Source organism: Zea mays, chromosome 9, assembly GCF_902167145.1.
Source record: "Zea mays cultivar B73 chromosome 9, Zm-B73-REFERENCE-NAM-5.0, whole genome shotgun sequence".
NCBI lineage: Eukaryota > Viridiplantae > Streptophyta > Magnoliopsida > Poales > Poaceae > Zea > Zea mays.
In genome coordinates, this window is record NC_050104.1 from 115,247,389 (window position 1) to 115,319,477 (window position 72,089).

Consider the following 72,089-nt stretch of genomic DNA (forward strand, 5'->3'; position numbering starts at 1 on the left):
CTCCAAGATCTTCCCAAGTGGTTGACAAAAGGAATTAATCACTACTACAATCACATCCACATGATCTAATAATTGGGAATCCTTCAAAAGGGGTTATTACTCGTTCACAAAAAATTGCTTCATTTATTGAACATTACTCTTTTGTTTCTTGTGTTGAGCCTACTTGTTTAGATGAGGCACTATAGGATCCGGACTGGGTGAACGCCATGCATGAACAATTAAACAACTTCACCCGTAATCAAGTTTGGATCCTTGAAAAGCCTCCACAAGATGCAAGAGTTATTAGAACAAAGTGGATATTCAGAAACAAACATGATGATCAAGGGGTAATTGTGCGGAACAAGGCAAGGCTAGTCGCAAAGGGGTTCTCACTAGTTGAAGGTTTGGACTTTCGAGAGATCTTTGCACCGATTGCTCGACTTGAAGCCATCCATATCCTTCTTGCATATGCATCCTGCTATGGCATTAAACTATATCAAATGGATGTAAAAAGTGCATTTTAAATGGCTTCATTAATGAAATTGTATATGTTGAGCAACCCCCTAGGTTTAAAGACCCTAGGTATCCTAATCATGCTTACAAGTTGTCCAAGGCACTATATGGACTAAAGCAAGCTCCAAGGGCTTGGTATGAGCGTCTCCGTGACTTACTCATTGAGAAGGGATTCAAGATCAGGACCGTTGACACCACACTATTCACCAAGAAGCATAACAGTGATATTTTCATTTGTCAAGTTTATGTTGATGATATAGTCTTTGGCTCGACAAATTATGGTCATTGCAAGGAATTTGGTGAGTTGATGTCGAAGGAGTTCGAGATGTCAATGATTGGTGAGCTCACTTTCTTCCTTGACTTTCAAGTCAAGAAAATGAAAGAAGTCATCTTCCTCTCACAAGAGAAGTATACCAAAGACTTGTGAAAAGATTCAAAATGGAGAAGTGCAAACCAATCAAGACACCAATGCCTACTAATGGACATCTCGACCTAGATGAAGGAGGTAACCCGGTTGATCAAACTCTCTATCGTTCTATGATTGGTAGTTTATTGTATCTTACCGCATCTAGGCCCGACATCATATTTAGTGTTTGTATGTGTGCTCGCTTTCAAGCAAATCCTAAGGAAGCTCATCTTAGTGCTGTTAAGAGAATTCTTAGGTACCATAAGCACACCCAAGCATTGACCTTTGGTATCCCAAAGGTGCTATTTGATAGGAAAAGTACATTCGGAGGGTGCCATTTGCTTGGGAGATCACTAGTTTTATATACTCCGAAAAAGAAAAACAGTGTTGCCTTGTCAGCCGTCGAAGCGGAATACATTGCCGTAGGTGCTTGTTGCACATAAATTCTTTATATGGAACGAACCCTTCTAGACTATGGTGTAGTTCTAGAAAAGGTACCTTTGTTGTGTGATAATGAGAGTGTTGTTAAAATTGCTAATAATCTTGTACAACACTCTCGCACCAAGCACATTGTCATCCGTCATCAATTCCTTAGAGATCATACTGGTAAAGGAGATATTGTGCTAGAAGGAGTGAGGACGGATGATCAACTAGCAGATATTTTCACGAAACATTTAGACAAAACCTGCTTTTGCATGTTGAGGAATGAGCTCAACATTCTTGATCTCAGAAATTTCACATAATCCTAAAATGGTGGTGTCAAGCTTGCATTGCATATTTAAATTCATGTATTACATCTAGGACTGCCCACAAAGCAAGTGAAAAAGCTTAACTCGGGCTTAAACTTGACAAGTTCTAGCTTTTAAGCTTTGTAGTACTTAAATTTCCTTTATTGTGCAAATATTGGTTCTTGATATATGCATGTGCTACTGCAGTTAGGGGGAGTATTCACAACTCAATTCATTTTTGAAACCCCTAGCGCAACTCTCAAATGCAAAATCTCGCCATTTGCTTATTTTTCTAAAAACTACATAGCCTATAGAAAAATATTTTGAAAATTATGAGAGCATATGTGAGGGTGCCAATACTTGTCCCAACAAGTGTTCTTTTGTGTGCTTATAAGTTGGGATTTGACTTGGCGCAAAAAATTCCTAGAAATATTTCAAAACACCCTTAGTCTGGGCTCACCAGATAGTATGGTGTGCATCAGACACTGCACTGTGCAACGTCTGGTGCACCGGCTTGGCCTCGGGTGGATCTGCCACTGCGCGGCCTGCCCGGTGTACACCGGACTGTGACTGTTCGCTGTCCGGTGAGCATCGGACAGTGACTGTTTACTGCCCGGCATGCAAATAATCGGTTTTTAAAAAACCTTTCTCACCCGAGCCTAGTCATTCTCCCTATCACACGCTCCGTCTGTGTTCTCTGACCCTCTCGCCTCCGCCGTCGCCCGCTGCTCCTCACCAGCATCGCTGTCTGCCTGTGCTCTGGCGTCCTGCTTCTCTCTGCTCCGAGCTCCTCCCTATCCTCTCTGTGAGCAGTCCAGCGCTTCTTCCCACTCTTCTCTCTCTATTTTCCTCTACAGACAAGCACATCACCCACCTCTGAGCTAAATATTGGAATTCTTATAAAAAATGTTTAATTCCTGTGAGCCTTTGTCTCTGGTACACCAGTATGCTTCCATTGCAGGGTTTGTTCTCCCCTTGGGAGGTTTTTCTCCTTGAACACTCATTTCACTGACTCCGCAAAACCCTGCACCCCAAGTGCTCGGTGAAATACCATAACTAGTAAATTGAGCTCAAATCGACCCCAATTTTTTCTAGCATAGTCTAGACACTAACAGTACCTCACATGCAAGATTTCATACCCATTCGATATTCCAGACTTCATTTGTGCAACCTATTCACTTTTTGATGAGCCTTTTAGAGACATGTGTTAAATCTGTTTTTCCTCAGCTAAATTTTGAACCGAACACTTCCTTCACATAATCACATGTCTCAGTATCTGCCAGTGAAGGCTCATGTACATGTCAAATTGTGTGCCATTTTCAATTCCAAATACTCTATGCGACAATTCAAAACTCAAACACCCCTTCGCGCCATATGACCACATTCTTCTCAATTCTCGTGCCAATCACTCAAAATTCGTCTATTCTCTCTCTGTGTATGTATTTACTCATATTTGATATACTTATGACAATGTGAGTAATACGTGCTCACCTCTTCTGTCACTTCAGTGTGACTGTGTGCCGCTCGTGAGACTTCCCTCCTACTTGGCTTTTGTCTTGAGAGACGTGCCCAGGTAGCAAATCTTTCATATTTCTCTACTTATCTACTATTTTGCTGCTCTTGCTTATCTTCTCTAATTTTCGTGCAGCGTGTCAGTGGTTAGTGAGCAGTTTCAGCAGTCAGGATGATGCGGACGAAGAATGTCACCCCATCAGGGGAGGAGATGACCAAGACCCTCCTCGTCCCTTCAGACATGATAAGGGCAAGGACGTCTATCTTGAGCAGTAGGGAGGCAATAAGAAGAGGAAGTTAGATCGGGCTACTCGAGCAGCAGTAGAAGTTGAGAGAGCAGAGCAGGGAGGACAGTTGAGGATAGACTCTGATCAGATCGCCTTTTGGGTCCGTCGCCTCTCGTCTTGGACTCGCTCTACACTTGCTCGATTTGACCCCTCAGCTCCAGTCCCCACTACCACTCCACCTTCCTCCATTACCCTAGGTTCTACCACTCCTGAGCCTACCACCACACCTCCTATGCCTACAGCCTCCACCACACCTGCTTCCACCGCTCTTGCTCCCTCTGCCACTCCACTAGTTCCTCCACCCCGTTTTCGAGAGCGAGATGAGACAGAGGTGCGGCCACTTGCTGAGTACCCTCGACTGTTTGACCTTCAGAGGGCCACTGCTGCCATAGTTCGCCGCTTTTGTCACGTGCCAGTGGAGTCCTGGCTTCTAGCTTAGAGAGATCTAGCATCAGCTCCTCTTTTCAATACCAAGACTTAGGAGTCCTTCTACCATGCTCATTTGACAGCTCAGATAGCTTTGTGGGCTCACCGCCACCTTGACCTAACAACATTACGTTTAGCAGCTTGTTCAGAGATTGAGGGCCACATCACCTACTTACCAGGTCTGTACTCTATGCTGACCTTTGGTGGCTGATACATAGAGGAGTGGGTCAGAGTGTTCTATGCCATGATTTGGATTGACCCTGATCGCCAGTGGATGAGGTTCTGCTTTGAGCGTGAGGACGTTACTCTGCGCACTGCCCAGATCCAGGAGCGTTTTGGATTTCCTGAGTCGTCGACCAGGCTCCACAGTCTTTGCTATGGCACTTTAGACCCTCCTTGTCATCCTCATGGAGGAGTCGCTTCCGGTACAGCTCACACTGTCGCTCTCTTTAGGCCTCCTTTTACAGATGGTTCTCGGTGCTCTCCTACAGACTTCAACCCAGCAGCAAAGTTACTTTATGAGTTGATGAGGTGCACCCGCTACCGGGGATGGGTGTAACACCCCATCCAATCCCTGGATCGGCGGTACTTACTCCTGGCAGCTCTCTAGGATCATATATTGTCCCCACAGACCAACACGAGTCTTTTGTGCGCACTTTGTCCTCACTCATGCGCACCCGAGAAAACTTCCCGGTCGGTCACCCATCCCAAATTGCTCCAAGCCAAGCACGCTTAACTTGGAGGTTCTTTCGAGATAGGCTTCCGAAAAAGAAGATGCACCTTGTTGGTATGATTACACTATTAATTCTATTAAGCCTTGGGCCAGGACATCCCATCCCAGAGGCCAGGATATCACAATCCACCCCCCTTAGAAGACCGACGTCCTCGTCGGTCAACCCCAATCCAGGAACCTCCCCTCTTGGCCACGTCTGTATGTCTAGTGTCGTCATATGCCATGCCATGTGACCACTCCAGGCCCACATGCGCCATGCGCCATATACCTGAACCCCCTAGCCCACACACGCCCGTGAAACCGTGAGGGTCGGCTCTGATACCACTTGTAACACCCCGTCCAATCCCTGGATCGGCGGTACTTACTCCTGGCAGCTCTCTAGGATCATATATTGTCCCCACAGACCAACACGAGTCTTTTGTGCGCACTTTGTCCTCACTCATGCGCACCCGAGAAAACTTCCCGGTCGGTCACTGTAGCATCCCAAAAATCCTGATCTAGATTTGAAACCCTAATCCACCTTTTTCCCTCCCTTCATCCTCTAATTCTAAGTTCTCCACTAAGTTTTTCTTTCATCATATGCATACATTTTGTTTGATCACAAAGCACCTCACTTAGATTCTATTTTCTAAACACTTAGAGTATTCACAAAATATTTTGTTCAAAAGAAAAAGGGGCAAAAGGGGAAATGGGTTTTGAAAAGTAAAAAGAAAAAGGGAAAAACCCTCTCCTCTCCCTGTTGGACCGAATCTCGGCCCAACACCCGCAACCCCCCCCTTCCCACGCGCCCGCACTCCTCCGCTTTCGGCCCATCTTCGGCCTGCCTCCGCGCGCGCGCCAGCCCGCTCCTCGCCCCACACCGCTCTCGCTGGCAAGGTGTCCCCACCCGTCAGGCGCTCTCTCTCTCGCGCGCTCGCTCCCTCTGGCCGGATGGCCCCGCGTGTCAGGCGCTTCGTCGTCCGTCCGTCGTCCCCTCGCCGAAGTCACCTCCGGCCGTCGCCTCCGTCCTCCCCTCTGCCATCCTGCCGCACAGGGAAGTTTGGCACCGCTCCGTCCTCCTCCCCTTGACCAGCGTCCTCGCCGGTACCACCTCGCCGTAGCATCCCCTCGGCGGCACTGTGCGCCATTTATGGCGGCACTGGGAAGCTCGCCGGAGTCAGGGAGCTCCACCGCCCCCCCTTCCCCCGCGCGCCTATAAAAAGCTTTCCCCGAGCTCCTTCTTCCTCGCACCAGCCCCGGCCATCCCACTCCCCCCTCCCCCGAGCCCAATTCGCGAAGCTCCGGCGTCGTTCTCCTCTCCGGTGAGTCCTTACCTCCTCCTCCCTCTCCTTCTCTGTTGGTCCGGCAAGGAATTGAGTGAGCCAAGCAGCTCCCTCGCGTAGCCACGAACCCGAAGCACCCCCGTCCAGCTCCCGTCCCCCACCCAGAGCCCACCGGCGGCAACCCCGCCGCGAAGCTCCGCCACCTCCCCGCGGACAGCCCCCTTCCGGCCCCCTCTAGCCAAATTAAGCCCACATCTAGGCTCGCCAGCCCCTCCCCGTGCTAAGGCACCTACGCTTTGTCCAAAAACCGGGCCACCGGCGGCGAACCGCCGCCGAGCCCACCGGCGACCGGGTCCTCCCCGCGGACGGCCGGTTCATCCCCCCCCGTCAACCTGACGCCGTTCTCTTCCCCCTCCCGTTCTCTCTGGCATGTGGGGCCCGCGGCGACACCGTCACCTTCGCGCGCCCGCGCCGTCCCTTGCCCTAGGCCGCAACTGGGCCGACGCATTCGCGCCCGCGCGCGCTCGCGCCTGGTTGGGCCAGATTCCTTTCCCCCGGCCCGCCAGAGCTGAAACCCTTTTTCTTTTTCCTTTTTAGCATTTTCCTCCTTTAATTAGTCTCCTCAATATTTTATGCACCAAAAATTATCAAAAATAATTTCTAAGGTCACCTACAATAATGATGTTAGAAAATGACACACTATAATTTGTAAATCCCTGTTGATGTATTGTTTTATTGCCTGTTTTCCTAGAGGAAGCGGGGACCGTTGATCCGGAACCCGTAGCCCCGGAAGAGGGACCAGAGCCCAAACTTCCGGAAGTAGATCTTCTGTGCCAGGAGAGCTTCAACGAAGGCAAGTCCATCCTTCCCTTGATGCATAAATTACCTATTCTCTCTACCACTGCCTAGGCCGGGAATCATGGGGGAATATTGCATTGTGAGTAAGAGATGGCCTGCATTAACATATTATTTCCGTCTTCGAAATGTGGAACTGGAAGTAGGGCAAAGTGTTTCTTCAAATAAAACCTCTTTTTGAAAAGTTATGCGATGAAGGGTACTCACCCTCATCACCTTGAGAGTGGGGTAATCAGGGACTCCCTGGTTTAGGGGAGGGCCTAAGGTGTTGGCTCAGCTGGTTTAGGCGTGAGCAGAAGGATTGTCCCCTCATATAAGGACCGGCTTGTCATTTTCACTATCTGTACTCCTTTATCGTACAACCACTCGAGACTGTGTGGGCAGTCACTCGATCCGAACTCGTACGGTCCAACCCCAGGGTTAAGAAGGCTGGGGAGCACCGGGAGGATAAGGAGGGGGAAAGTTTTGTGCGGTTTGGGCATGGTGGTGGCCTGACTCCTTCCGTATAACCGTTAAGGTTAGGACATGCGGGTAAGGAAAGAGATCCGGCATTCGGGTCTCGCGACGGTGAGATCGCAGAAACCGGGCTAGTGGGTAAAGTGTACCCCTCTGCGCAGAGTTGAAACCTATTCGAATAGTCCGTGTCCACTGGTATGGATGAGTCCGGTATGGTATGACAATTAGAACTTTCTCTATGAATTTCAAGAAAAGGGGGAATGTGTGAATGAGTAAGTGTAAGAAAGAACTAAGGCCACGGGAGCGGGAAGCTCAGTGGTGGTTGAGTTTTTGGTTACTTTTAAAGACTATGGGGTAAACCTTCAAGCAACTGCCTTTCTCTACGAAAATGATGAGTGACGTCAACTCCACCAAATTGAGCATGTACATCATAGGTCTCTTTCTCTCTACGGGAGCGGGGTGGACTTGCGGAATACCTAGTGTATTCACCCAGATATATTTATGTTTTTTTCAGCAGCCGAGGACTTCTTTTCTGCTATGCTTGATTAAGAGGGCTGTGTCTGCACCCAGTTCTGCCTGTGGCTTGGGCTAGTGTATTTTTCCTACTGCGCTTCTCTATTTGGCTCTCTCGAGCTTGTACCCTGGTATTGTAATAAATTTATCTAGACTCTGTACTATTTGAAGTAAGGAATGTGTTTACTAGCCTCCTGGGACTAGTAATTGTTTCACATTTGAGTCCCAAAGGATCGGGACGCTTCAGGTGGTATCAGAGCCCATAGGACTGGCCGTAGGTCGCAGCCCTGACCCGAAAAAACTTACTTCAAAAAGAAAATACCTCTTACCTCAAGAAAAGTTTTCTCTTTCCTTCCCCGATTTTAACAAGACCCTCCTTTTCCTATTCCAGATGGAAGCCTCCCTGGCCATTAAGTCATCCTACTGCTCGGAAGTGGAAGGGTTCCCACGCCTCTTGCGAAGCTGTGCGCTCCGCATGGGAATCCGCAAGAAGTCGGAATACGTCTGGACGGAGCATATCAAGGGCGGAATGATAAGATGCTCTATGGCAGTCTACCTGGGGGAAAGCCAAAGCTATCCAAACCAACGTTCCTTCCAAGTCACTTTTACCGGAGTCCATTTCCTAGATGCTTGCCAAAATGTCACCCGAAAAGCCCTCCGACAACTGTGTCAGAACTACAACAAAGTAATCATTGAAACCCCCCTTCGCTACTTTCCACCCAGCAACAAGAATACCCCCACCTGGAGGAAAAGACTTCAGGCCCTATCAGGAGGAGATCTTATTGAGAATGATCCCACCATTATCTACATGGCTGGATACCTTCATACCCTTGATAACCAATATGATGACCTCGCCCTCCACTGCACCTCCCTAACCTCTCGGGTGGAAAGCCTGGAGCAGAAAGTCAGGGAACTTTCAGAAGAAAAAGCGTCCCTTCAAGAGAGCCTCTCGATAGCTGAAGGCGAAGAGGCCAATACCCGTGAAGCTTACCGCACCCTCAAATTGGACTACGACAAGAAACTGAAGAAGCTCGCCCCCGCAAGAAAAATCCGCAAGAAGACCAAAAGCCAAGGATGTCAGACTGAGCAGCAGGAAGAGAACCCTCCTAGGAACCAGTCCGACACCGAGGACATGTCCCTGGCCAGCCTTGATGACCTTCTCAAGGAATTTGGGGACACTTTAGAGAAAGAGTTCGGGGGTACCCTAGGTAGCACTCGTGTGTGATGAGCTTGTGGTAGTAGTATGCTATGTAATGTAATGGCTCGATGTAATGAATAAAATAACTAGTTAAAAAAATGGCATGTGCATAATAGTGACTCTCTTCCCATGGCAGATGGCTTCGGATAGAACCACGCCTACCGCCTCCGGGATTGGAGCAAGACTTCCTCTAGGAGCTGAAGGAGAGGCTGGCGGAGAAGGGGGTGAGACCCACCTCCCCGCACCTCCAGAACTACCACTAGACCTAGCCCAAGTTCTGGCCAATCAAACCCGACTCATTGAAGTCCTCACTCGAAGTCTGGAAAACTAGCGCCCAGGCGGTGGAAGGCCCCAGGACAGGATGGGAGAATTTCTGAGACTCAAGCCTCCCACGTTCGCGGGGTCCAGCAATCCCCTCGATGCAGATGACTGGCTTCGCACGATCAAGAGGAAGTTGGAAGCCATCGCTTGTCCTGAGAATCAGCGTGTTCAGCTGGCAGCCCATCAGCTTTCAGGAATGGCTTTAGCATGGTGGGACACTTTCAGTGAAGCCGTCAGAGATGCTACATGGGCAGAATTCGAAGCAGCCTTCCGTGAGCACCACGTACCCCAGGGGATAGTTCAACTCAAGGAGGATGAGTTCCGGGAGCTAACCCAAGGCGGGAGAACAGTCAGTGAATATGTGCAGAAGTTCACAGAGCTGGCCCGCTACGCGCCCGAGGATGTCAGCATCGAGGCCAGAAAGATGGCCCGTTTCCTGAGAGGATTAAGACCCGAGCTTAAGACCATCCTCGCCAGCCAAGACTTCCACAGCTTCTCTCACCTCTCCAATAAAGCTATTCAAGTGGAAAGAGCAAAAGAGGAAGAAAAAGGGCACATCAAGAGGAAATTCCAGGTCCTCCGAGCGCAACAGCAAGAGCGTCACCAGAGAGCTCGACCCTTTGGGCTCCCACCCAGGGGTCCAAGCTTCAATAAACAATCTGGACCCTCTCCATCACGCTACAGTCAGTAGAGTCAGAGCTCCCATCAGGCACCCTCCGTGGCAAGCAACCAGCCGCCAGCAAACGCCTGTTGGCACTGCGGGGACCCCAGTCATTTCAAAAACAACTGCCCCCAGTTGAAGGCACCAGGACCAACCTACTCCAACTCGGTGAATGGCCCCAAGATTCCATCAGCACCAACCTCCAAGGCGCTTCCTTCCAACAGCCAGCAGAGCAGGACTCAGTACCAGGGCAGGGCCCGGGTCAACCACGTCGACGCTCAGGAAGCCCAGCAAGCCCCGGGAGTAGTGCTCGGTGAGTTCCTCGTTGAATTTACTCCCGCTTCTGTGCTTTTTGATTCAGGAGCATCCCATTCGTTTATAGCCGCTAAGTTTGTGGAGAAGCATGGCATACCCTCTACATCTCTAGATATCCCTTTGGTCACCCGAACCCCGGGATCAGACCTCCTGTGCAAACTCAGGTGTTCCCAAGTCAGAATTCTTTTAAGTGGGGTAGTGTTCCTGGCAGACTTAACCATCTTGCCATCCCAAGGAATTGATGTAATCCTAGGAATGGATTGGCTAGCTAAGCACAAGGGTGTTATCAGCTGCGCAAGCAAGACTGTTCTTCTCATAGATCACCAAGGAAAGGCAGTTTCCTGTCAAGCCCAACCGCCCGCAAATGATCCAATGATATTTAATCTGGCAGTAGAAAGCATGTCTGTAATCAAGGAGTTTGAAGATGTATTTCCAGAAGAGTTGCCCGGGATGCCACCAGAAAGAGTAGAGTTCTATATAGATCTCATTCCCGGCACTGCACCCATTGCAAAGAGACCATACCGCATGGCCCCCACTGAGTTGGCAGAATTGAAACTTCAGATTTCGGAACTACAACAAAAGGGGTACATCCGTCCCAGTTCGTCTCCCTGGGGAGCACCCGTTCTTTTCGTTACCAAAAAGGATGGGAGTATGAGGATGTGTATTGATTATCGATCCTTGAACGAAGTTACAATCAAGAATAAGTACCCTCTTCCTCGAATCGATGACCTCTTCGACCAACTACAAGGAGCCAAATACTTCTCCAAGATAAACCTCAAGTCAGGGTATCACCAACTGAGAATCAAGGAGGCAGACATTCAGAAAACTGCATTCGTCACCAGATATGGGCAATATGAGTTCACAGTGATGCCATTTGGACTAACCAACGCACCCGCCTTTTTCATGAACCTTATGAATAAGGTATTTATGGAAGAATTGGATAAGTTTGTCGTGGTCTTCGTCGACGACATCCTTATTTATTCAAAGAATCGCAAGGACCATGAGCATCACCTTCGAATCGTCCTCGGAAGACTCAGAGCACATCAACTTTATGCGAAGCTCAGCAAGTGTGAGTTCTGGTTGGAGAAGATAGCTTTCCTGGGGCATATCTTGACTGCAGAAGGGATAGAAGTGGACCCATCCAAGGTAGAAGCTGTTTCAAATTGGAAGCAACCATCCAATGTCAGTGAAGTACGAAGCTTTCTGGGAATGGCAGGGTATTATCGCCGCTTTATCAAGGGATTCTCCAGCATAGCAAAGCCCTTGACCGAACTTCTCAAAAAGGACAATAAGTTTGTGTGGACTCCCAAGCATGAAGAAAGTTTCCAAATCATCAAAGAGAAACTTACAACTGCACCAGTCCTGACTCTACCAGACATACACCAAGATTTTGTCATCTTCTGTGATGCTTCTAAGCAAGGCTTAGGGTGCGTCTTAATGCAAAATGAGAAAGTCATTGCTTATGCATCTCGCTTACTCAAGCCGCACGAACAGAACTATCCTACCCACGATCTGGAATTGGCAGCCATAGTGCACGCCCTAAAAATTTGGAGGCATTATCTGATTGGGAACAAATGCCACATCTTCACTGATCACAAGAGTCTGAAGTACATCTTCACGCAACCGGACCTCAACCTCCGTCAAAGAAGGTGGCTCGAATTGATCAAAGATTATGACCTCGAAATCCACTACCACCCCGGAAAGGCCAACGTAGTAGCAGACGCCCTCAGCCGAAAACCTTTCGGGGTTAAAGGAACAAACTTTCTGGAAGATTGGAAGAAAGAATCAGCTCAGCTAAATGCATGTCTGGGAGACAACGGTGGCCTGGAAGTCAAGCCAAATCTAGAAGATCTCATATGCAAGGCTCAACGCCTGGACGCAGAAACCACCAAGCTTATGGAAAGAGCACGAAAGGAGCAACTTCCGGACCTCAGGACAGATAAGCAAGGAGCCCTCTGGTTCAAGGACCGCCTGTGCGTGCCAGTGGGAGAAGCACGAGAAACCCTGCTCAATGAAGCCCACAACTCAGCTTACTCTATCCACCCAGGGACCACCAAAATGTACTTAGACCTTAAGACCAGATATTGGTGGAAAGGGATGAAAAGGGAGATAGCACAGTATGTGGCCCGATGTGACACCTGTCAGCGAACAAAGGCCGAACATCAGAAGCCTGCAGGCCTACTTCAACCCCTCCCAATACCCGAATGGAAGTGGGAAGAAATAGGCATGGATTTCGTAACCGGACTGCCCAGATCACAAAGAGGAAATGATTCCATATGTAATAATCGATCATCTCACCAAGGTGGCCCATTTCATTCCAGTAAAGACCACTTTTGGAGGAGCAGCCCTTGCCCGAATATACCTTAAAGAGATAGTCAGGCTACATGGCATTCCACGAAAGATAGTATCAGATAGAGGAACGCAGTTCACTTCAAAATTTTGGAAGGGCCTTCAGCAAGCAATGGGCACCAAGCTAGATTTCAGCACTGCTTATCACCCCCAGTCAGATGGTCAAACAGAAAGAGTCAACAAGGTCCTTGAAGATTTACTCAGAGCCTGCGTGTTAGCCTTCGACAGAGATTGGGAGTCTAGTTTGCCGTACGCCGAATTCTCGTACAACAACAGCCATCAGGCCAGCATCAGAATGTCACCATTCGAAGCACTGTATGGAAGAAAATGCCAGACTCCCCTAATGTGGTCCAATGTGGGGGAAAGGACACTAGAAGGACCCGACTTTGTTAAAGAAGCCGAAGAAAAAGTTGCTTTGATCCGCAGAAGGTTACTTGAAGCTCAGAGTCGACAGAAGAGTTACGCAGACAATAGGCGAAGGGAACTCCGATTTGAGGAAGGAGATTTTGTTTATCTCAAGGTTTCCCCAATGCGTGGTGTCAAAAGGTTTCAGATGAAAGGAAAGCTAGCACCCCGTTTCGTCGGTCCTTACCCTATCATTTCCCGAATAGGACCTGTGGCATACCGTCTTGAGCTACCAGAATCCATGTCAGATATCCACAATGTGTTCCATGTGTCTCAACTCCGCAAATGCCTAAAAGTACCAGAAACCCGCATCGAGGCAGAGGAAATTCAGATTCAAAAGGATCTCCAGTACCGGGAAAAGCCAGTGAAGATTCTTGACTCAGCAGTCAGAAGGACCCGCAATTCAGAAGTGAAGCTCTGTAAGGTCCAGTGGAGCAGAGATGGAGAAGAGGAAGCCACCTGGGAAAGTGAGGACTCTCTGAGGAAGGAATACCCTTACCTTTTCTCGAGCCCCGTCTGAATCTCGAGGGCGAGATTCCTTTAAGTGGGGTAGGTTTGTAGCATCCCAAAAATCCTGATCTAGATTTGATCATATGCATACATTTTGTTTGATCACAAAGCACCTCACTTAGATTCTATTTTCTAAACACTTAGAGTATTCACAAAATATTTTGTTCAAAAGAAAAAGGGGCAAAAGGGGAAATGGGTTTTGAAAAGTAAAAAGAAAAAGGGAAAAACCCTCTCCTCTCCCTGTTGGACCGAATCTCGGCCCAACACCCGCAACCCCCCTTCCCACGCGCCCGCACTCCTTCGCTTTCGGCCCATCTTCGGCCTGCCTCCGCGCGCGCGCCAGCCCGCTCCTCGCCCCGCACCGCTCTCGCTGGCAAGGTGTCCCCACCCGTCAGCCGCTCTCTCTCTCGCGCGCTCGCTCCCTCTGGCCGGATGGCCCCGCGTGTCAGGCGCTTCGTCGTCCGTCCGCCGTCCCCTCGCCGAAGTCACCTCCGGTCGTCGCCTCTGTCCTCCCCTCTGCCATCCTGCCGCACAGGGAAGTTTGGCACCGCTCCGTCCTCCTCCCCTTGACCAGCGTCCTCGCCGGTACCACCTCGCCGTAGCATCCCCTCGGCGGCACTGTGCGCCATTTATGGCGGCACTGGGAAGCTCGTCGGAGTCAGGGAGCTCCACCGCCCCCCCTTCCCCCGCGCACCTATAAAAAGCTTTCCCCGAGCTCCTTCTTCCTGGCACCAGCCCCGGCCATCCCACTCCCCCTCCCCCGAGCCCAATTCGCGAAGCTCCGGCGTCGTTCTCCTTTCCGGTGAGTCCTTACCTCCTCCTCCCTCTCCTTCTCCGTTGGTCCGGCAAGGAATTGAGTGAGCCAAGCAGCTCCCTCGCGTAGCCACGAACCCGAAGCACCCCCGTCCAGCTCCCGTCCCCCACCCAGAGCCCACCGGCGGCAACCCCGCCGCGAAGCTCCGCCACCTCCCCGCGGACAGCCCCCTTCCGGCCCCCTCTAGCCAAATTAAGCCCACATCTAGGCTCGCCAGCCCCTCCCCATGCTAAGGCACCTACGCTTTGTCCAAAAACCGGGCCACCGGCGGCGAACCGCCGCCGAGCCCACCGGCGGCCGGGTCCTCCCCGCGGACGGCCGGTTCATCCCCCCCCGTCAACCTGACGCCGTTCTCTTCCCCCTCCCGTTCTCTCTGGCATGTGGGGCCCGCGGCGACGCCGTCACCTTCGCGCGCCCGCGTCGTCCCTTGCCCTGGGCCGCAACTGGGCCGGCGCATTCGCGCCCGCGCGCGCTCGCGCCTGGCTGGGCCAGATTCCTTTCCCCCGGCCCGCCAGAGCTGAAACCCTTTTTCTTTTTCCTTTTTAGCATTTTCCTCCTTTAATTAGTCTCCTCAATATTTTATGCACCAAAAATTATCAAAAATAATTTCTAAGGTCACCTACAATAATGATGTTAGAAAATGACACACTATAATTTGTAAATCCCTGTTGATGTATTGTTTTATTGCCTGTTTTCCTAGAGGAAGCGGGGACCGTTGATCCGGAACCCGTAGCCCCGGAAGAGGGACCAGAGCCCGAACTTCCGGAAGTAGATCTTCTGTGCCAGGAGAGCTTCAACGAAGGCAAGTCCATCCTTTCCTTGATGCATAAATTACCTATTCTCTCTACCACTGCCTAGGCCGGGAATCATGGGGGAATATTGCATTGTGAGTAAGAGATGGCCCGCATTAACATATTATTTCCGTCTTCGAAATGTGGAACTGGAAGTAGGGCAAAGTGTTTCTTCAAATAAAACCTCTTTTTGAAAAGTTATGCGATGAAGGGTACTCACCCTCATCACCTTGAGAGTGGGGTAATCAGGGACTCCCTGGTTTAGGGGAGGGCCTAAGGTGTTGGCTCAGCTGGTTTAGGCGTGAGCAGAAGGATTGTCCCCTCATATAAGGACCGGCTTGTCATTTTCACTACCTGTACTCCTTTATCGTACAACCACTCGAGACTGTGTGGGCAGTCACTCGATCCGAACTCGTACGGTCCAACCCCAGGGTTAAGAAGGCTGGGGAGCACCGGGAGGATAAGGAGGGGGAAAGTTTTGTCCGGTTTGGGCATGGTGGTGGCCTGACTCCTTCCGGATAACCGTTAAGGTTAGGACGTGCGGGTAAGGAAAGAGATCCGGCATTCGGGTCTCGCGACGGTGAGATCGCAGAAACCGGGCTAGTGGGTAAAGTGTACCCCTCTGCGCAGAGTTGAAACCTATTCGAATAGTCCGTGTCCACTGGTATGGATGAGTCCGGTATGGTATGACAATTAGAACTTTCTCTATGAATTTCAAGAAAAGGGGGAATGTGTGAATGAGTAAGTGTAAGAAAGAACTAAGGCCACGGGAGCGGGAAGCTCAGTGGTGGTTGAGTTTTTGGTTACTTTTAAAGACTATGGGGTAAACCTTCAAGCAACTGCCTTTCTCTACGAAAATGATGAGTGACGTCAACTCCACCAAATTGAGCATGTACATCATAGGTCTCTTTCTCTCTACGGGAGCGGGGTGGACTTGCGGAATACCTAGTGTATTCACCCAGATATATTTATGTTTTTTTCAGCAGCCGAGGACTTCTTTTCTGCTATGCTTGATTAAGAGGGCTGTGTCTGCACCCAGTTCTGCCTGTGGCTTGGGCTAGTGTATTTTTCCTACTGCGCTTCTCTATTTGGCTCTCTCGAGCTTGTACCCTGGTATTGTAATAAATTTATCTAGACTCTGTACTATTTGAAGTAAGGAATGTGTTTACTAGCCTCCTGGGACTAGTAATTGTTTCACATTTGAGTCCCAAAGGATCGGGACGCTTCAGTCACCCATCCCAAATTGCTCCAAGCCAAGCACGCTTAACTTGGAGGTTCTTTCGAGATAGGCTTCCGAAAAAGAAGATGCACCTTGTTGGTATGATTACACTATTAATTCTATTAAGCCTTGGGCCAGGACATCCCATCCCAGAGGCCAGGATATCACAATCCACCCCCCTTAGAAGACCGACGTCCTCGTCGGTCAACCCCAATCCAGGAACCTCCCCTCTTGGCCACGTCTGTATGTCTAGTGTCGTCATATGCCATGCCATGTGACCACTCCAGGCCCACATGCGCCATGCGCCATATACCTGAACCCCCTAGCCCACACACGCCCGTGAAACCGTGAGGGTCGGCTCTGATACCACTTGTAACACCCCGTCCAATCCCTGGATCGGCGGTACTTACTCCTGGCAGCTCTCTAGGATCATATATTGTCCCCACAGACCAACACGAGTCTTTTGTGCGCACTTTGTCCTCACTCATGCGCACCCGAGAAAACTTCCCGGTCGGTCACCCATCCCAAATTGCTCCAAGCCAAGCACGCTTAACTTGGAGGTTCTTTCGAGATAGGCTTCCGAAAAAGAAGATGCACCTTGTTGGTATGATTACACTATTAATTCTATTAAGCCTTGGGCCAGGACATCCCATCCCAGAGGCCAGGATATCACAATGGGATATAGAGAAGCCACCACTCACATTCAGATATGGCTCCTCGATGCTCTGGTATCTCACTCTGTGTTCGACGTTGTCGACTTCTTGATCTGTGAGATTGAGGACACATTGTTGGATGGGATTTGTGCTCGGTGTCAGCTGCCCTACGTGCACTACCTCTACCACATCTTCACACAGCTGACCCGACCCCTCAGTTCCAAACAGCTCTTGACTCCACCAGACTCACGTTTGGTTTTTACTGCCCAGCACCTGAGGATACCGCTCCAGCCAGTCCTCCTATGGATCTTTTGGCCCTTGAGCGTAGAGATGAGGATGAGGCGATCCGCCAGTTTGAGGACCAGGGAATAGTTGCTGATACCTCTTCAGATTCTGATGGTGAGGACCTTGGGATTCCACCACCGCCCCCACCGCCTCTTGTGCCACCTCGTTCACATGATCACGATGCCGATGGTTCTAGTGTTGCTGCTTCTTCTGCTCCTCTAGCTATGGATCTAGGCCTAGCAGCTATTCTTTAGTCTCTAACCCAACAGGCTCACTTGGTTGTTGGGTAGGCTTGTCAAGCAGCGATCTAGTAGCAGATGTTCGAGCGGATGCTCTCGATGTTCCAGACGATTCTGGGCCGTTAGGACACTCTTTAGCAGTAGCTTCTGGCAGATAGAGCAGAGCACCGGGCCTTCATGACTCACATCCTTCAGCACACTAGTGTTCCAGTGCCTCTAGTGCAGTCCGCTCCCCCGCCAGCTCTCCAGACTTCAATGGTGCCTGCGATTTAGGCTGGACCCTAGCTCCACTCTTTTGGTATGACCTTCTCTCCACTATGATATGTCACTCTGGACTTCTCGACTCAGGTCATCGAAGCTGTTAGTGCTGAGCCACCAGTGCCACACATTGCAGCGGTTGCTACTCCTGCCGTGACTGTCACTGTTCTAGCTCCAGTGCTAGCAACTCAACCACTGCAGCCAGCATCAGAGTCAGCATGAGCTCCAACCTCTACCACAGATCCTAGATCCGAGGCTGACTTTGATCCCCTTCTTGCTTTTGCTCTAACTGTTCACCCTCAACCTGATGCGCCCGCCCCTCCTCCTTCTACTTCTGGTTTCTAGGTTAGGGTGACCGTTTTGGTACTTGCCACCAAAGGGGGAGAGATGAGAGTTGTGAGAGCTATGGGGAGCTAGTTGAGAGATTCATGATCTTTTGTTGTAATATATGCATGATACTCTCTGTTATGATTCTTTGCTTTTGTATGCTTATGCCTCACAAACTCAATTATATGCTCTCAGGACCTTTTGATGACTATGTGTGTTTATGTTTTCACTTATTTTGTTCACCAGTCATGCAGTTCTTGTTCATGGGTTTCACTCACACTTGTTGTGAACAAGATTCTTATGTTATGTATGCACTTATACTTACTATATTCTTACATGACTTTTCTTTGTCAACTTGTTGAGCATCACTAACAATATTCTAATGTTTACATAAAGCAAACAAAATACTCTCACACCCTTGTAGGGTTGTCATCAATCACCAAAAAGGGGAGATTGAAATCATCTAGTCCCCTGGTTGGTTTCAGTGATTAATGATAACATAAGATTACATGTGACTAACGTGGTTTTGTAGAGAAAATGGTAAGTTAGGTCACATTGCAGGGAGTTGCGCTACAATGGCGAAAACAATCCCTCAGATAAGAACTTGAAGCAATGTCTAAAAACGCGAATCAAAAGATGAAGGACTTCATATCCTAAGTGTCGAAGGAGTTGTGGGACACTTGGTATAGAGCTAGGACTTCTATTTTTTAGTCGTACTATAAAGAGGGGTTGTGGATGAGTAGTTTGACCAAGAGAAATCTAGTGTAGTGTCGGTGCATGTTCACACTCACAACTAGTGCTAGGTGTCACTCTAGAACTCACTCACAAGTTAGAATCCAAAACGGTTTACAAAAAACTAAGAAAAGAAAAGGGGTTGCTGACCTAGGGCCACTAGACTGTCCGGTGGTCCCCTGGACAACGGACCCAGGAGCAAGCCCTCAACACCTAGAAACCCTAGAGCAAACAGTTCCCAAACTTGATTTTTAGCCCGACACCAGACTGTCCGTGACACGAGACATGTACTGTTCATTGTCCGGTGCGACATCAGAGCAACGACTAGTTGTCAGAAATAGCCATTGGAAGCGCACCGTTGGCACACCGGACTGTCCGGTGCGCTCATGCGCAGCATCTATTGTAATAGCTAGTTTTGGTGGATGGGTGTATTTATGCCCCCTCCACCAGCCATATTAAGTGTCTTGCTGCCCCAACTACCTTGTATTCATTGCTAGAGCATTGCATGTTCATAAAGCATAGTGAGGTGATTAGCAAAATCAAAATCCCATGTTAGGACATCATTAGTGCGCATGAGAGCCACCTAGAGCACACACCACATGCATTAGGCTTCTCTTGGTCAAGTGAAGCTATATGGCTTATTACTCTTGGTGATCGGCATCACCTAAATGGCTCGGTGGCGATTGAAGTTTGGTGATCACCCGGAAGGATTTGTTGGTGACCCGACTCGATGGTTGTACGGGGTCGTGAGGGATCCATCTCGTCGGGGAGGTAAAGGATCATCTCATCGTGAGCACTTGGTTCTTGCAACGACCAAGGGGGAGTGATACCCTTGCATGGGTGCTCCAATGAGGACTAGTGGAGAATGCTGACTCTTCGATACATCGGGAAAAAATGGATGAGTCTTATTGTCCCTACTCTACTTTCCACATTTACTTTGAGCATTTTACTTTGTGTATTTGCTTAGCTAGTATTTGCAATAATGACTTAGGGTTGTTCTCTATTTCATAGCTTTTACTTCTTGCTAGTAGTTTGGGTGAAGTTGGGCTCATGCTTAGGGTTTAATCTTTTGTTTGAATTTTATAAAAGCCTAATTCACCCACCCTCTCGGGCATCGTGATCCTTTCAGGTGGACTTGACCCAAGCATGGCCGGAAAACCTAAGGCCTGGATGCATCCAGAGCTGGTCCGATCTTGAGGAAATTTTTGTCCAAAAATTCTAGTGCACATACGTACGCCAGGCCAACCCCTAGGACCTCAAGAGTTATCGATAGAAGTCGGAAGAGACCTTGCGAGATTACATCTAGCGCTTCTCACAACTATGCAACAAGCTTACTAACATCGCTGATGCAAACATTAGCAGAATATTCATTTCGGGAACCATGAGTGAGACTCTGGTACATAAGTTAGGGTGTAAAAGCTCGCGAACCACAAAGGAACTCCTAGATATCACAACTAGTCACGCGTCATGGGAAGATGCGGTAGGCCAAGCAAGACAAAGAGGCCGATGGTAGAACCAACAGACACCTCGAGAAAGAAAGAAAAGAGACAAGCAACAACATGATGATATGTTAGTAGCCGCTGTGGGTCAGAAAGGGAGGAAATTTTCAACTAAAGAAGCCACCGACCATTTTGAAAAGATGCCTAAGGTTCCATGTCCAAACCACCACTACCCCATTCGACATGCCTACAATAATTGCAGATTGCTTTGGAAATTCCTAAGCAAAGAGGCACCATCTAGGAGGGGTCCTGAGCCCCAGTGGGATGATGGGCTAGAAGGGAAAGGCCATGTTTTCCATGACGAGACTAGATGTTTGCTGATCTTCGGTGGGCCCGACTGCTACACATCTAGGAGACGTCAAAAACTCAAGCGACATGAAGTCTCCATGTCCGGCAAGCAGTCCTAGATTTCCTCGACTAGTCTAACCACGACATTACCTTCGACCATTCTGATCATCCTAAGCATGTCCCCGACCCATGGTATACCCGGTCATTGTGAATCACATCGTTAGAACGATGTGATTATCAAAGGTTTTGATGGATGGGGAAGCAGATTATCATTCTCTACCCTGCCATGTTCGATGCCATGGGCATCATCCAGGACCGCCTTCGACCGGCTAGGGGGCCTTCCATGGCCCTGATTTCCTGGTCAATCTGCTCCTCCTGAAGAGTTGGGCTGGTGACCTTTCTCTTTTGGATCCTGGTCTCTTGCAGGGAGAGTGCATCCTGATTTGTGTCCAGTGGCTGCAGGGCAGCCCTTGACACCGTTGCCTTCTTCGGCGGCATGTCGAAGGTGGATGCTTTGCCGAAGGTTTGTGGAAGTGAATTCACCGGAGGTGGGCGCTAATGTTGGTCACTTGTTCTCAAATGCTACAAATCAAGAACAATGCAACACAATTGTTAATGGTTAAAGACCTTCGTCCTTCGAAGCATTATTTCCTTTCGGATATAATGTTCTTCAGAAGAAGGTCATGAAGGACATACCTTCATCATTTCGGCATGTAAACGTAGATGTAAATAAGATAGTGGAGGAACACAAAGGAATAAACGTAATAATAATTACACAACAATAATCCATTTATTCTTGTATTCCATAAGCATGAATAAACATCAACAATATTCATATTACATTAGTACCTTCGGCTTGCCAAAAGGTGCGGGAGCGAGAATAACGCGAGGGTGATTACAATTCAGCCTAAATAGTACAGTGTTACTGTTCATCTATTTATAGGCACAGGACGCAGCCCATATAAAAGTATATTATGTCCCTGGTAACTATCCATAATATTAACATGAATTATTAAGGGTTGTATGGTCTTTATCCTCTCAGTCGTTATCATACTTGAGCTTTGTCAATATGTCCAGCCAAAGTCCTCTGGCTTCTAGCTTCGTCGTCCACTCTTTATTTCCCTTCGTTCTGTCATAAGAGAAGTTCTCCATTCCAAAGCTGAAGCTTTCTGTAACTATTCATAATCATGCTGAAAACAAATGATTAGTCACGTTTTTGAGGACCTTCGAAAGAGGAAGGCCCCCAACAGCATCGTGCCGAGAAGGCAAGCAACACTTGGGCGAGTCAACCTGCATGTTATCTTTGGTACACCATCCAACTTCAGGATGGAGACGCTGACCTTTGACGTAGTTGGGTTCTGGGGAACCTACCACACCATCCTATGAAAGTCGCGCTACACAAAGTTTATGGCTGTCCCCAACTACACCTACCTAAAGCTCCTGCCAGGCCCGACAGGCACGATCACCGTTGAAACCACAATGTAACACGCTTACGACTGCAAAGTTGAGTGTTGTAACCTACCATAGGCCAGGATCTTTTGGTGGTACTCCAGAACGTTGACGAACAAGCACTCAACGCGAAGAAGGTAGTCACGACCTTCAAGACGACGAACGACACGAAGGAAGTGTCCTTGGATCTCGAGAGTGCCAATTGGCGAATGGTACACATCGGGGCTAAGTTACCTCCCAAATAGGATAGACCTCCTCTGTGTGGGGAAAATACATTTTCCATGGAACCCTCCGACACAAGCACTGTTTATGGATCAAGCCTGGGTCCAAACCCATAAAACAGCGGTTGCGCCGCTTTGATGAAGAGAAGCACAATGACATTAGGGAGGAGGTCAGCAAGCTCTTGGCGGCCGGGTTCATTAAAATACACCACCTTGAGTGGTTAGCCAACCCAATGCTGGTACGAAAGAAGAATGGAAAATGGAGGATGTGTGTTGACTACACTAGCCTAAACAAGGCATGCCCAAAGGACACGTTTCCCTTATCACGTATCGACCAAGTGGTTGACTCTACCTCGGGATTCAAAGTGTTAAGCTTCCTTGATGCCTACTATGTTCTATCACCAAATCGCGATGAAGGAGCCCAACCAGCCTGCCACATCCTTCATCACCTCTTTTGGTTCATACTGTTATTTGACCATGCAATTCGGCTTAAAGAACACTGGGGCCACTTAGCATGGATGCATGATCTAATGCTTTGGTAACATGATTGGGGTTCATGGAAGCGTACGTCGACAACATCATGGTTAAGTATTGGCTATCAGAAGGCCTTGTACCCAACATTGGGTTCGCATTTGACATGCTAAAAGGCAACAAGATCAAACTGGACCCTGAGAAATGCGTCTTTGGCATTCCTTGGGGTATGCTTTTGGGTTTCTTGGTTTCTGAATGATTCGAGGTGAACCCAAGAAAATCATCACTATTACAAACATGGGGGCGATAAAAACCTCAAGGGGGTACGACAAATCACGAGGTACCTAGTCTTCCTTAGCCGCTTCATTTTGTGTCTCGGGGAGCGCACACTACCACTCTATAAGTTGCTGCGAAAGGACAACCATTTTGAGTGGATGCCAGAGGCGTAGTAGGCTTTTTAATAGCCTTAAAAGCCTCCTAACTAGAACCCCCATTCTGGTCCCTCCAAAAGACAAAGAGCCACTCTTGCTCTACATAGCTATGACCACCTAGGTGGTTAGTTCGCTGCTCATGGTCGAAAAATAGGAGGGGTGCATTTTTCCGCTCCATCATCCAGTCTATTTTGTGAGTGAGGTCCTAGCAGACCCGAATACTCGCTATTCCTAGGTACAAAAACTCATGTACGTCATCCTCATTACTAAGCGAAAGTTTAAGCATTATTTTGAATCACACCTCGTTACCGTAGTAACGACGTTCCCCTATGAGAGGTGATCCATAACCTAGAGACCACTAGGAGGATCACTAGGTGGGCCCTCAAGCTAATGGGATACAAGATTTCCTATGTCCCCTAGACAACAATCAAATCGCAAGTCCTCATCGACTTTGTCACAAAATGGACCAAAACCCAAGCAGAACTGACACCGATGGGAGGAAAGTACTCGGTCACGTACTTCGATGGCACTGATGAAGGAGGGGTCCGGTGGTGGCCTCTTCTTTATCTTGCCTTTGGGGGAGCAACAACGGTACACCATTCGGCTCCATTTCCAAGCCTTGAACAATGTGGTGGAATATGAGGCCCTCAAGAATAGCTTATGCATCCCAGTTGAGCTAGGCATTTGATGCCTCAATGTCTGAGGTGACTCCCGGCTTGTCGTGGGACAAGTAATGAAGGATTCAGAATGTAGCAATCCTAGGATGGCAGCATACTGCAAGGAGGTGTGACGACTTGAGGATAGGTTCGACAGCCTCGAGCTAAACCACATTCTTCGATGAGATAATGAAGCAACGAATGCCTTGTGAAGATGGCGTCTTGATGGGGAACTGTCACTCTAGATCTTTTTTGTTTATGACTTCTTTGAGCCGACCGTTCATTATGATGAGACCCATCGAGAGAACGACCAACCTTTAGGTGCTAGCCCGCTGACCTGCGTGACCATCACTGTCATAGAAGGCGAAGACATCCCAGCGTATCCTACAAGCGATTGGAGGACACCATATTGTGACTACCTGCTTAATGGCTCACTCCCCAAAAACGAGATAGAGACATAAAGGCTTGATCGATGAGTCAAATCCTTTGTCTTCATTGGTGAAGACTTGTACAAAAAAGGGCACATAGGGATAAAGCAATGATGCATCCTAGTCAAGTAGGGAAAGCAGCTTCTAGAGGATAATCACAACGGAGTCTATGGACACCACGCCGCCCCATGAAGCCTCATGGGGAGTGTCTTCTGACAAGAGTTCTATTGGCCCAACACGGTATCCGATGCACCACCAGGTGGTGCATATCTATGAAGGATGCTAGTTTTACACATGCCAAACCCACTTGCCCGCGCAGGCACTCCAAACGATCTCAGTCACCTGGCTATTTGCATTATGGGGGCTCGATTTGGTGGGACCCCTTAGGAAGGCGCCCTAGGGCTACACACATGTCTGGGTTGCCATCGACAAAGTCACCAAGTGGATTGAACTTGGACTATCACGAAAATCACATTCGACCAAGTTGTCAAGTTCGTCACCAACATCATAAATCACTTTGGGGTACCCAACTCAATCATCAGGGACAATGGCACACAATTTACTGAGAGTAGATTCCTAAAATTCTGTGACAAATACCACATTCATGTAGATTGGGCTGCCATAGCTCATCCCGTACGAATGGATAGGTGGAACGAGCCAACGACATGATCTTACATGGCCTCAAACCCTGGTCTTCACCCGTCTCAAACGACTTGGATGACAATGGCCCCAGGAGCTGACCGCTGTCCTTTGGAGCCTGAGAACCACCCAAACCGTTCCACGAGGTACACACCTTACTTCCTGGCTTATAAGGCCGAGGCAGTCCTCCACATCGATCTTGAGTATGGCGCCCCGAGGGTGAGGGCATACATAGATAGAAATAACGAGTCAAGCTTCCAAAACGCATCAAATCAGCTCAACAAATCTCGTGATGTGGTGTGCCTATGGTCGACGAGATACCAGCAAACGCTGTGATGGTACCATGACCGTCACATACGAGAAAGAACTCTAGAGGCGATAGACCTCATACTAATATGGGTATAGAGCAAAAAAGATCGGCATAAGCTGTCTTCACCTTTGGAGGGGCCATTTATAATCGGAAAGGTACTTCGCCGGGCACCTCCAAGTTGAAGGACAAGGAGGGCAGGATGCTCGACAATGCGTGAAATATCGAGCAGCTATGAAGATTCTACCCTTAGAAAGGCCTCAACCTCCGCAACCGTTCCTCGATACTATTCCGACCCTAGGACAATAGCCCTAGGGATAAGGAACAACATAGGCTAAAGGGGAAATCAATAACATGGCAGGCAACTATCGACAAACATCGAATAACTTGATTCCTATTAAAATGTGTTCGTCCTTCCAGTAGGCATAAAAGCGCAAACACCTCTCCTCTTTTGTTTACCCGATTGACGCAAGGCCACCCTCCCACGCTCGAGAACAACGAAGGGAGCGAAAGCCGTCTAAAACCGATGCAACGGACCAAGGCGTTCTACGAATCGTCCTTGTCCAGAAAATGGAACGAGCACCCTGGCCCCCCTCCAGTAAGACCTTGAACTCGCTCATTTCCTTTGGTAGGGACCAAAAAACCCCATGACAAATTAGTCATGAATTATGGAGTCCTAATATTGGTCCACAAAGGGCTCATGGTCGCTCCAGCGAAAACAAAGCAAGGGGCAGCTAGTGACGGGCACACTAGGAGCCATGATCCTGATGCACGAAGCATTAAGGGTGTCACCAGCTCGTGTTCGAGTCTAGGGAAGGTCTGACTCATGGTTTATCATGGAGAGAGGCAGTGAGCCGTCAGTTCTGGTCAAACGGAATTGGCAACTATATGAGTCGGTGCCTGGGAGTATGAGGATGGTCCCTAGTAGACCCCGCGCTTGGATCCTATGGAAGAAACTAGGGCGTCACTCAAATTACTCGTTTGTAGCTCACCGAGCGCCTTTGCTAGCCCATCAAAGAAAGTGTGGTACAACTCATCTCCCCCATCCATATGAAGGGAATGTGCAGGGGAGAGTGAACTCAAAAAGACGAGATGAACCTCCCAGATGGATCTCTGCATCAAGTAGAGACTCAAGGGGCTCACCCCGCACGAGTGTGGCAGATGGGTAAAATCCACACAGAAAGCACCCCCTCTTCGAAAGAACCCTGGAATGAACCAGGATCTGGGGGACCCGAAACCCACACACGTCAACGAACCAAACGAGCCACGATAATAGGGTGTCCAAACCAAAGAGATCGCGAACAATGTTATGGTAGATCATGGATTATCTCCTCCATGGACACCTCCCCAAGTACAATGTTCACAACAGCATAAATATTATCCATCAAACGGTCCAGATCCTCCACCGACAAACCTTCCGACAGGTCGATGGCGTTATGAAGGTCACCACCAGTATTCAACTGCGTAATAGCCACAACAGGAGAAACATGTTTTAACCACGGGATATGTGGTCGTTAAAAGTCCATATGTGGTCGTTAAAAGTTTGTAACGACCACAAAAATGTGGTCGTCGATGGTCGTTAAAAGTCCCGTCGTTAATTGTAATAACGACCACATGAGGATTCCGGTCGTTACATGATTAACGACGACATATGTGATTGTCGTCAATTATACAGTATTAACGACCACAATTATCGTAATAACGATGACATTTTTCATCGTTAATAATTGTGTACAGGCTGCCATGATTCATTAACGATCATATTTGTAACCTTTAGCGACCACATATGACGCATTAACAACCAAGTTTTTAGTTCTAACATCCATGTATGGAGCATTAACGACCAAATTTATTTCTTCTACCAGCCATTTTTGAAACATTAACAACTACATTCTTCTACCTGACACCCATGAAACATTAATAAACGACATCTTTCTGCTTCCCTGTATTAAACAACAATGACCATTCAATTTCACATTGAGATGCACCAATGAACCATTTGCAGCTTGTATATATATCGGTGGTAATCTGATTATTACATATAATAAATCCAGTATCACGTATTTATCCAATGGTATAAAAGTTGTAAATATTCATATCACTCAAACTCTACTCAAATCAAGATTTCTATGCTAACTACTACTTATTTGTTTCTTCAACTCTGCCCACTCCTTTTCCATTTGGCTTACACGACTGTTTGTAGCCCGATTTTCTTCTCGAAGCTCTCTGTTCTCCTCAAGCATTGCTCGTTTCTCATCCTCCGACTGTTTCAGCTTCTCTAACAATTCAGCCTTACTAACAGATGGACTTCAAAGATGTCTTGCTTTCACTCCACCACCATATCCAATGATATGGTCCTGCCGTTTTGAAGGGAAGCACTTGTCCATAAGTTGTGCATTGGAAAGAGAAGGATCTGAAAACATTTGTTCCTGAATTTGTGCCTAGAATTCAATAAACACTTAACTTAGCAGCTTTCATTATGATACAATAGCAAATAGCAAAAACACATATTATTGTATAAGCTTACATGCTTGCTGGAGGACTCAGAATCAATAAAATTGTCACCCTTTGTGTGAGTCATAAAAAATAAGGCATCCAAAGCTGGTGGATTATTATCCTTGCCGCCCTAGTACAACATAATGTAATCATAATCGATAAGTGCTATGAAAAACTAATTAGGTTGTTCAGATTGGTTAACAAATCCTTACATTGTCATAAATCACTTTCCTGAATGGTTTGCTGCCACTGTGATGAAGGATTGACAAATGGGATCGGTTTCTAGAATTTCTCTTGCTCTTTGCCTAGAATATCATGAGGAATTACATGAAATGGATGCTAACAACATAATCAGAGGTAAAAAATAAATTGTTGCACTATGCAGTAATAGGATAACTTACAATGAATTCCTTACTGCAAAAATGCTCTTTGACTAACCACTCCCAATCAGCTTGTGCAAAATCATTCGGACAATTCTTAATGGCTTGTTGCATATTCTTTGTCGGCTTGACATAGTGTCGACTTAAGTCACCGCGCCAATTGTTCCACAAATACCTAGCATGCTCCATGATGTCATTTTTGTAGACATCAATTTCAATGTTTTCATCCATGTTTTCAAACTTGTCCTGGATAATCAGCAAGCCGAAGCGAACATAAATGTACTACCTTTTTAGGATGAAACAAGGGAATAGTACTATGAAAGCATACCTTGACTGCAACAAAAATATGTTTTAGAGATGTCTCAGTAATGTCAGTCCACTTCTTTACTCTCACAGGGGTAATACTAGGATCACGAACGATTCTACCTATGTGTCGTGCGAATGTTGTACAAAGAGCATGGTTGTTGTAGAACGTTACTTTAATTTTTTCTCCAGGCTTTAGTTTAGCAAGTTTTTTACATTTGTTTTTGCCATGGCCCCTCTTCTCTTCAGTTCTATCAGCTGAAACATTTATACTTCAACTATTAGTTGTGTTCCTATACCTAAAAGAGAAAAATGAAAACTGTGTAAATTAATCATACCTTTTTTTGTAGCATTCACAATGTTTTCGGCATTGGATGCCCTGGTACAGTCCCTCCCCTCCTCATAGTTTTCAGAATTGAGTGCCCTAGCACTGTCTCTCCCTTCTTCATAATCATCCCTTCTGTTGTGTGAATTAAGCACACCATTTTTTGTAGCATTCATTAAGTCTTCAACATTAGATGCTCTGGCACAGTCCCTCCTATCTTCAAAATAATCCCTTCTGCTTGTTGGAGCATCCTGGTTCATGGCTGCAGGGCATGTGGAACAATTGTCAATGACTTAGAAAAAATGAAATATCAATTTATTGGTCATGTACTAAGTTATCAGGTCCTCACATTTTGACTTCTTTGGATGTCTCTCCTTATTCAGGAATCTTTTTTTTTTGAAAATATAAGTTCTTCTCCCCTGCTGTCATGTTATTCACTATGTTTTCATCTTCAGAGTACTCATTTTCAGAGTACTCACTTTCATATTCAGAATCATGTTCACTTTAATCATCTGTATCATACATAGGCTCGCCAGTGACCCTATTAATCTTCAGTCCCCATTTTTTGCTTTCAAGATTCACACATTCATCTTCTAAATTATCTGCAATGTCTATATTGTTAGTAACTCAAAATTGGAATACAGAAATTACAAGTATGTTCGATATGACTGTAACATGCAGTACCATATGCTACTTTTGGTTGGTTAACATTGCCCATAGCTTTCATAGCTCGCTTTCTAGACGAACTCTCATTGTTTGTTCCTATGTCTGTATTGGGGTTTGGATAGGACCTTTTCACATGTTGTTGACGAAGCAATCCTGGGCTGATGAAGTGTGACCTTGGAGGGGATCTCACATTTCCATACTTGCTTTGCATTACTACAGCCTACATAGATAACAAATGCACAAAATGGTAAGCTGTGAATAGAAGCAAGAAAACAGATTAATGGCAAGATAGAAATATAAAACGGCTATTGATGCAAGGATGTGGTTGATACAAAAATATTGATGCAATGGTCATACATAAGCTGCATTATAAGGAGGCACGTGGCTGCACCTCAAGGAGACAATAAAAACGGCTATAAAAACTAGTTCATACATAAGCTGTCAATATAAAAACAAATATTGATGCAATGGTCACAGATTTCATATCCTAAGATATGGAAACAAAATTCATAACAATATTTCCTATTTCCACTCAAGGATGTGGTTGAAGGATATTCATCATGTGTCTTCCTCTGCATTGGCATCCTCATCTTCAATGTCTTCATCATCTGAAACGTCGGCTACATCATATGTGTCACGTGGCTGCATTTTGACAACCAAGTGACATCCTTTGATCACATTGTCTTTAACAAAAAAGACTTGAGAAGCTTGGCTAGCTAATACAAATGGCTCATCTGTTCGAAGGAGGCACTTAAAATTGACACTAACAAGTCCATATGTGTCCTTCTTTATTCCTCTCTTTTTATTGAATATGTCAACCCACTTGCAACGAAATAATGGCACACGTCTTCCACCAAGAAACTGAAGCTCAATTATCTCTGTTAATACACCATAATATTCAGCATTGTCATCAGTTGTATTCCCTTCTGAAAAAACAGCCACCCCACTATTTTGTGTGCAGCGATTTCTATCACGAATCTCTATACGATATCTGAATCCATTGATGTCATAGCCTGCAAAACATGTTGTGTTTTGCAAAGGGCCCCGAGACAACGATAGAAGGTCATCCATTTTTTTCACTTGTATCATGTTCATACAAATTATGGATCTGCAAAGTGAAAGTATATCAAACATATACACAATATAAGTTAAGCATTGAATAGAGTCAACAGTCTGAATTGAAGCACTGAACCACCCAATAAAATATGTTACCTTCTCCCTGAACCATTCAATAAACTTATTGTTCCAGGAGGATGTAAATTGCAGCAATGAAGAGCCCTCACCGCTGTTGTACTCACTGCACAAAAAAATATCAGCACCAACATTAGAATAGGAAGTCAAACGAAAATATGTAAAAATCTGATGTGTAAAAAAGGATTACCTAATAAATGGTTGCACCTCGTAGCAATTCCTGAGAACATATATGTGAGCCTGTTGTAACTCAAGAAACTCAAGATCTCGAGTCTTGTGAGCACCAAGTGGCCTTCCCATGCAAGAAAATATTGGTAAACAAAACTTTTTATAGTTTGATGCATCATTGATTCGTCCAGGTCGATTGTGTACTGTCTCTACATCATCCAAGTACCTCGAACACAACATAATAAATTCATATGCAATATAACCCTCTGCTATGGATGCCTCTGGGTGAGCCATATTTTGAACTAGAGATTTCAGAAATTTTATATATCTCTCAAACTGGTACATCCAACGATACATTGTAGGTCCACCAATTAGAACCTCAGAAGCTAAATGAATAGGCAAGTGCATCATGCTAACGAAAAATGAGGGTGGGAATTCCTTTTCCAATTTACATAAAGTGGTGGCTATAAGAGGCTGCAGTTGTTGTAACAGTTCAACTGATAATGCCTTTGAGTTCAGTTCTCGAAAAAATAAGAAAGTTCAAGTAAAGGCTCATAAATATTTTTGGTAAAAATCCACGCAGAGCATAAGGGAGTATATGATTTAATATGACATGACAATCATGGGTCTTTGTTCCTGAAAGTTTCCCCTCCTTCAAATTCACACGTCTACTAATATTGGAAGAAAAACCATCTGGAACCTTCAAATCCTTAAAAAATGTAATACTGATTTCTTATCCATTTGAGACAAAGCATAATCTGCCTGTGGCATAACATATTTTCCACCATCTTCAACAGGATGCAAATGTGGCTTTAAATTCATTTCTTTCAAATCAAGACGAGATTTATTGTTATCCTTTGTTTTGCCTTTTATGCCAAAAACAGTTTCAATAATACAATCACATATGTTCTTCTCTATATGCATCACATCTAAATTATGCCTCAGCAGAAGTGTTTTGAAATATGGAAATTTAAAAAATATGCTCTTCTTAGTCCAATTATCCCCCCTCTCATCGTGTGAAATCTTAGTCTTCTTGCTCTTATCCTTGGACAAAATAATCCCCTCCAGATCGTCCACTTGATGCAGCACTTCATCTCCAGTTAAGGGTTCCGCTGGGCTACGTACTTCTCTAGTTCCATCAAATGAGGCTTTGTCATTTCTCCATCGGTGACCTTTAGGCAGAAAGCGTCTATGACCCATGTAACAAAATTTTCGACCGTTTGGTAACCACAACGAACAAGTTTCTTTGTGGCAAATTGGACAGGCTAGCTTTCCCTTGGTGCTATATCCTGACAGATTTGCATAAGCTGGGAAATCATGGACTGTCCAAAGAATGGCTGCTCTGAGAGTAAAATTTATCTTTTTTGATGAATCATATGTGTCAACACCCTCCTCCCAAAGCTCAATCAATTCATCAATTAATGGTTGTAGGTAAATATCAATCGCATCCCCAGGTTCTTCCCGTCCGGGAATCAACATGGAGAGGATTACATTATGTTGCTTCATACACATCCAAGGAGGTAAGTTCAGGGGGACGAGAAATATAGGCCAAATGGTATGAGATAATCGGATGTTAGAAAATGGTTGGAAACCATCAGCAGCAAGGCATAGCCTGATATTACGAGGGTCAGATGCAAAAGAAGGGTGCAGCTCATCAAAATTCTTCCATGCTTTGGAATCTGCTGGATGCCGCATCACTCCATCGTCCACTCTACCATCACTATGCCATGTCAAGAAAGTGGCTATTCTTCGAGACATGTACAATCGTTGTAGCCTTGGTTTCAGAGGGAAATAACGTAATGTTTTTTCAGGGATTTTTTTCCCTTTTCCTGACTGCTTGTTTTCACCTGAATGCTTGTCTTGCTTCCATCTTGACCTTCCACATATCTTGCAAAAATCAGCCATTGCTTCTTCTTTCCAATACAACATACAATCATTCTTACAAGCATCAATTTTTTTGTAACTAAGCCCTAGTTCATTAATAGTCTTTTTTGCATCATAGTAAGAGCTTGGCAAAGTAGAGTTATTAGGTAAAAAGTCCTTCAGAAGTGTATCTAGTAAATCTGTGAAGGACTTATTACTCCACTTTCCCATATTCTTAACATTAAGTAACTTTACAAGCGCAGATAATTTAGTGGTATTGGATCCATGATAAAGAGGTTTGTTCAAGTCACTAAGCAAATTATAAAACTTCATAGCTTCCCCATTTGGTTGCTCTTCAAAAAAATCACTAGAAGATGGGTCTGCCATTGTGTCACTTCCGGGGAGGTTATTCTGAGGGAATAGATCCTCCATCAGCTCCTGCATTCCATCAGCAGATTCATCGTCATCTTCCACTTCTAAATCATTCTCATCTTCTCCCAAAATTTCCCCATGATGATACCAAAAGGTGTAGCTTCTTATGATTCCATAAGCCATCAGATGTGAATACACAACCTCACGAGACAAGTTGTATGTATTGCAACACTTTATACAGGGACACCTAATTTTACCTCCATCACCAGTCCTACTGAATGCATAATCCAAGAACTTGTTTACCCCATTCAGATAAATATCCTTTTTTGATGACATAGCATCCCAACATTCAGCACTAAGCCGATCATCAACTAGATCCATCCATGCCTTACTTGGTGCCATAAATGTAATAAAAATTGCTTATGAACTAACCTGTAGCAATAGATTGCTTTTCAACACAAATTCATCTGTAATTCACTAATTAAACTTCACAACAGATTTCAGTTTGTGGCTTTACAAGATAGTTTGCAACAAAGATTTATCTACAATTCTATAATTCACAAATGCTTACAATTTTCAGTTTTCTATAATGCTTGTCTTCTATGCTTTACCTAATATATCTAATTACTGGAGCACATCAGTTTGTGGAGTGCAGCACACCTTTAATCATGATATAAGAAATTCCTATATGAACTTCACATAATGGCACAATAAGCCTCACAGTAACCTACGTATTACAAGTCACCCTAAATATTACTTCTTATTAGAAAGAAAATAAGAGCAGGAACACACCTTTGCCAAAACAAAGCGCCCTTTGTGGGTGTGCGAACTGCAGCTGGGGAGGAGAGGAGTAGGAGGAGGATGTAGTCGCCTGGGAGAGGTGATTCCAGCAGCTGCCTTCTCTGGGCGGAGGGGAGGAGGACCTGCTCACCAAGGATGGTTGAGAAAATTGCAGTAGGGCAAAAGGAGGAGGATGTGGTCACCTGGGAGGGGAGATGCTTGCTGCTGCCTCCTACGGGCAGAGGGGAGAGGATCTTGGTCGCCGGAGAGATTAGGGATGGGTTCTCCCGTTGCTGCTGCTATGAATTTCGAATCTGTGCAATGGAGGAGATCGAGAGAGGAAGGGGAGGAGATCGGGGCCTAATGAATCTGTGTATAAGCAGTTACCAAATATGCTTCGTGTGAGGGAAACCAAGCCTAGGAATCTATTAATTTTTCGTGCCTTGTTTCGGTTAGTTTTGGTCGTCGGTCACTCTTCGTACATATGGCCATTATACATCATTAGCGACCAGTCTTATTTGAAAACAACGATCACATTTTTTTCTGGTCGTCGGTTCATTTGGATGTGGCGATGTTGTGCCTCCAACAGTCCTTACGACCAAATATTTTACGTGGTCGTCTATTTTTGGTCGTCAATACTTCTTTCTCTTGTAGTGAGCCAATGCCACGGTCACGCCCTGGTGAATCCCAAACTCCACTACCACACGGACACGATATGGGATGTTGAGGAGGCTTAAGTCACGATTCCTTCCCCAGGCGTCGAGAAATCTCCTGGCTCGGTCAGTGCACAGGCAAAGGCTTAGGGCCTCGAGCTCCAACTATAAAAATATAGAAAACTTAGTAACTCAAAGAGTTGGATACAAGAAGCCATACCACCCAAGATTATCGGCCCCAGAATTCTTGAGAGCCGCCAGGCGAGCCCGCAGACGTCGAATTTCAACATTAGCTATCCCTATGGTGGAGCGAGCTACGCCTAGATCCCTCTAGAGATCTTCCATCGATGTCCATAGGGGCCAAAGAACTAGACAACCTAGACGGAAGACCATGATCTCCCCCCGGGGCAACCACCACCCTGAGAAAGGACAAGGAAGATTGAAAGGGACAAGAGTGATACGACCTAACGAAAAGGAAGAAGGCCACTCGAACCACCGCCTCGAAGGGCCACCCCTTGAAAAACCACCTCGATCCATGACAGCGAGCGACTGATCGAGAGCCAGGCCTGCTAAGGAAACCCACGGGGTGCATGAGCATGTGGTGCTTGCCCCACGAAAGTGAGTGATCCAGGAACCCATTCCTCTTTAAAAGGATAACACCCTACGAAGCTAGCAGGAATGGGCCTATGGGCCCCGGTAAGGGGAATGGATCGACAAAAGAAACCCCCGGGCCTCATAAACATGGTTGCAAGAGGTCGAAAGATAGCATAGACAAAGAAACAACTTTTCTTATATTCTCTCACAGAGAAACAACATCGAGACACAATACATCATAGGGTACTGGGTGTTGCGGACGACGTCATCTATGAATAACTTGTCTACAACATGACTAGTTGTCTCGTCGTGGCCCTCTAGGATGTCCTCCATCCCATCATCACATAGAGACGAAGGAGGGTCGATGATGTCCCAGAGGCCATAGCCAGATCGGAGCTCCTCGACGATATCCTGGACATGAGACCTGATATTATCAAACATTCCACTAAGGAGAAACAGTGAGCTCCGACGAACTCCGTGACTTGCCCCGCACGATAATGCATCTTCTCCTTCTCGGCTTCTATAACTAAAGAGTGAAAAGGGCAAGATGAGAGTTAATGACCAATTAGAAATGAGGAGGCGACAGAACAACGACCCTACTAGCTACACGACCGCCAGATTCACAAGCTGGTCCCAAAGCAGTCTAGCCTTAGCCTCGATCGTGTCTAGCGCTACGTGAAAAGCGTCGTGACTCTCTTGGGACTCCTAGGGGAGAGACAAGTTCTCATGGGCCTAACCACTATGACCTAATGGAAGGAGACGCTTCATGACCGAAGGCGATAGGGGCTGCCCTGCGACAGCAAAGAGGGGCTTCAGAACCACCTGCGGAGAACGAAAAAATAGGCTCAACGAAGAGAAACCTTACTTCGACCCTGATCCGCCACAACGTGGCTTCTTCTTGACCCAAGATCCATCGATCGACCCATCAACAGAGCCCATTTGAGGGGTAAGTAAGAAACGAAGGCTACATGACGACTGTAAGTGACACTCGCCCAAGCTTATAAACAGGGACGTGATATTCAGTGCCCCTTGAGCGAGGGAGGGCTGAGTCATAGACGTTTTGCCTCCCCAAGGTTTGAATGTTGCGGCCGAACTGAACCCAAAAATTGAGGCAGGCCCTGCCCGACTCAAGGAAGCCACCAAGGGGGCTTTGGGGCTACTGTCAAGGATAAGATCCTCGGGTCCCTGGGGGTCGTAAGCTAGAGGTAGGACCGAGGGAGAGTCCGCCCCAGAAGACCCACCCCCGAGAAACCCCGAGCACTGAGCTCGGTGGTCGGGCGAGGCGAACCCAGAAGGGAAACCGGGCAAACCGAGGGAGGCCACTTGAGTGGATTCTACACATGGCCCGAGACTGCCCTGTCATAAATAACTGACCATATTAAGCACGTCTGGTGCTGAGCCATGATGGGGGGAGTCGATCCTCCTACTCATGACCTACGAACCCAGACCAGAACCCCACTCATGATCTACGTGGTCGTAGACCTACGACCCACTTATGGCCTACCGAGCCTAGGCCAGAGTCCCCTAGCAATCTACAGGACCCTCAACACGACGAGCCATGCCGAGGCTTAGGCTACGAAGGCATGGGGTCGACGCGGTATAGGAAAAGTAATGATGACAGCTGAGTCCCTCGCCACCCACACATAGCCGGACTGAAAGAGTTCGGCAAGAGTGCTCAGACGACTGAGGCGCATACCTATGGACATGTTTCTACTAGGGGTAAACGCCTCGTTCTACCCCGACACAGTAACTCCTTTCACAAGAAGCCACTTGTAATCGCCCCCTCCTTGATCTATAAAAGGGGAGGGCCGGCAGCGACCTAGGTGAGGTGAAGCCAGGAGGACGACACACACGACGAAGCGGTAATACCTTCACGACCTAGCTAGGTAGCGAACATCTGATATGTAGTCCCTTAGAACCCACAACGGATTGAGACTTGAGAACTCTTCTCTCTCTCTTGCTCGCTTGTAACTTCTACTACCGATCATTGAGCAAACAAGGTGCCAGTAGCGCGAGCTACCGAATACTGGATGTAGGGACGTTCTGTTGAAGCCAATATAAATCTTGCACCGACTAAGTACATCATCTGGATTTAGAACGTACACATATATATTTATTTGTCGGAGCTGGTTCGAAACACCGATGTTGGAGCGAAGGCAAAGACGCCACCCTTCGCTCGAGGCCTTCGCTGCAGCCGCTGGTCCGCCGGAGGCAAAGCGGGCAGGGACACCCTTCGCAGGACTCGGCGCTTTGACGAAGGCCTGCGGCGACGACCTCACACGGCGCGGCCTCGTTCAGCCCCAAGGCCCACGTGTGATCCGGCCCATTGTAACGGGCCCCGCGTGGCCGCCTCTGTATTACGGGCCTGACTTGTAAAGGCAAACTTGTAATTACAGCTTGTAACCCTGCTTTATGGGAATATTCCGGGGATAAACTAGGCGTCTGAGGGCACATGCGTCCTTAACACAAGACGCTGGGCACTCAGACACCTATAAATACCCCCGCACAGTGCCCGTGAGAGGCTAGATCAACAGAGCTATTGCCCCCGTGCACGTAACCCTGTTGTCGCCATTGTTCACCCCCGTTGGCCCACTTGCAGCAGAGAGCAAGTTCCAACATTTGGCGCCCACCGTTCGTGCTACGACAAAACCACCCGCGATGGCACCCAAGAGAGCTAACCCCAAGGCTGACGAGGCTGCGAAGGCAGCACTGCTGGCCGCAAGAAAGGGCAAGGCCCTCGCCCTCACCCAATCCACCCACCAAGAGCCCATTGAGGACAATGTTCCCCACACCGGCGAAGACGACACCTTCCGCACCTGCGGAACCGAAGGACAGTCGCAGCCGCCCCCAGGCTTCGCCCCACTGGAAGGCGCCGACCTCACCGAGGATGGTGAGGCCCTCGGCGTCTCTACAGAAGAACAGCTGCAGCTGCGCGCCCTGCGCCTCAGGAACCGCAATCTCCAGAGGCAGAAAGAGATACTGGAGGCCAAGCGCCAACGTGTTTCCGCATTAGCCAAAGTGCGGCAAATGATACGCGACGAGGAGCAGAAAGCCCAAGACCTCGAGCGCGAGATCGCGCTGATGCAGCGCGAAGGCCACCTCGGTTTGCAGCAAGAACCACCCCTCCAACAACGCGCTCAGCCGGAGGACATGCGCGAAGGCTACCTCGGCCGACAGCACGGCCAACCCCTGCAGCACCGGGCGCAGCCGGAGAACCCGCGTTTCCCCCAGCATGACTACGCCCCCCAGCACGGCGCGCCATTCCAAGGGATCAACTACCTCGACGAGCGAAGTCCCCTGGCGCCACACCTGCAAGTGACGCCTTGGCCAGCCAACTTTCGAGCGGGGGCATACCCCAAGTACAACGGCAGCACCGATCCGGCGCAATACATCATGAGTTACCAAGTCGCCGTTGCATCAGCCGGAGGGGACGACGCCACAATGGCAAAGTCTTTCATCATCGCCCTAGAGGGCCCAGCACTCACCTGGTTCACCAGATTGCCCCCGCTGTCCATTGATTCGTGGCGAAGTCTCAGGGACAAGTTCCTCCTCAACTTCCAAGGGTACCGTCCAGACACCGACGCTTTGGCCGAGCTCTCGCTTTGCAAACAGCTGGAAAAGGAGACTCTGCGGGAGTATTACCGCAAGTTCTTAACACTCAAGTCACAGCTGCCCTCTGTCGACGATCAGATCGCTATCCACTACGCCATCAATGGCCTTCGGGCCGGCGTCCTCTACAGCCATTGTATCAGGGATCCACCCAAGAGCTTGCAGGAGCTATATCAGCTCTTCGAAAAATATGCCAAATCCGAAGAGCTCCACCAGCGCAAGGTCGAGTCGCAACGGAAACCCAACAGTCAGACTCCGCAGTCCAGCCGCACGTGGACAAGGACTTCGCAGCCAGACTCCAGTCGAGACAGCCGCAGTCAGCAGCAAGTCCACAACATCGTCAACCAACAGCCTGCTGCTGACCCCCCTCGCCGCCAGGAATATCCCCCCCAAGGCCGCGGAAATGGAACGCGCGGCAGGGGTCGAGGGCGGGCGCAGCAGCCGCCGCGCCGGTTCTATTGCCTTTTCCACGGCGAAGACTGCGCCCACCAGACCAAAGACTGCCCCGAGACGAAGGCCACCAGAGATAGAATGGCGAGGGCGCAGCCGGCCGACAATCCCAGAATTGTCGCGCATAACTACCAGCCACCCCCTCCACCATACGTCCACGCCCCCGCTCCGCATCCACCGCACCACGCTTACCAACATCATCAGGAAGTACAAATCGTACCTCCTCCACCCCCACCACCACACCAGCAACACCAAAACATTCCCCATCCCCCAAAGCAAGAAGACTTCGCCGATCAACCTTATCGCGGAGTCATTCACATGATAACAGGGGGGTCAAGCACCGACTTCGACACCAAGCGGCAGAAGCGGGACCACTACCGCAGCATCAACCATGTCGCCGTCACTGGCCCAGTCGTGCAGACGAAGTGGTCCCACATACCGCTAACCTTCGACGCGCGAGACGTCGACCTGCGCAGCGCCCCCCACATCGACGCAATGGTCATCAACTGCAGCGTGGCAGGTTGGGACTTACACAAAGTCCTTGTCGACAACGGCAGTCAGGCGGACATCATCTTCCTCCACGCCTTCGACCGCATGGGTATAAGCCACAGCTTGCTGAAGCCTTCGGACAACCCGTTGTATGGTTTCGGCGGCAAGGGCACCTTTCCAGTTGGCAAGATAGAGTTGCCCCTCTCCTTCGGTGTAGCACCCAATGCCCGAAGTGAGCAAATAACCTTCGACATTGTCGACATGGTATATCCATACAACGCCATCATGGGCCGAGGCTCCATCAACAAATTCGAAGCCGCCATCCACGGGTTGTACCTATGTATGAAGATACCAGGCCCGCTGGGCGCCATCACAATCTACGGCAACCAGCAGACGGCGCGCAACATAGAGCGGGACTTCGTGCCCGGTCAGAGAAATGTACACTGTCTCACGACCCAGCGCGAAGTCCCTGCGCCGGCTAGCCCAACCGACAAGCAGCACGACAAGGCACAGTTGCAGTGCCAAGACGGGACCAAGACTGTCCCCCTCGATCAGGCCACGCCCAAGCAGACTGTAACTATCAGCGAAGACCTCACGTCACTTGAAGAAGAGAAACTTCTCTGCTGCCTGGCCAAGAATAAAGATGTCTTCGCCTGGTCTGCCCTCGATCTGGTCGGAGTCAGCCGAGCCATAATCGAACACAGCCTGGGGATTGACCCTTCGGTGCGACCCAAAAAGCAGAAGCTTCGCAAGATGTCAGATGAAAAGACAGAAGCCGCCAAGGCGGAGGTGCATCGCCTCCTGGAGGCTAAATTCATCGAGCCGGTGGCTTACCCCACGTGGCTCTCCAATGTCGTGATGGTGCAGAAGAAAAGCGGAAAATGGCGCATGTGCATAGACTTCACCAGTCTCAATAAGTCCTGCCCAAAGGACAATTTCCCGTTGCCACGGATCGACAAAATAGTCGATAGCGCGGCCGGATGCGAGGTCATGTCCCTCCTCGACTGCTTCTCCGGCTATCACCAGATATACATGAAGGAGGAAGACAAGGCCAGCACCAGCTTTATAACACCCTTCGGCACTTATTGCTTTGTCAGAATGCCGGAGGGTCTCAAGAATGCCGGGTCCACCTTCTCCAGACTCACCAAAACGGTGCTCGAAGGGCAGGTCGGCAGAAATGTATTCACATATGTGGACGACATCGTCGTCGCCAGCAAAAATAAGGAGGACCACCTCGCCGACCTGGCGGAAACATTCGCGAGCATGCGAGATGCACGACTCCGCCTAAACCCGGAAAAGTGCGTTTTCGGTGTCCGCCAGGGCAAGATATTGGGCTACCTGGTGTCCCGCCGAGGCATCGAGGCCAACCCAACCAAGATCCAGGCCATCGTCGATATGTCGCCTCCGCAGTCCGCCAGGGACGTCCAGCGCCTGACAGGCAGGATGGCCGCCCTCAATAGATTCATCTCCAGGTCCGCCGAGCGAAGTCTCCCCTTCCTCAAAACCCTCCGCGGCGCGAAGGACTTCGCTTGGGGACCGGAGCAAGCAGCGGCCTTCGCCTCATTAAAACAGTACCTGGCGGAGCTGGCCATCCTCACAAGCCCAGACTCCTCGCTCCCCTTATTGCTCTATGTCGCGGCTTCGCCGCACGCGGTCAGCGCGGCACTAGTGCAGGAGCAGACAGTCGAAGGCGCAGTCAGACAGTGCCCTGTTTATTATGTCTCCGAAGTCCTGACACCATCCAAATGCAACATGACAGAGCTGGAGAAGATTGCTTACGCAGTTGTTATGTCCTCGCGCAAGCTGCGCCATTATTTTGAAGCATTCAAGGTCCGAGTCACCTCGGACAGGGGACTCGGCGAACTATTCAGGAACCCGGAGGCATCAGTGAGAATCGCCAAGTGGGCAGCCGAGCTCTCCGGCTACCACATCAGCTTCGAGCCCAGGACAGCCATCAAATCGCAAGTCCTGGCAGACTTCGTCGTCGACTGGACTGGGCCAGTAACACAGCCGGACCCATCCACAGAAAAGGTCTGGACTATCCATTGCGACGGTGCATGGTGTCATGCGGGGGCAGGCGTCGCTGCAGTCATCACCTCACCAGCCGGAGTCAAACACAGATATGCAGCACGCCTCAGCTTCGCTCTGGAATCCGACAAATGTACAAACAACATAGCAGAGTATGAAGCAGTCATCCTCGGCCTCCGCAAGCTAAGGGCCCTCGGAGTCACCACCTGTATCATCAAAACAGACTCCAAGATAGTCGCCGGTCAGGTCGAAAAAGACTATGCAGCAAAAGACCCCGCGCTCATGCAATACCTCGCGGCTATCCGAAGTCTCGAGAGGCAGTTCAAGGGATTCACCCTACAGCATGTGGACAGGGCCAAGAATGAGGAGGCCGATGCATTAGCCAAGGCCGCCGCCAGGGGCGAGCCCCTGCCCTCCGACGTATTCTTTCACACCATCGGCACGCCAGCCGTCCGGAGCCCCGAAGGGCTCCAAATAACAAATGATAGCGAGGGCCACCGTATAGTCCACCTAATCATGACCGAAGACTGGCGGGCCCCAATAACCCTGTTTCTACAGGGATACTATCACCCAACCGACGTCAGTGAGGCGAAGCGCCTCGAGCATCGGAGCCGGGACTTCGCGCTAATCGAGGGCCAATTATACAAGAAGGGGGTCAGTCAGCCAATGCTTAAATGCGTCACCGAAACCGAAGGCATCCAAATCTTGCGCGAGGTCCACAGTGGAACTTGCGGCTCGCACGCGGGGCCAAGGGCCCTGGCTGCTAAGGTGGTCCGACAAGGGTTTTACTGGCCTGCAATGATCTGCGCCGCAAATCGAGTCGCAAGGTCCTGCGAAGCCTGCCAGAAGTTCTCTCCTCGGTCAGGCAACCCCTCGCAATACACAAAGCTGGTCGCCCATACATGGCCTCTTCAGCGCTGGGGCCTGGACATCGTCGGGCCCTTGCCCACCGCTCAGGGGAACCTCAAGTTCGCCTTCGTAGCCGTCGAATACTTCACCAAGTGGATTGAAGCGAGGGCTGTGTCCACAATCACATCAAAGACTGCCCAAAAATTCTTTTGGCAGAACATTGTTTGCCGCTTCGGAGTACCGTCCGAGCTAACAGTTGACAACGGCAAGCAGTTTGACAATCAAGATTTCAAGGATTTCTGTTTTTCCATTGGCACCAAGCTTGCCTTCGCTTCAGTCTATCATCCGCAGTCCAACGGAGTCGTGGAGCGTGCCAATGGGAAAATCTTCACAGCCATCAAGAAGATGCTCCTCGACGAGAAAAAGGGCAGATGGACCGACTTGCTACCGGAGGCAGTCTGGGCGCTGAACACAACCGAGTGCAGGGCGACCGGGTTCACTCCTTTCCGCCTTCTATACGGATCAGAGGCAATGACCCCGCAAGAAATAAAACACGGGTCTCCGCGCACAGCTCCGTCAGCCACCCCTGACGTGGATGAGCCAACCTCCAAAGATCTCATTGACGGAGACCGGGTCTCCGCCCTGCAGGCCTTAAACAAATACCAAGCCCAGACCAAAGCATGGCGCGACCGCGCAGTCATCCCAAAGGAGTTCAGCGCGGGGGACCTCGTACTCATCCGAACAGCTCGGACGGAGTCCAAGGGCAAGCTGGAGCCCAAGTGGGAGGGCCCCTTCATAGTCAAGACAAAAGCTTCCCCCAGCGCTTACAGGCTCGCAACGCCAGATGGCGAGGACCTGGAGCACTCCTGGAACATTGACAACCTTCGTAAATTTTTTGTTTAATTCCTAGGGCTGAGTTCGCCCTTGTAATTCACCGCAAACAATCTTGTACCGGCCCGCACTCTTTTCCTCCCGGGGGGTGAGGTTTTTAACGAGGCGGAGCCATGTAATATATGTGAGAAAAATCCCCCGCAAAAGCATGTGTCGAAAAAAGACCGCGACAACGGTCTTCGGCATTCGACCAATTCGAAGTCACCGCGAGGCTAAGCGCTAGCCACCCTCGCGTGCGACCAATCCGCGCAGAAGTCGCCTAAGGGTGCAGCCGGACTTAGCACAACAAGTGCGCAAAAATCAAAGTCTATCGCGAAGACTATCCACGCAGAAGTCGCCTAAGGGTGCAGCCGGACTTAGCACAACAAGTGCGCAAAAATCAAAGTCTATCGCGAAGACTATCCGCGCAGAAGTCGCCTAAGGGTGCAGCCGGACTTAGCACAACAAGTGCGCAAAAATCAAAGTCTATCGCGAAGACTATCCGCGCAGAAGTCGCCTAAGGGTGCAGCCGGACTTAGCACAACAAGTGCGCAAGAATCGAAGTCTATCGCGAAGACTAACCGCGCAGAAGTCGCCCAAGGGTGCAGCCGGACTTAGCTCCACAAGTGCGCAAAAATCAAAGTCTATCGCGAAGGCTTTTCGCGTAGAAGTCGCCTAAAAGGCGCAGCCGGAGCCTACCGCAAAAACCGCCCAAGGGCGCAGCCGACCCAGTATGGCAAAAGCAGAAGCGACAGCAAGACCAATTATAATCACACTGGCACAGCACAATCAATCACACCAGTCAAAGTACACAGCGCCCTCGCAGGCACAAGCACGCGAGGGCACACTACTCCATTTTACAAACCCTTGCACATACACAAGCGAGGGCACCACGCCCTACATCGGCTCAACCTTAGGAATAATCCCCATCTCTCTATAATTAAATAACATTATCCTAAGCTCCTCACCAGCAAAAAGGCTTCGCAGCTCCCCTTCCCCCACACCCGAGACGGCCGGCAAAGACAGCAGCTCCTGCCGACCAACCCTACTAACGCGAAGCTGAGCCCCTTCCTCCGCACTAATCCTACGCTTCGCAACCGCCCTTCGTCGTCGGTGCCCGGTGCTAGGACCGGGCACGCCTGGCGCGTCCGCAGCATGTAGCGCAGCCTCCGCCGCAGCCTCGTCCAGGGCCGCAAAATAGTCCAAGTCCTCCTCCGACGACTCCTCGGTCCATTCAGCCGAGCTCCCAGAGTCAGTAAAATCAAAAAACTCAGAAACAGACCCACCACATTCATTTCCACCTTCCGCGGTCGAAGCCGCCAAAAAACCAGTAGTAGCGGTTGCGTGCGCAGGCCCAAAATCTTGAACCTGCGCAGCAACCAAAATTCAGTACATCATCCAAAAATCCCTCAACCCTAAACACCACCTACGCCACCTGCGAAGGCCCTGCCGCTGCGGGAGCCTCCGCCGCCGCCTCCGCCGTTGTCTCCGCTGGATCTTCAGCGCCCGGCACAGCAGCTGCGGGGGCATCAGACGCGCCTTCGGCCACCCTTGGGAGTAGGCCTTCGCCGGCCGCAGCAGGTACAAGGGCGCCTGGTGCATCTTCCGCGGTCACCGGGGCGACTCCAGTGGCGGCCTCCGCAGGGGTGGTCTCCGGCTCAGGCGGCGCGCTGTTCAGCGCCCCAAAATCGTCCACCCGCTCGCCGCGCTCCGCCTAAGACAAAACGTACAAAAATTCAGCAAACACACGCACAAACCGCATCCAGCAAGCACCGAGTAAACGACAACGTTACCTGAGCCCTTGCAGCCTCGGCCCGCGCCCGGACCACCTCTCGACCGTATGAACCCCACATCCGGTCATAGAGGGCCCCGGCGGACTCCCTCACCACGGGGTCTTCGACCTCAAAGATATCTCGCCCAAAATCTTCATCCACCTGGTCGAGGGCCTCAAAGTGCCGGCAGCCTTCGCGAGAGAGCGCGTTCATCGCTGCCTCGCAGGTGACCAGGGAGGTGAACGACATCAACCCCGCCAAGACAGTGGGGAGCTCCTGCAGTTCCTCCTGCACCCACTCCAGACAGCGAAGTCCGGCCTCTCGCTCCGGCACCTCGAAGTCGCTCGTCCGCACACCCAGCTCGCGATATGAAGTCATGAGCTGCGTGCGCGTCCGTTCGGCCTCCGCTCGCGCCGCGGCCTCGGCCCCCTCCGCGCGGCTCTCGAAGGCAGCAAGCCGCCGCTGCAGCTCCCCGGCGAGCTCCCTGGCGACATTGCCCTCCGCCCGCGCCAGCCTGGCCTCCGCCTGCGCAGACTGCTCCTTGGCGATGGCTTCGTTGGCCTCCCTTCTCTCCTCCATCAGCTGGCGCCGGAGGTCTGCCTTCTCCTTCTCAAGGGCGGCCACCTTCTCCGCCAGCTTGCGGCACTTGCTGTCGGAGGCCGACTTCTCACGGACAGCGTCCGCGTGTTGCGTCCGAAGTCTCTCGACCTCGGCAGACAACGTCGCCGTAAGGGCCCCCGACGCAGTACGGCTGGTGAAGTCAGCCACCTGCAGAACACACATAAGGCCCGTGTTAAAAAAAAAAAAAAGCTCGGCAGACCTGACTCAGCGCCTCCATTGCTCCTTTCAGCCGGCGGGTCGCCGCGTCCGCCTCGTCTCTGACCAACGCGAGGGCAGTCACCTCGCCTCCAGCGCCAAGGGTCTCTACCCCCGCCTTCGGCGCTGGCGCAGCCGTCGCGACCGCCGCGCCAGGCACAACTAGAGCGAGCGGGCCCTCGTCCAACCCTGCAACGCATCAACAGATTAAAAAAAAAATGTGTATACATATAGACTCACCCCCAAGATAATCCTCCACATCAATCTCAGTGCCGAAGTCGGCAACGCGTTTGCCGGGCGGCGGTAGCGATCGGGCCGCCTTCGCAGCCTCCGCCACTCCGCTGGCGGACGGCACCACCTTCGACAGCTTGGGGCCTCCGGCGCCCACCGTCGCCTCCGGCGCCTTGCCAGGCGCGGAGGCACCCGCCTTCGCCGGCAATGGCGGCTTGCCTCCGCCGGAGGCCTCAGCCTTCGATGCTCCCCGCTGCCTTTTCGGCCGGGCTTCATGAACCCTCACGGTCGCCTGGCGTTTCCGCGCCGCCGCTTGGCGATCCTTGTCCATCACTGCCCACACAACATGACCGATATTTCGCCCATAAGGAAAAACTTTCCACCGACGAGCCATACGAGATGTAAAACAGTCCTCTTCATCCCAGGGGATAGGAATGTTTTTAGGCCAGCAACCCCCGGTAACCCTCAGCATCCGAGCCGAAGACTCCCGGAGCTCGGGCGAAGACATCCTCTCCCCCGGGGCCGCACACGTCCTCATTAACTCTCTAGCGAAACTATCAGACACCCCAAGCCCTCCCATCGCAGTACCTAATTTTCTCTTTTTCGAAGAGGTGGCGGCCGCCAGCGCAGGGTCGCCTCCGGCCTCCACCGCCGGTTTCTTCCCGCGGCGGTCTGCTTCGTCCTGACCAGGGTAGCCGTCGTACGGCAGTTGATTTAATTCAAAGACCCTGTTCAAGCGATCGTTTGACCCACGGATATCAAAACTGCGCTGGCCTTCCGTCTTCGGCACGTAGCGCCCCACGAGTCGCACCGCCAAGTCTTCTGCATCACGCACGAAGGCGGCCGGGTCACGGTTCCGCAAACTCAGTGCGAAGGCAGGACTTCGCACCTCCCTTCCTCCGTGAAAGGGCATCTGGCGAGGGCATACTTCGCCCAGCGCCCAGCCGTGCGCCAAGGGCCAGACCCCGTACGCCGCAAACTCTTCAACCAAATCACGCCCGCTGCTCTGACCGGCGGCGTACCGAAGGGCCCCTTCGTCTGTATCCTCTTCTGCCACTTCGAAAGGCGGATACGCAGAGTAATAGTGAGAACACATTTCGGACACGAGGAGCCCTTGATGGCCTTCGACAGTAGCCTCAGCAACATAAAACCAAAACTCATTCCAACTGCCCCACTTATTGCGGGCGCACGGGACCAACTCCACTACTGGCATCGTGGTCTTGCCGGTCTTCGGCGTGAAAGTGCACGACCCGAACTGCGCAACTCCGCCCTCAACCACCCTTTTCTGCCAATGCAAGCAATAATTCTTCGCGAAAACTTCAACCGACGGCTGCCCGCCGTACGAAGTCGTCGCCCAGACATACTTCGCCAGCGCCACTATGGCGTTCGGCGTAAGCTGATGTATTTGAACACTGAATCTGCGCAGGACTTCGCTGACAAACCGGTGCGCAGGCAGGCGGAGTCCGGCGGCGAAGAACGCCTCGAAAACAACCAACTCGCCCTCCGGCTCGGGGACTTCCTCCGTCCCCGGAGCACGAGCGACTCCGCCGCCAAAGTAGCCCAACCGCTGCATATCTTCAATACGGCCTGACGTCATCCGTGACACACCGAATTCAACAGAGTCGCCGGCGCGCAACTCTTCCACCATCGCGTTACTCAACGTCTCCTCAGACGAGGCGGCGGCCGGCGGCGTGGCGGTGGCGGAAGAAGAAGAGGATGGCATGGCTACGTACCGTCGGCGGCGGCGGGCGGTTTGCTTCACTCGAGCCAGAACGACGGCGAGCAAAGGGAGCAGCGGAGGAAAAGGAGCAGCAAGACGGCGGGCGGCTAGGGTTTTACGGAGCGCGGAAAGCAGAATTCAAACAGCGCCGCCCCCGCCCCCCTTTTTATAGGCAGGGCGCGGCTCCTCGGGAAACCCACAACCCGACAGGCCGCGACGCTTCGGAAAACCCGCAATCCAACAGTACGCCGTCCATCAACGGTCACATCAAAAACCCCCGCGGAACCACTTCGAGCGAGGGCAGCGTCTCCGCCATCTAGCGACGTCTTCGGCACCAGGTGACTTTGTCGAACTGGTCCCTCGGAGGGCAAATGTTGGAGCGAAGGCAAAGACGCCACCCTTCGCTCGAGGCCTTCGCTGCAGCCGCTGGTCCGCCGGAGGCAAAGCGGGCAGGGACACCCTTCGCAGGACTCGGCGCTTTGACGAAGGCCTGCGGCGACGACCTCACACGGCGCGGCCTCGTTCAGCCCCAAGGCCCACGTGTGATCCGGCCCATTGTAACGGGCCCCGCGTGGCCGCCTCTGTATTACGGGCCTGACTTGTAAAGGCAAACTTGTAATTACAGCTTGTAACCCTGCTTTATGGGAATATTCCGGGGATAAACTAGGCGTCTGAGGGCACATGCGTCCTTAACACAAGACGCTGGGCACTCAGACACCTATAAATACCCCCGCACAGTGCCCGTGAGAGGCTAGATCAACAGAGCTATTGCCCCCGTGCACGTAACCCTGTTGTCGCCATTGTTCACCCCCGTTGGCCCACTTGCAGCAGAGAGCAAGTTCCAACAACCGACAACCGCTGAGAATGGCCTTAATGAACATCGACAAAACCGGATACCTATCTCAGCACTTTAGGCAACAAATCTGATAGGCCATAATTCTGTTCGGTGCTTATAATAAGCAAAACAAAAGTGTTATCAGGTCGTTGAGCTATCATAATCACTCCTTTTGGAATTATTGCATGCTAAAAACGTAATTTTCAAGTCAAGCACATCTCATTCCTGGTGTCAAGGTACATCTTCTCTGCCCATCCCCCATCAGCATCTTGGCACGCTGGATGATAACCGTCACCCATCCCCATCTCGTCCGGAAGAGAAAAGACAATTGCTGAAAGATTGAATTACATGCTCGTCTGGAAGAGAAAAGACAATTTTGAAAGATTGAATCCGTCCTTGGAAGATTCAATCCTTCAGAGGAGGAAAGAGACGTTGCTTGCAATCAGAACAGGCTGTTTTAGTTGCATCGAGAGGTCGCAAGAATCAGCTGGTGCCGAGCTGCCCATGCCAGGGCACAGCTAGGCTACCAACGCGAGGACAGGCTACACAACAGAGACGCATACGAATACGTGCAGACGCAGCGAGCACGACAGCGCTTGGCTCGGGCAAAACGGCAGCGTCACGAGGAGGGGGAGTGCCCGCTGCCCGGGTGGGCGCGCGAGGGACCATGCATGCATGTATTTATGTATTCAGTGCTCTGCTTAACAGCCTCCAATGCAACCTCCGTCCGTGCATGGCTCGCGCAGTCGTGCTCTGATTTCGTCTCGTCCTCCCGCCGTCCCCTTGCCTTCGCACACGCCAAAACTTTAGCTGCACATATGCTCTCCTCACTCCTCTTCTGCTCGTCTGGGAGTCCCAAATCCGGGTGGGGAAGAAAGAACACTTCGCTGGTGTGAGAGCTTGAAGCTGCCAGCATGATCTGGCTGCTCAAACGCCGCCGGCCTCCCAAGTGCTCGATCGGTGGCGCTTCACCAGATCATGTTGCAGCTTCACTCTCTCGCAACCAGCGAAGGGCGGCAAAGCACCGTGGAGGCTCCGGACAATGAATTCCTTCGCCGGTATGTGCTTGTTTAATCTTTATTAACTGAACCAAGCATCATGCATGCCACAGCAGTAGGATTCGTGTATGCTTCATGGTTTGTCAGGGGAAAAACAGTCTCTGAACTAGCAATTTGTGTTAATGTGTTGGCATTAGGTAGCTGCTGGTTTTCACCGGGCAAGTCATCAGGCAGATAAGCTGGTAATGCAGGCTTTAGAATGTATACTATTACTCATTCGTTTTTTCCCATCTCTTTCTACTAAAGAAAGTTTAATGCTTAACCACAAGCAGAAATTGAACGGCGGATACATGTCAAATATTCAGTTTTTCAAACCAACAATTGTTTTTTCTTTGCGTTTGCCTGTATATTTGCAAAGATTCAGTTAGTAGCTAGGCTTCTATCCACCTTTGCTTCGGTGCGTTTTAAATTAGGATATCATACACAGGAAAATAGAGATTTTTTGTAGACCATAATAATTGTTATGGTCTTTTACCCATAGAAATGGATCGATTTTCATTCGCTAATACTTATTTCTGTGTGCTGAAAAAACACCAGACGGCCAAACAAGCAGAAATCAATTCTAAAAAAATATTTTTAAATGTAAGTAAATTAGATTTAAACTTAGTAAAAAAATATTCCGTCCTTTTTTGTTGACCAAAAAGGCATATCAAAATTATTTATTTTCTTCACTTTTCATGCCAATAAAAATTAATAATTTCAATTAGCCAGACCAATTTCGTGCCACCATTCTATGTTCTGTTATTCTCATTCTCTTCTCCCCGCACAACTAATTTCCATGTTCTGCCACCATTCTATGTTCTGCCATTCTCGTTCATTGTTCTGTCTTTCCTATTCCCCCCTCACCGCAAAGCTCATTCCCATTTCCATTCTCCATTCTCCTGTACAACACACGTCTAGTTAAAATAAAAAACAGACATGTTCGTAAGAGTGTAAGAGAATTTGAACCCACAACCTCTCAAACAAATACAAGTTGTAGCTATCGCTACAACACATGTGTGTTTATGTCTACATCTATGACAGAAAACACATCTACTACATCTCTCTTCAAGCCCACCGGCTACTCTTGCACAAAGCGTAGTAGTAAATAAGTATCACCGAGATTCTTGAATTATATTTTTGGATGAAGGGAGTAGTATTTAAAGAAGAGCTTTGCATGCAATTTCTTTTGTTTGAATAATATTTTCTACTTAAATTCCTTTTTGCATGCGTGACATTTATTCTTCGTAATATTTTTTTCATGGATCTGACTTGTGAGTCATTTTCATAAAACCAACGCCAAGCATGAATTCATATTTCTTACTTGGAAACCCGAATAAACACCATTAGCAGGAGGCACTCGCATTGACGTCGCTCATCGACGACTAGAAGAAGCTTGGTGACTGCCAGTTCAACCTCTAGAAGCAGTACTACGTGGCCGTATGCGCCGCTATGTACGACAAGCTCCGGCGCAGCCGCCGCTTTGACGCGGTCCAAAGCGGCTGTACCGCGCTGTCCATCGTCAAGGAGGGGGACCTCATGGTCGTCGATGACTCTCGGGTTGTTCTAGGGACCGCATACGACGCCGCCGCCATCACGCCGTCCAGCTCATCGTCCACCTGAAGCCCAACCTGCCACGTAAGTCGCCACTGATCGGCCATGAATTCTTGTGCGCTGGGACGACGGCCGTTGCTGACGTTGTGTGAGTGTCCTCGAACATGATGTATGTAGAGCAGTAGCGTATCCGATGGTGCAACGGCCAGGGGTACTACCTCGCTGATGAGCCCAGGTGCACTTCGTTTGGCAGTCCAGCCAAGAGTCATCGGTACTCACCATGTCGCGCGTGTTTGACGACTACTATATTGAGGATTGTAGCGTCATATTGACGCCGAGATGACGCCGAGGAGGACCGACAACAATGACCAGTTCGTCATCCTCACCACCGTCGGGGTAGCTTTTGTGACGGTCTGCCTTTAATTCTCTTCGCAAACACACGCATTTGTCTTTTTGTTTAAGCAAGAGCGTATGGTGGTGTGTGCCTGATGACTAACAATGTATGGGGGAATTTCTTCTGGCATATGTGGAACGTGCTCTCCAATGATGAGACCATGCAAATCATGGCATATATCGAAGTCTGCATGATACTGATGGTTGCAATGTAGTGGTGAAACAACTAAATTAAAATAACAAAATTTATGTATGACCAGGATCACAAATTGATTATGAAACCTTTTCTCATAACAGTATAACACACATTTTGTATATAAGGTATTATATATTCCCGTTGCAATGCATGGGCACTCCGCTAGTTAACCAATATATATGTCCGTCCCCGCGAGCCGTGCTTCACCCACCACTTTGCATAGCGGCCCGCTCTCGTCCTATTGGCCACCTCCACCTGCGACTATGCTACACTTGGATCAAAATTGATTATATTTTTAGTTGGTCACCTATAAAAATTATGTTTGTTACATTAATAAATATTGATAATTGTTTTGTTAGTTTGTTGGTGCTGATCCGGGCGCCAATCACCGCAATGAGGACCGGTGATGGTACTCTATGCGGAGGAGTGGACGGTTTGCGGCCAGGGGCCGGACGGTCCGCGACCTAGCGCAGGGGCTGGTTCCTTGCCTGATGGCCGGACGGTCCGTGCGTGCTCAGGGGCGGCGGAGTTCGCCGGCGACGCCTAGGTATCACTCCCGAGAAGGATCCCGTCGGGGAGGGGAGGTCCTAGGCCTTGTTTAGGAGCCGGCAGGCCACCCTAGACGCTTCTAACCAACGTAGAGCCGAAGAGAGGTAAAGAATTAGAGGTAGAGAAAGGCTAAACTAGGGCTAAACTAGAACTACTCATAATGCATAAGGTAAAAACGAGATGCATATTGATTAATTGATTCGATTGTTGGTGTTCCAATCGGTCGTAGTCCTCTATATTTATAGAGGGGGAGGTCTGGACCCGTTACAAGCCGTCTCCCGAGCTAATTCCACAGATTTAGCTAACGAATCCCGCAAGAAACTTGAAACCCTAACTGACTCTTCGCGCGTGCGGACGGTTCGTGCCACAGTGGTGGACCGTCCAGACCACGGACCGTCCGGCCTTAGGGCTGGACCGTCCGCTTAGTCAATTTGGTGTTCAACACATGCCCCCTACCTTTTGGTGGAGCTTGAGCGGACCAAAAGCACTAACTTAGGTTGAAACTAACATGATGTGAACACATCGGATTCTTAGGCATCATGCCACATACTAAGGTGGTACTGCTTGAGGAAATGCCCGTTCAGTGCCTTGGGCAACTCTTTGCCTTATAGCGTTTGCAACAAGTAGGCATTACCGGATATTACCCGCGTGATCTTGCAAGGGTCTTCCCATCTTGACGACCATTCCTCAAACTTTCGGGCTTTGCTCCTTAGTAGCAAGATGGTCCTCCATACCAGGTCCCCTACCTAGAATGACTTAGCCTTGACCTTCTTGTTGTAAGCTTTGGCGATCATGATTTTGTCCTTTTCTATTTCTCCTAGAGCTATCACTCTCTTGTCGGTCACTTCATCAATATTGTCCATCATTGAATTATAATAATCACCAACATTTAGATCATTTTGCTTGGCAAACCTGACAACATTTAAACTTATCTCTACAGGCAACACTGCTTCCTGCTCATAAAGAAGCTCAAACGAAGACACTTTAGTAGCATGATGCTTAGATATTCTATGAGCCCATAAAGCTTCAGACAAAATCTTATGCCAATTCTTAGGATGATCAGATATCTTCATTTTTACAAGGCTAATCAATGTCCTATTACTAGACTCGGCCTGAGCATAATCTGGAGATGAATTGAGCAACTTAATTTTATATAATTCAGCATACTCACGTACCTCCTTTGACATGAAAGAAGCTCCGTCAAAGTTTGGGGAATGCCGAATCTATGAATAATATGCTCGGCTATGAACTCAATTACCTCCGTATGTGCCATATTCTTCAGAGCAACGGCTTCAGTCCATTTGGTAAAATAGTCCGTGGCAACTAACACGAATCGATGCCCTTTTGATGATGAATGATGAACCTCTCCTATAAAGTCCAATCTCCATCCTTTGAAAGGCCAAGGTTTAATGATAGGATGTAATTCGGTTGCGGGGACCACTGTAAGTCGCCGAATTTCTGACATACTTGGTATCCTTTGTAGTACTTGAAACAATCAACTATCATGTTAGGCCAATAGAAGCCAGATCTTCACAATAACAACTTCATCTTTGGAGTCGATTGATGAGTACCACAAATCCCCTCATGTAATTCGGCCATGGCTAATAGCATCACCCGGGCCCAAGCATCTAAGTAGGACGTCATTGACCATTCGTCGATAGAGTTCATCACTAATTAAAACATACTTGAAAGTTGTACGCCGAACGTTCCTATCAATCCTGATACTAGGATCTCGTAGGTAATTAACTATGGGTGTCCTCCAATCAATTTCACTGACTTCATTATCAGCCGAATTGACCAGGAGAACTTCCCTGTCAATGTCGGACGGTCCGGATCTGATACCTAGATGGTCCGTGACCTAGGAAACTAGTAATGTACCGGTTATCAGATTTTTGGTGTTGTGGAATTTCCCTCGCTTTATCCGATAACCTGATGCATCTTGTGCCAAATTATTAGCTCTGCAATTCTCAACCCTGGAGATGTGCCGAATGCTGAATTCATCAAAAGAATTAATTATGCCCCAACATTTTTTAAGGTAACTATTTAGAGTACCATCTAAACATTGATATTCTTCTAATACATGTTGGACCACCAGCTGAGAATCACTAAATGTCTTCACATGTCTTACTCCCATACAATTTAACAGCTCCAAACCAAATAAAAGGGCCTCATATTCGGCTTGATTGTTAGTACAATAAGTTTTTAATCGGCTAGAAAAGTCGAAGGAGGCGTTACTTGGTGAAACAAGCATGATGTCATTCATTGCAAACCGATCCATCAAAATATAAAGCCCAGGGAGTAACAGTGAGATATGATATGTCTAGTTTAGGAGTATCATCAATCCGATGTTCTACAATAAAATCTGCTACGACCTGATCTTTCATAGATTTCAATGGTTCATAGGCCAAGTCATATTTTATAAGTGCATAAGCCCATTTACCAATTCTACCACTCATGATCGGGTTTTGCAACATGTATTTGATTACATCGTTTTGACCAGAAACAATACAATGACTAGACAATAAATAACACCTACATTTGGTGCATTCATAAAATAGGCATAGACATAACTTCTCAATGAAAGTGTACCTTGTTCTAGCGTCCACCAGCCTCTGACTTAGGTAGGTCACCATGTGCTCCTTTTCTTCAGTCTCTTGTGTCAGAACAGCTCCAATAACTTTATCTTTGGCTGCAATATATAATCTGAACGACACTCCTACTTGTGGCGCTTTTAATACGAGAGTTGAAGACAAATATCTTCTCATAAGGTCAAATGCTTCTTGCTGCTCTGCCCCTAGGTGAATTCGGCATCATTTTTAAGCTGAAGGATAGGAGTGAATGCATCGATCTTTCTAGCTAGATTAGAAATAAACCTTCGCAAATAATTTACCTTGTCGACGAACTTCTGCATTTCAAGCTTACAGGTCGGAGGTCCCACATTCCAAATAAATTTAATTCGGTCAGGGTCTATCTCTATATCGTGCTCATGAATGATAAATCCTAAGAACTTACCGGTCGACACTCCAAAAGCACATTTACGTGGGTTCATTTTTAGACTATACCGACGTATTTTATCAAAGGCTTTGCGCAAATTAGCTATATGAGAACTAAACCGACGCATTTTTAGATTGTACCGACGCATCTCAGTGCAATTCCAAGCAAAGCAATCAGAATATTCTTTTAATAGATCGATTATTTCATCTCTAGGATCGGTCTCCAGGGTCTTGTTTACAAAATTCGGCCTCAAAGTTTTACCATCTCCTACGTCGATCTCCTCCAACGGATCGGCTGATGTAAACCCCTATCCTAACTTATCAAGATCTCTGATTTCCTCTATTATGCCTCCCTCAGAGGAATTAGGTGATCTCTGCGTGGTTGCGGACTGTCCGGTCTCGAAGACCGGACCGTCTGTGGTCCTAGATCAGTGTTGTAGCGACTGTCCGGCCTTAAGGGACAAACAGTCCTACGAAAGACTGAACCGTTTGGCCTAGGGGCCAGACTATCCGTGAGCTGGGCTGAACCCTGAGAATCTGCTTGCCTTTCCTAGGACCGTTCAGCCTCAGGGCCGAACCGTCCGCGACTTGGGACATGTTCCTTATTGGTGTACTTATCATTTAAACTTTATTTAGGATTCAGCCGATTCTACATCAGCTCTAGCATTACAGGAATGAAACTTTTTTGTCTATACTTCTGAACTGATAATCAAAAAAGTCTACTCCTATGAGACTTGTAGTAGTCTCATAGGTCCAGAGTACAGGGGCATTGGCCACGACGATGCAGGCTGATGCATCAGCATGCACTTGTTCTATATCATCGCCTACCCATTGTAGCAACATTTGATGTAAAGTAGAAGGTACACATTGATTAGCGTGAATCCAATCACTGCCTAAGATTAGACTATAATTTCCTTCTACATCAGCGACGGAGAATGCGGCAGCCAGGGACTTGGTCTGGATGGTTAATTCAACAGACGTGACTCCCTTGGCTTTGATCGAACTGTTAGTCCCGGCATCGTTGAGTTTCATATTGATCTTGACCAATTCGTCATCTTGCTTTCCTAATTTTCTGTATAATGAGTAAGGCATTAAATTTATGGTCGTCCCTCCATCTACCAACATCTTGGCAATCGGTATTCTATCAATATGACCGCGCACGAAGAGCGGCTTTAAATGGTTGACCGATTCTTTTGGCTTAGTGAAGGTGGCCTCTTTAGGACCAAAATTGAATTGACCAACGACAGATTCATTGTCACCGATAATAGTACAATTGGCAGAGAACATAATAAAATTTACGTCCATACCTGAGTGTTCTGGCGTAGCTCCGTAGTCGACCAAGTCTTCTCCCAGCAGGTTGTCCTCCTCCATAGGTTTTGGTGCATCATTGGAGGTGTTCTGGCGTAGGGTGGATGGTTTGGACTCGAGGGCCAGACAGTCCGCGACATCCGCGGACGGTCCGACTTTAATAGCCGGACGGTCTGCCGTACCTGTAGGGAACTGTACAGTTGCTATCTCATTTTCTGTCTTCGTGTACGTTTGCTTTACTTCAACGACCTTTGGTCTCCACCTCTTTTCCGGTGGTGGGTACTGTAGATGCGTGTCATTAAATATTTTTTCTACTTTCTTTTCCTTACTCTCCTTTGCTCTCAAGCGTTGCAATTTCCGCTTTTGAGATCGTGTCAGTTCCGATGGGCACCATCGGACATGGAGTATTTTGGGTCAGCTGTTTTGCTGGCAGTCATATCTTCTTTTTTGCTTGTATTGGCCGATTCACCAAAAATCATCGGCCCTTCGTTATTTCCTTTTACGACGACATCTGTTGTGCCTATTTTGATGATGTCCCCTTCTGTCGTCCTCTTGGAGGCTATAGATATATGCCCCCTGCCGGATTGGTCGGCCTTTGCGGCCGAGTGGTTCGGCAGTCTTGTTGGGCATGTGCCTGGTGACCGGATTGAGAGGCACTCAATCGGTCTTGTACTGGAGGTGTCAACCTGTCAAAAATGGATGATTGGGGTGCCCCCCCAAGAGGGGTATTGTGGCATCCTGAATGGATATGGTGGCATACCCCACATCTGATTTGGGACATATGGCGGTGGGGGTATGTACGCATAACGATATGGCACAGGTGTGTATGGAGGTGGAGGTGTCCATGTAGGCACGTTAGGTCGTAATTGGATATTATGACCTACTATCCTTTTTGATTGATGAGGTGGTCCAATCGATCTTACCTACTATCGCTCTTGAGTAGGTGAGCAAGGTCGGTTTGGTGGCCGGTCATTTGGGCCGGCCTTCCTCTTTCAAATATTTAGACAACAACTGATCAAAGGTTAGGCTAGATTTGACCAGTCGACCAGCTACCTTGAACGTGTTAGTTTTCCACGTACCTATATCTGGTCGTCGTGGTTTGAAGGTACGTGGTCGCCGTGGCTCCTGTGCATTGTCGGGTCGTCCGTTGGAATGATCCGGACTTTCCGGTGATGTCCCGGACCATCCGCGTCTGTGTGTCGGACCATCCGCGTTGCGTAGAACAGGTGCCCGCACCTGGCTACCTGTCTGCGCCGGCCCCATAGTGTCGGAGGTAGTAATGGTAACCTTCAGCGTCTCACCTCCATCGGGAGTCCTTTCCGCCACCACTTTTCTACAAGATTTTTTAGTATTTCATCAGCTTTTCACGCGTCATCGATGATGACCTCTTTGCCTTTGCCCCTATCGGCCGCACTAGGCCAAATCAGGACCTTTTTGCCGTCGAAGTTGATAATGTTTATTGGGAAGGGCTCCATGTCCACCTGTATTTCCTGAAATTTCAATCGTCCCTCATTAATGGCCGATTGCATTTGTCGTTGAAATACATTACAATCTTTAGTGGCATGAGAAAATGAATTGTTCCACTTGCAATATGCGCGATGCTTGAGTTCGTCAGCAGGTGGAACAGTATGGTTTATCTTAATGTTGCCATTTTTTAGTAACTCATCAAATATTTTATCACATTTGCCAACATTAAATGTAAATTTAACCTCCTCTTGCCATTTCTTTTGAACCAACTGTAAGGAGGAACAAGCCGAAGACTTGGCCTATTTTGGCCAAACCATTTTAGCAACGTATACTTCTTTTGATTCGTCATCCGAACTACTTTGGTCGCATTCTACTGTGGACATTGTGACGAATCGTTTTGGCATTTTCTTTGCTTCGTCTTTCACAAGACAAAACTCTCTGGTGTAATTGTGCTAGCGTAAAAAATTGGATACCTTCTAATCTTTCTTTTTAAATAATAGCACAATTCATTAAAAGCTAATCCTGCTAGAACTTTTTCTACCAAATGAATTTGGAAACATCGATTTCTTGTATCCTAGAATCTTCGGATGTAATCATTAACTGATTCATCTTTCCCTTGTCGCAAGGCCACTAGGTCTAATAAATCTAGCTTGTAATTGCCAGAGAAGAAATGATCATGGAATTTTTGTTCTGAATCTCCCCACGATAAAATAGAGTTAGGAGGGAGTGTGGCATACCATGCGAACGCATTTCTTGTTAGAGATAATGAAAATAAACGAATGTGAAACACCTCTGTGTCAGTCAATTCTCCTAACTGTGCTAACAACTGGCCTATATGCTCGCGCGTGCTCTTTCCTTAATCACCCGAAAACTTCACGAATTCGGGTATCCTGGTCCCCTGTGGGTATGCATGATGGTCAAATCGGGTATCATAGGGTCTCCGATATAACTGCCCCTCAAGGACCATGCTAACTCCGAGCTTATCTCGGAACGCCCAGCTATCTCTTCCCTTACTATATCAATGGCAGCCGGTGGGAGACCGCCGACTCTCTAGTCCAACATGGGTGAGGTTGTTTGGATATTATCATGTTGTCTCCTCCCCATTGGCTTGGGTTTTGTGGTGCACTAATACTTGCCCTATGTGGCTTATAGGGGTGGCCATTCCTTTCCTGCCTTCTAGGAGGGGCCAGAAAGCACTCGCCCCCATGAGTTTGGGATGCTATATTATGCTGCTGGTACATCGTATGATGTGAACGGAAGTTTAGCTGGGACGAATGCAGATTTGGATAACAATCCTCCTCAAAAAACTCTGCGTCGGACTGTCCGGTTAGATACGCGGACCGTCCGGCTGTGTGCGCGAACTGTCCGGCCATATGGTCGGACCGTTCGTTGTTGTATGTGGAATGTCCGTCGCTGTACGCGGATAGTCCGACTGGGAAGTTTAGGGTTTGCGCAGTACGTGGCGGCTCAGGTGCATGTTTCGGTAATTCATTTTTAAAAATGGTACTAGCCGCTGGCCCGAACGGTCCGCGCTCACGTGTGGACGGTCCGGACATGCGCAGATCGACGAATTTATCGCCGATTTACGTAGGAGGCTGTGGTTGCCCAGGGTATGTATCTATCGGCATCCCATAAAGGGGTTGTGACTGGTCGTGACAACCTGTAGTCGATGAATCACGCATATTTTCCCCCAATTCAATCTCATGCAAAGGAAAATTTGCGATGGTAGATTTATCAAAAGCACATACTAGCCTTCCATAATCATTTTGCATACCCCATATGATATTTTGCATTTGGTCTCGTTGCTCATCTATCTAAGCTTTAAGATATTGGAGTTCGTTTGTCGCTTACCTTGGGGGTAGCTGCGGTGGGTCGGAGCGAAGCCAGATCAGTCGCTCGTTGCCGAACGACCTTGTTGTTCCTGTCCACTTTGAAGTTGGCCAGGAACTTTTCCTTCGCTTCCTTGATCAGCTGCTCCTGGTGCTCTTCAAATTCTCGTAGTTCTTTAGCCGGCAAGGTTTCCCAAGTCGGCTTGATGATGTTGTTGGGGGAGACGTCGGAGCCATCTTTTGAACCGGCCATTAAGGGCCAATCTGATAGGTTTTTATGCAAAGTCCCCGGTGGAGTCGCTAAAAAGTGTGTTGGCGCCGACCCAGGCGCCAATCATCGTGATGAGGACTGGTGGCGGTGCTCTCTATGGAGGCGCGGAAGGTCCGTGGCCAGGGGTTGGACGGTCCGCGACCTGGCGCAGGGGCTGGTTCCCTACCTAACGGGCCGGACGGTCCACGCCTGGAGGTCGGAAGGTCCGCACGTGCACAGGGACGACAGAGTTCGCTGACGGCGCCTAGATCTCACTCTTAGGAAGGATTCCATCAGGGAGGAGAGATCCTAGGCCTTGTCTGGGGGCCGGGAGTGAGAGCACCTAGGGGGGTGAATAGGTGATCCTGTAAAAACTTGAAACTTAATCCACAAAACTTGATTAGGAGTTAGCACAATTAAGCCAAGTGGCTAGAGAGAAGAGCTTGCACAACACGACAACCACAAAGAGATCAACACAGAGATGGCGCGGTGGTTAATCCCGTGGTTCGGCCAAGTCCAACACTTGCCTACTCCACGTTGTGGCGTCCCAATGGACGAGGGTTGCAATCAACCCCTTTCAAGCGGTCCAAAGACCCACTTGAATACCATGGTGTTTTGCTTTCACTTTACTATATCCCGCTTGCGAGGAATCTCCACAACTTGGAGCCTCTCGCCCTTACACTTTGAAGTTCATAAAGAAGCACGGAGTAAGGGAGGGATTAGCAACGCACACAAGACACGAAATCAGAGTACCAACACACACACAAGTCGCAACAAGAGCTCACAACACAACTCAGCGAGTTCACAACTCAAATGGAGCTCTAATTGCTATCACAAAGAATCAAATGCGCGGAATCGAAGTCTTGGTGCTTAGGAATGCTTAGAGAATGCTTGATGTGCTCCTCCATGCGCCTAGGGGTCCCTTTTATAGCCCCAAGGCAGCTAGGAGCCGTTGAGAGCATTCCAGGAAGGCAATTCTTGCCTTCTGTCGCCTGGCGCACCGGACAGTCCGGTGCACCACCGGACACTGTCCGGTGCGGATCTCCTTCCTTATTTGGAGAAGCCGACCGTTGGCGCTTTGGAGCCGTTGGCGCACCGGACACTGTCCAGTGCACACCGGACAGTCCGGTGCCCCCTTCCGACCGTTGGCTCGGCCACGTGTCTCGCGCGGATCGCGCGGCCGACCGTTGGCTCACCGGACAGTCCGGTGCACACCGGACAGTCCGGTGCACACCGGACAGTCCGGTGAATTATAGCCGTATGCCGTTAATCACTTCCCGAGAGCAGCAAGTTCGCCTGAGCCAGCCTGGCGCACCGGACACTGTCCGGTGCACCACCGGACAGTCCGGTGCACCCAGACAGAGCTGACTATGGCTGAACAAAGCCATCTTTAATTTCAACTTGATTTTTCCTGTTTCCAGCACTTAGACACAATACATTAGTCTCTAAAACAATGTACTAAGTCTGAGAAACATACCTTTATACTTGATTTGTACTTTGTCCACCATTTAACACTTAGGCACTTGTGTTGGACACTAAATCACCAAAATACTTAGAAATGGCCCAAGGGCACATTTCCCTTTCAATCTCCCCCTTTTTGGTGATTTATGCCAACACAACATAAGGCAAGTAGATTAAGTGCAAAATCACTTCAAATAAGAACTCAAAATTGTTTTGATTCAAATTTGACATATATGAATCATTCTTTGCCACCACTTGGTTTGTTTTTGCAAATCACACTCAATTTCCTATTTCTAAGTCAAACACACTTATTGAAACATAAAGAGATATATTTCAAGAGAAATTGATCAAAGATTCAAAAACTCCCCCTTTTTCCCATAATTAAGCCTTCTCCCCATAAGAGACCAACTTTTGACAATAAGAGACAAATAGAAGTATTTTGACAAACAAAAACTCTAACTCTACTATTTTCAAAATTCACAAGTGGTAGCTGATCCATTTCTTGCTTTGGCCTTGTTTTCTCCCCCTTTGGCATCAAGCACCAAAACAGGATCAATTTTGGCCCTTTAACCCCATTGCCTCACCAAAATCTTCAACTAAGAGTAAAAAGGCAATAAGAGCATAGAGATGAACTTGGAATAAGTTACTCTTTCATCGGAGTGCAGTGGAAGTCTTGCATGGTCCAAGTCCACCTTTTCCCTTTCAATTCACCTTTGAGACTAAATCAAGCAAACTCAAGCACATGGTTAGTCCCAAAGGGTCAAGTTGTAACACATCTCCCCCTAAATATGTGCATCACTTGCAAATGGACTTGTAAGGTCCGGGGAGTGCTTGTATAATTTGAGCACCATAAATAAACAACAAAATGCTTAAGGAACATGATCAAGGCATAAAACACATGTATGCTATAAATCAATCCAAGTTTCGCGAATCTAAGACATTTAGCTCACTACGCAACTTGCAAAAGGTCTTCTCATCTAGAGGCTTGGTAAAGATATCGGCTAGCTGGTTCTCGGTGCTAACATGAAACACTTCGATATCCCCCTTTTACTGGTGGTCTCTCAAAAAGTGATGCCAGATGTCTATGTGCTTTGTGCGGCTGTGTTCAACAGGATTATCCACCATGCGGATAGCACTCTCATTATCACATAGGAGTGGGACTTTGCTCAAATTGTAGCCAAAGTCCCTGAGGGTTTGCCTCATCCAAAGTAGTTGCGCGCAACACTGTCCTGCGGCAACGTACTCAGCCTCAGCGGTGGATAGGGCAACGGAAGTTTGTTTCTTAGAACTCCATGATACCAGGGACCTTCCTAAGAATTAGCATGTCCCCGATGTACTCTTCCTATTGACCTTACATCCAGCATAGTCGGAGTCTGAATATCCAATCAAGTCAAAGGTAGACCCCTTTGGATACCAGATCCCGAAGCAAGGCGTAGCGACTAAATATCTAAGAATTCGCTTCACAGCCACTAAGTGACACTCCTTTGGATCGGATTGAAATCTAGCACACATGCATACACTAAGCATAATATCCGGTCTACTAGCACATAAATAAAGTAAAGACCCTATCATAGACCGGTATGCCTTTTGATCAACGGACTTACCTCCTTTGTTGAGGTCGGTGTGTCCGTCAATTCCCATTGGAGTCTTTGTGGGCTTGGCGTCCTTCATCCCAAACCGCTTGATCAAGTCTTGTGTGTACTTCGTTTGGGAGATGAAGATCCCATCCTTGAGTTGCCTCACTTGGAACCCAAGGAAATAGCTTAACTCGTCCATCATTGACATCTCAAACTTTTGAGTCATTACCCTGCTAAACTCTTCACAAGACTTTTGGTTAGTAGAACCAAATATTATATCATCGACATATATTTGGCACACAAAGAGATCACCATCACATGTCTTAGTGAAAAGAGTTGGATCGGCTTTCCCAACCTTGAAAGCATACCATGCTCTTGGGGCTTGCTTAAGTCCATAGAGCGCCTTAGAGAGCTTACACACGTGGTCGGGGTACCATTCATCCTCGAAGCCAGGGGTTGCTCCACGTACACCTCCTCCTTGATTGGCCCGTTGAGGAAAGCGCTCTTCACATCCATTTGGAACAACCTGAAAGAATGGTGAGCGGCATATGCTAGCAAAATACGAATGGACTCTAGCCTAGCCACAGGAGCAAAAGTCTCCTCAAAGTCCAAACCTGCGACTTGGGCATAACCTTTTGCCACAAGTCGTGCCTTGTTCCTTGTCACCACCCCGTGCTCGTCTTGTTTGTTGCGGAACACCCACTTTGTGCCCACAACATTTTGCTTGGGACGAGGCACCAGTGTCCAAACTTCATTTCTTTTGAAGTTGTTGAGCTCCTCCTGCATGGCCAACACCCAGTGCGGATCTAGCAAGGCCTCCTCTACCCTAAAAGGCTCAATAGAAGAGACAAATGAGTAATGCTCACAAAAATTAACTAATCGAGACCGAGTAGTTACTCCCTTGCTAATGTCACCCAAAATCTGGTCAACGGGATGATCCCTTTGAATCATCGTTCGAACTTGAGTTGGAGGCGCCGGTTGTGCTTCTTCCTCTATCAAATGAACATCTTGTGCTCCCCCTTGATCATGCGCCTCCTCTTGATGAACCTGTTCATCATCTTGAGTTGGGGGATGCACCATTGTTGAGGAAGAAGGTTGATCTTGCTCCTTTTGTTCCTGTGGCCGCACATCTCCAATCGCCATGGTGCGCATTGCGGCCGTTGGAACGTCTTCTTCATCTACATCATCAAGATCAACAACTTGCTCTCTTGGAGAGCCATTAGTCTCATCAAATACAACGTCGCTAGAGACTTCAACCAAACCCGATGATTTGTTGAAGACCCTATACGCCTTTGTATTTGAGTCATAACCTAACAAAAACCCTTCTACAGCTTTGGGAGCAAACTTAGAATTCCTACCTTTCTTCACTAGAATGTAACATTCGCTCCCAAATACACGAAAGTAAGACACATTGGGTTTGTTACCGGTTAGAAGCTCATATGAAGTCTTCTTGAGGAGGCGATGAAGATAGACCCGGTTTATGGCGTGACAAGCCGTGTTCACGGCTTCCGACCAAAAGCGCTCGGGGGTCTTGAACTCTCCAAGCATCGTCCTCGCCATGTCTATGAGCGTCCTGTTCTTCCTCTCTACCACACCATTTTGTTGTGGTGTGTAGGGAGCGGAGAACTCATGCTTGATCCCTTCCTCCTCAAGATACTCCTCCACTTGAAGGTTCTTGAACTCGGACCCATTGTCGCTCCTTATCTTTTTCACCTTGAGGTCAAACTCGTTTTGAGCTCTCCTTAGGAAGCGCTTGAGGGTCCCTTGGGTTTCAGATTTATCCTGCAAAAAGAATACCCAAGTGAAGCAGGAAAAATCATCAACTATAACAAGACCATACTTACTTCCTATTATGCTCAGATAGGCGACGGGTCCGAAGAGGTCCATATGGAGTAACTCCAGGGGTCTTGATGTTGTCATCACATTTTTGGCATGATGAGAGCTTCCCACCTGTTTCCCTGCTTGACAAGCTGCACAAGGTCTATCCTTTTCGAAAGTTACATTAGTTAGACCTATAACGTGTTCTCCCTTTAGAAGCTTGTGAAGGTTCTTCATCCCCACATGTGCTAAGCGGCGATGCCACAGCCAGCCCATGCTAGTCTTAGCAATTAAGCATGCATCTAGACCGGCCTCTTCTTTTGCAAAATCAACTAAATAGAGTTTGTCGTCTAATACACCCTTAAAAGCTAATGAACCATCACTTCTTCTAAAGACAGACACATCTACATTTGTGAATAGACAATTATATCCCATATTACAAAGTTGACTCACAGACAACAAGTTATATCCGAGCGACTCAACTAAGAACACATTAGAAATAGAGTGCTCGGATGAAATAGCAATTTTTCCTAACCCTTTCACCTTGCCTTGGTTCCCATCACCGAATATGATTGAATCTTGGGGATCCTTGTTCTTGACGTAGGAAGAGAACATCCTCTTCTCCCCCGTCATGTGGTTTGTGCATCCGCTGTCGATAATCCAGCTTGAGCCCCCGGATGCGTAAACCTGCAAGACAATTTAGGCTTGGGTCTTAGGTACCCAACTCTTGTTGGGTCCTACAAGGTTAGTACAAATAGCCTTAGGGACCCAAATGCAAGTTTTATCTCCCTTGCATTTTGCCCCTAATTTTCTAGCAACCACCTTCTTGTCCTTTCTACAAATAACAAAGGAAGCATTTAAAGCATGATAAATTGTAGAAGGTTCACTATTTGTTTTCCTAGGCATATGAACAACATTTCTTCTAGGCATGTGATTAATAGTATTTCTCCTTGCTAAATTTCTATCATGCATAATAGAAGAACTAGAAGCAACCATAGCATGAGGAATCAAAAGCATCATAACTTCTATAAGCATTTCTAGAATGTCTCCTATCATGATACATGAAAGCATGGTTCTTTTGAGAACTATTAGCCATAGGGGCCTTCCCTTTCTCCTTGGTGGAGATGGAAGCCTTATGGCTTGTTAAGTTCTTGACTTCCTTCTTGAAGCCAAGACCATCCTTAATTGAGGGATGTCTACCAATCGTGTAGGCATCTCTTGCAAATTTTAGCTTGTCAAATTCACTCTTGCTAGTCTTAAGTTGGGCATTAAGACTAGCCACTTCTTCATTTAATTTAGAAATGTAAGCTAGGTGTTCACTACACGCATCATTAAAATCTTTGCACCTATTGCAAATCATAACATGTTCTACACAAGAGTTAGATTTATTCGCTACTACTAGTTTAGCATTTAAATCATCATTAACACCTTTTAAAGTAGAAATGGTTTCATGACAAGTAGATAGTTCACAAGAAAGCATTTCATTCCTTTTAACTTCTAGAGCAAGAGAATTTTGTGCACTAACAAATTTATCATGCTCTTCATACAAAAGATCCTCTTGCTTTTCTAATAACCTATTCTTATCATTCAAGGCATCAATTAATTCATTAATTTTATCAACCTTGGTTCTATCTAGGCCTTTGAATAAACATGAATAATCTATTTCATCATCATCACTAGACTCATCCTCACTTGAAGAAGCATAAGTACTAGTATTACGAGTGCTTACCTTCTTTTCCCTTGCCATGAGGCAAGTGTGATGCTCGTTGGGGAAGAGGGATGACTTGTTGAAGGCGGTGGCAGCGAGTCCTTCGTTGTCGGAGTCGGACGAGGAGCAATCTGAATCCCACTCCTTTCCAAGATGTGCCTCGCCCTTCGCCTTCTTGTAGTTCTTCTTCTTTTCCCACTTTCCACCCTTCTTTTCCTGGTCACTATCATTATCAGGACAATTAGCGATAAAATGACCAATCTTACCGCATTTGAAGCAGGAGCGCTTCCCCTTTGTCTTGTTCTTGTTGGGGTGCTCCTTGCGACCCTTTAGCGCCGTCTTGAACCGCTTGATGATGAGGGCCATCTCTTCATCATTAAGCCCGACCGTCTCAACTTGCGCCACCTTGCTAGGTAGCGCCTCCTTGCTCCTTGTTGCCTTGAGAGCAATAGTTTGAGATTCTTGGATTGGGCCATTTAATGCATCATCCACGTATCTTGCCTCCTTGATCATCATCCGCCCGCTTACAAATTTCCCAAGAATTTCTTCGGGCGACATCTTGGTGTACCTAGGATTTTCACGAATATTGTTTACCAGATGTGGATCAAGTATAGTAAAGGACCTTAGCATTAGGCGGACGACGTCGTGGTCCGTCCATCGCGTGCTTTCCATAGCTCCTTATTTTGTTGACAAGAGTCTTGAGCCTGTTGTACGTCTGGGTTGGCTCCTCCCCTCTTATCATCACGAATCTCCCGAGTTCGCCTTCCACCAGCTCCATCTTGGTGAGCATGGTGACGTCGTTCCCCTCATGTGAGATCTTGAGGGTGTCCCAGATCTGCTTGGCATTGTCCAAGCCGCTCACCTTATGGTACTCGTCCCTGCACAATGAGGCTAACAACACAGTAGTAGCTTGTGCATTTTTATGAATCTATTCATTGATAAATAAAGGACTATCCGAGCTATCAAATTTCATTCCACTCTCCACTATCTCCCATATACTAGGATGGAGAGAGAACAAGTGACTACACATTTTGTGACTCCAAAATCCGTAGTCTTCTCCATCAAAATGAGGAGGTTTGCCAAGAGGAATGGAAAGCAAATGTGCATTTGAGCTATGCGGAATACGAGAATAATCGAAGGAGAAGTTTGAGTTAACCGTCTTCTTTTTCTCGTAGTCGTTGTCGTCGTCCTTTTGGGAAGAAGATGACTCGTCGCTGTCGTCGTAGTAGACGATCTCCTTGATGCGCCTCGTCTTCTTCTTCTTTCCATCTTTTCGTTTGTGGCCTGAGCCCGAGTCGGTAGGCTTGTCATCTTTCGGCTCGTTGACGAAGGACTCCTTCTCCTTATCATTGATCACAATCCCCTTGCCCTTAGGATCCATCTCTTCGGGCGATTAGTCCCTTTCTTGAAGAGAACGACTCTAATACCAATTGAGAGCACCTAGAGGGGGGTGAATAGGTGATCCTGTAAAAACTTGAAACTTAATCCACAAAACTTGATTAGGAGTTAGCACAATTAAGCCAAGTGGCTAGAGAGAAGAGCTTGCACAACACGACAACCACAAAGAGATCAACACAGAGATGGCACGGTGGTTTATCCCGTGGTTCGGCCAAGTCCAACACTTGCCTACTCCACGTTGTGGCGTCCCAATGGACGAGGGTTGCAATCAACCCATTTCAAGCGATCCAAAGACCCACTTGAATACCACGGTGTTTTGCTTTCACTTTACTATATCCCGCTTGCGAGGAATCTCCACAACTTGGAGCCTCTCACCCTTACACTTTGAAGTTCACAAAGAAGTACGGAGTAAGGGAGGGATTAACAACGCACACAAGACACGAAATCAGAGTACCAACACGCACACAAGTCGCAACAAGAGCTCACAACACAACTCAGCGAGTTCACAACTCAAATGGAGCTCTAATTGCTATCGCAAAGAATCAAATGCGCGGAATCGAAGTCTTGCTGCTTAGGAATGCTTAGAGAATGCTTGATGTGCTCCTCCATGCGCATAGGGGTCCCTTTTATAGCCCCAAGGCAGCTAGGAGCCGTTGAGAGCATTCCAGGAAGGCAATTCTTACTTTCTGTCGCTTGGCGCACCGGACAGTCTAGTGCACCACCGGACACTGTCCGGTGCGGATCTCCTTCCTTATTTGGCGAAGCCGACCGTTGGCGCTTTGGAGCCGTTGGCGCACCGGACACTGTCTGGTGCACACCGGACAGTCCGGTGCCCCCTTCCGACCGTTGGCTCGGCCATGTGTCTCGCGCGGATCGCGCGGCCGACCGTTGGCCCGGCCGAACGTTGGCTCACCAGACAGTCCGGTGCACACTGGACAGTCCGGTGAATTATAGCCGTACGCCGTTAATCACTTCCCGAGAGCAGCAAGTTCGCCTGAGCCAGCCTGGCGCACCGGACACTGTCCGGTGCACCACCGGACAGTCCGGTGCACCGAGACAGAGCTGACTATGGCTGAACAAAGCCATCTTTAATTTCAACTTGATTTTTCCTGTTTCCAGCACTTAGACACAATACATTAGTCTCTAAAACAATGTACTAAGTCTGAGAAACATACCTTTATACTTGATTTGTACTTTGTCCACCATTTAACACTTAGGCACTTGTGTTGGACACTAAATCACCAAAATACTTAGAAATGGTCCAAGGGCACATTTCCCTTTCAGGGAGGCCACCCTAGATGCCTCTAATCGATGTAGAGCCGAAGAGAGGTAAAGAATTAGAGGTAGAGAAAGGCTAAATTAGGGCTAAACTAGAACTACTCCTAATGCATAAGGTAAAACGAGATGTACCTTGATTAATTGATTCGATTGTTGGTGTTCCAATCGACCGTAGTATCCATATTTATAGAGGGGGAGGTCTGGACCCGTTAGAAGCCATCTCCTGAGCTAATTTCGTGGATTAGCTAACAAATCCCGTAAGAAACTCGAAACCCTAATTGGCTCTATGCCCGCGCGGACAGTCTATGCCACAGCGGCGGACCGTCCAGACTAAGGGTCGGACCGTCCGCCTGGTCAATTTGGTGCTCAACATAGTTTAGTAATTAGTATTAAATTGTAGTACATTAGTTTGGTAAACCTAATAACTGTAAAAATATAGAATGGTAAGTTTTTGTCACACTTGGATTCTAGGACAAATCCAGATAGGGATGATAATGGGTCGGGTTTGGATCGGGTGGAGCAGAAACCCGCCCGCGATCGCACCCGTGAAGTTTAACTAAACTCTCCCACGATCGCATCCGCGGGTGCAATTTCAAACCGCACCCGAACATGTTGGGTTTTGAGTCACCCACGAGTATTTACTCATTGTACACCTTTAAACAATAATTCAGTTATAAGCAATTAAGTACCAACAATAATTGAGTTATATCTATAGATTTTAATCTTCTGCAGCAACAAAACATTCATAAATTAATAGCTAAGTTACTTGTTCAAAACAATCATATTGTATCTTAACCATTTTTGCACAAAACAAAAGAATACACTAAATTTCGGGTCGGGTGCGTGTCATCCGCGGCTTGAAATGGAAACCCACACCCACACCTACGAAACTTCGGGTCGAGTGTGGGTTGCACCCATAGGTCAAAATCAAATCTACACTTGTACTCGCACCCGTCGGGTCGGGTACCTGTCAGGTTTCGGGTTTGCAGATTAAAATTGTCATCCCTAAATCCAGATGCATCTGATATATATGTCAAGATTAAATTACACCATGTGATGAACTCAATGTATAGAAATCAATGTCATAAACTTTATTACATAAATGAAGTCTTTACAAAAATAAATTAATCCTAGAACTCATCAAAATCTTTATAATAGTCCTCTTGTTGACCTTGTTCTAAGCAGCAAATTCAGCAAAAATGAGTACAATTCTAATTGGTACTCAGCAAGTGTGAAGAAAAAGTGTAGTGTAAGGCTTTTCAAGAATAAGACTGAGGCTATAGCATTACACATTTTAATTAAGTTGGCCAAAATTTTATTAGTCGTTACTAGGTAAATGTTGATACCGTCACAATTAAATAAAAGGTCATAACTGAAATATTCGACAATAAACAAAGCACCTACAAATTTATTTAATTTACTTCCATAGATTAATCATGTGATGATCTGAGCCACTCTTGACTGTGAGCACGATCGATATATCAGTTTTATACTTTGTAGAGGTTGTGCATCTTTATTCATAAGTCGTGTTACCCATTTGCCCCGGTTTGCAAGGTCTTTCACCTCTTCCAAAGAGTTGTGGCAGGGTTCACTACGAAACCTTTACAAAGATCCACTAGTATGATATAACTTGTTAAGGTTTTAGGTCGAGGTGGTATAGATCTCCCTTGACTAAAAAGCTACCATAATGTAGATCAGTCCGAGAATCGATCTATACTTGAGCAACACCTCCCCTCTTGCCCATTTGGTAAGGCTAACCCATAACTAACTTCCGTAATTAATTAGCCAAGACGAGAGACATAATAATCCTTGTGGTTATACTGTTTTCTTGGCTTCTCGCTCCATGTTCTAATTAAACATAGTGATCTTGAAAATATCATACCACAAAAATAAAACAATATCCACATGAATAAAGCAATATTCATCTTTTATATGTAACATTATCCCATAAACCAAGTAAAGCATTAGCATATCTACCCAACAATAAGTAAACCAGGTGTAACTAAGGTATTACTTATTGTTCGGTAGATATGCTAGTACTCTACTAGTCATCACTTAATAGGTCCCATCAATTTAACCTAACCATGCATAATCGCTCCAAAACTCATCTGGAACTTCAAACTCTAAATCTGATCAATCCTACTACATCTTTGAGTTTCAATATGTTTCAATGGTCACTAAAAACTTTTCCAAACTCTGGAATGACCCATAATCTTTTGTTCTTTCTAGGATTCTCACTTTTGGTCCCTTAATCAAAGTATGCACAACTGAAAGTCCTTCTAGGTTCTGACTTTAATACTCAACTTGATCTTATGACCATGACCATTACTTGAGCTAGGATATCTTGAGCCTTCTGGCTTGAGCCATCTAAATCTATATGAATTACTCCAATGGCATCAAGTCATGTCTTTAAATGTTGTGGTCTTCAATATCACATAACCCTTCACAACTTGATGAACTTGACTCTTGCAAGCATTCTCTTATTCACCTTCACTTTTGGTACTTCAGTCCTCTTGACCTTCTCCCTTGATTAGTACCTCGAGGTTCTTCCTTGCCTTAGTCCTCGGTCTACCAAACTATCTACAAGTCGTGTTCATTGATTATGAACCTATTCAATGTTCGCTCTTCTTATTTACCATCTTCAACTTAGGATCACTCTCCTCAGCATGACTTCTCT

At 48.1% G+C, this 72,089-nt stretch overlaps 1 protein-coding gene, 1 long non-coding RNA gene and 1 other non-coding gene across 4 annotated transcripts; 2 read left to right on the forward strand and 1 right to left on the reverse strand.

Annotated features, from left to right (window-relative positions):
• Positions 1 to 27,112: 27,112 nt before the first annotated feature.
• On the reverse strand, positions 27,113 to 34,097 carry LOC103638877 (uncharacterized). 2 transcript variants are annotated; one of them, XM_020544487.3, is made up of 12 exons: positions 33,884 to 34,097; positions 33,693 to 33,823; positions 30,688 to 30,789; positions 30,519 to 30,603; positions 29,325 to 30,414; positions 28,990 to 29,242; positions 28,654 to 28,902; positions 28,341 to 28,573; positions 28,034 to 28,258; positions 27,845 to 27,937; positions 27,664 to 27,762; positions 27,113 to 27,577 (listed from the first exon to the last, which is right to left on the reverse strand). In XM_020544487.3, the coding sequence occupies exons 7-12, from the start codon at positions 28,898 to 28,900 to the stop codon at positions 27,446 to 27,448; spliced, it is 1,029 nt and encodes a 342-aa protein (XP_020400076.1). In that variant the 5' UTR covers positions 28,901 to 28,902; positions 28,990 to 29,242; positions 29,325 to 30,414; positions 30,519 to 30,603; positions 30,688 to 30,789; positions 33,693 to 33,823; positions 33,884 to 34,097; the 3' UTR covers positions 27,113 to 27,445. The 2 variants fall into 2 exon arrangements, 1 of the variants encoding a protein (XP_020400076.1); XR_002265312.3 differs by lacking the exons at positions 33,693 to 33,823; positions 33,884 to 34,097 and having other exon boundaries at positions 30,688 to 33,683.
• A 15,210-nt stretch (positions 34,098 to 49,307) lies between these two features.
• On the forward strand, positions 49,308 to 51,625 carry LOC115032951 (MIR167iHG). The gene is made up of 2 exons (NR_163719.1): positions 49,308 to 49,654; positions 50,987 to 51,625. It is a non-coding gene; the product is annotated as an MIR167iHG (long non-coding RNA).
• MIR167i (microRNA MIR167i) lies at positions 49,478 to 49,607 on the forward strand. The gene has a single exon (NR_121082.1). It is a non-coding gene; the product is annotated as a microRNA MIR167i (primary transcript).
• Positions 51,626 to 72,089: the final 20,464 nt, after the last annotated feature.

Excerpts from the sequence above, each read along its gene's own strand:
- LOC103638877 (XM_020544487.3), bottom strand. The coding sequence starts at position 28,900 with ATGAACCAGGATGCTCCAACAAGCAGAAGGGATTATTTTGAAGATAGG. Across the intron at positions 27,938-28,033 it reads TTTGCAGTAAGGAATTCATT|GCAAAGAGCAAGAGAAATTC; the intron begins GTAAGTTATCCT and ends ATGATATTCTAG. Across the intron at positions 27,763-27,844 it reads GGAAAGTGATTTATGACAAT|GGCGGCAAGGATAATAATCC; the intron begins GTAAGGATTTGT and ends ATGTTGTACTAG.